At 40.7% G+C, this 62261-nt stretch overlaps 1 protein-coding gene across 3 annotated transcripts; it reads right to left on the bottom strand.

Moving 5' to 3' along the window:
- Positions 1 to 7797: 7797 nt before the first annotated feature.
- On the bottom strand, positions 7798 to 52780 carry EPM2A (EPM2A glucan phosphatase, laforin). Of its 3 annotated transcripts, XR_015708351.1 has the most exons (6): positions 52453 to 52780; positions 38153 to 38327; positions 15797 to 16038; positions 14099 to 14402; positions 11799 to 11838; positions 7798 to 7855 (listed from the first exon to the last, which is right to left on the bottom strand). XR_015708351.1 is itself a non-coding variant. In XM_087775423.1 (4 exons), the coding sequence occupies exons 1-4, from the start codon at positions 52712 to 52714 to the stop codon at positions 14122 to 14124; spliced, it is 960 nt and encodes a 319-aa protein (XP_087631549.1). In that variant the 5' UTR covers positions 52715 to 52780; the 3' UTR covers positions 12475 to 14121. The 3 variants fall into 3 exon arrangements, 2 of the variants coding, with proteins under 2 accessions (XP_087631549.1, XP_087631551.1); XM_087775423.1 differs by lacking the exons at positions 7798 to 7855; positions 11799 to 11838 and having other exon boundaries at positions 12475 to 14402; XM_087775425.1 differs by lacking the exons at positions 7798 to 7855; positions 11799 to 11838; positions 52453 to 52780 and adding an exon at positions 51059 to 51940 and having other exon boundaries at positions 12475 to 14402.
- Between the last annotated feature and the right edge of the window lie 9481 nt (positions 52781 to 62261).

The following is a 62261-nucleotide window of genomic DNA, read 5'->3' on the forward strand; positions in this document are numbered from 1 at the left end:
TCTCTGCTGCCCTCTGAAACGTGCTGGCAGGAGGCTGACCAGGCTTTCATTACGATATCCCAAACATTTTGTGACGACTCTCAAAACCTTGCTCATATAAGGAGGCACATGTGGGGTTTTTTAGGTGTTAATAGGTCTCTGGTTTTGTGCCAGGCTGCAACAGCTGACATTTCTATAAACTCTCCCTAACGTTAATCCCCATGGATGGATGCAAGGGCATGCCGTGGTGACCAAGGGGCTCTCTACACTGGTTTTTCTCTATTTTTCTCCCCTCTGTTCTCCCCGAGGGGAAGAGGTGCCCCAGGCAAGGAGCCTGGACCACCAGCACCCACAGTGGGCACTCAACGTCTTGGGCCCCGGGTATTTAAAGATGGTTTATAGCTCTGAGATGAGGGGCTGGTCTCTGCTGGGAGGCTGCCCTCAAATCTGCTCTTCTGGCACGCGGGCACTTCCCACCAGGAGGGGACAGGCCGTCTGTGCACTATGGAGCTCTCCCAGATTGCAACGAACTCCCATGGCAACTGAAAAATCATCCCTCACCTTGACATCCCCTTTTAGGTCATGATTTTGTATGTCCTGTTTTTCATTAATATATTTCCTGAGGGACTTCAGCCTGGTTCAGATTTCCCCCACCGCGGCACAAGCTGTTTGAGAGCAGCAGATGAAGAGTGTGGGACTGGCTGCAAAGGCACATGCCCTTTCCCTTTCCTTCTTTCCCCCAAAGCCATCATTTTTAGAAAACCACCAGTAAACTGGTGTTTTCTGTGACTGCTCTGCAACTAAATATATAGTTTGCCCTTTAAATTTTTATTGAAATGATGTAGTAATTTGGGGAAAAGAAAAAAAAGACAACAGGAAAACCAAATTATTTACATTATAAACCTAGAATGTTTCTCCATTCTGAACTATAACTTTTGCTGGCAGTATTTGAGTCTCTCATATAGGCTAAGAAGGGGAAGAAAGGAAATATTTCCCATTTGGTAAGGCAGCACCCACCTTTCCCTCTCCTCCACTATGATACAGCTTTTCTTCACCTATTTCATTCTAGCAAATGTTTGCAAGCTGTTGAATAAAACAGGGATTGCACATACACACTTTTTTTGTCTCTCAGAACAGACGACAGCCTCAGAAGGAGCTGAGACCCAAAAACCCCCTTAGGTTCTGGGACGCCAGCAGTGCCAGCAGGGAGCACTTCCATACCTTGCATACATCAGCCACCAGGGGTGGGATTTACAACACTGTAGATACTTTAGAGAGTTCAGGCTTCAGAGCACAAATATCACTTACTGGCTGTGGGTATCTTAAATGCTGATGTGAGCATATGCCACCACTTCTCTCATTTCTTCTGAAATACCAGAGATTATTGTGGTATCTTTGGCATAATAGTCTACTCATAAGAATGCATGCTTTGGAAATTACCATAAAATCTGCAAGTTGCTTTACCAATAAGCTCTAGGCTAGGCTGCAGTATGGTGGGATCAAGACACCTGCTCCCCCTCAGCCCCAGAATCTGCCAGAGCTGTGCCAGTGTGCAGAAGAGATTTGAAGTTTCATTGGGCCAGAGAGAGGGAAAGCACAACTGAGTTCTTGATGGTGGGATCTGGAGACGAGGATGCTCATGGTTGACAAGGAGTCTGGTGGTGTCCTTCCCGCTCTCCAGGACATTTCTGACTTATTAAGGCTCTTTAACATAAATTTCCTTCATGTGCTATACAGCTCAGTGTTTAGGGCCACATCCTGGGAGACGTGGTCTTTGAAACATTTTGGGCAGAGAAGTCAATTAAGCCTAGGGTCCCATTTTCTAGGCCAATGTTTTAAGCCCTGGATAATCATGATGAGCACTAGAGCCATCACCCCCTCCCCACCACCTTGAAAGACAATGGTGAGTCAGCAACTTCATTACAAAGGACAGGTGTCTCCTCCAGGGACGATGCTCTGCTCCGTGTCCCAGGCAAGCAGAGGTGCTTACCAGAAGTTCTCCCAGGCTAGGGGCAGGTGTCAGATTTGCCTCTGCCCTCTGATTTTCTATTAGGTATCTCCAGGTGACTCCTCAGTCAGCATGCAGGTGGCACATGGGGGCTGGGACACCCAACAATATAGCCTCATCTGGTCCCTAAAACTTACGTGGTTTAATTCAGTTTTTAGCTGGCAATAAAAGCTTATTAGGAAATTTCTTGCTGCTTGCTCTGTAGCTGGGGTATTACCACTGCTGCAGGTCACATACCCAGAAATAAAGCTCTGGGAAAAGGGATGGGGACTGGGACAAGGACTTTAGGAGGCATTAATCAGAAACATGCTCGGGCACATACATGAGGACTCTCATTCCTTTAAGTTGTCCTTCATTACTTCTCGGTCTTTTATCTATGCATATGTGCATTGGGATTTTTATAGACAAAATAATTCACCAGGATTACAGTAGTGCAAGTGCCAAAGGAGCCACACAGCAATGCTAATGTAATGATTGCTTTCACTTGGTTGTTTAATCACTCAGAAGCACCATTTGGCGCCTGCAGGATTTTTGCATCGTCAGGCCTCTGTGAGATGTCCAGATGAGTGCAGGTGCTCACTTCCCTCTTCGTGCTGGTGGCCCCTGACCAGGAGCAGTGAACAAATGGAAATCAGAGGAAAGTAAGAGTTAAAAGTATGAAAGCTATGTTGGAATGGCATGCCCACCTTATTTAGTATCTTGATAAACCAGAAGGTTTTTGAGGCAGTAGATAGCAAACAAACAGGGATAGAGAGAAAATGTTTGTCTCAAGGAAAGTAGAGGTTTAGAAATGACCTTTTAAATGTCTACACCTAAACAAAAGCTTAGAGTTGCACTTTAAAACGGAACAAAATTAGTTTAGCTCTGCAGCAATGCTGTTGGAGCTTTCATGCTCAGCAAAGCTTTTGCAGATGAACTTGAGTTTAGGTTTGGGCTAAGATTTTGTTTATTCCCACTGGACTTCATCAAGCGCTTAATATTATGTTATGTATGTGCTTAACAGAGCACACGCTTCTCTGATGGAGAAGGTGGAGAAGAGATTAATTACACTCCGACTCTTCCAGTACAAAAACTAGGGGATATAAAATGCACTGCAAAACAAACAAAATAATGTGCTTATTCCTCCAGTGTGTAGCAGACTTGTGGAATTTCTTGCCAGAAGCCACTGTGAATGCTTGAACCTTATGCCCACAGAAGACAGAGCAAGCACTTGAACAGAGATATATTATAGCTTACTAAGAGAAATTACACCAGCTCTGGAAATCGCTTGAGCTACAAATGGTCAGAGCCTGAGGAGAGTGTAGTACCCTCTATGTTTGCCCTGTTCTAACTCTGCCCTTGGCTTCTGCTTGCAGCCACTGCCCAAGTCAGGGTGTTGGGCTGGGTGAACCCTCAGTGCGACCTCGTGCAGCTGCTCTGTAAGTGAACCGCTCTGTGCAGCTATGGCCTATGGGAGAACAACATCCTTAGCCTCACTTTAGAAATACAGAAGCCAAGACTAAGTCTCAGACCCTGTTTCCAGGATATCTCCAGGATGCAACTCATGTTTTTGAGCTGAGCAAACAAGGCAGGCATAGGGATTGCCCTAGAAATCAGAAAAGAAATGTTATTCTTACAGGCCCCTGGGAGACACCAAGTATAAATCAAAGCAAACTCAAGCTGCTGGTGATCAGTTCTCATTGACTGTTCTCATTTAGCCACCCACTTCACTGCCGAAGCTCCGCCACCAAACAGAGGTCCTTGGACTTCTGCCACTTCTCCTCCAGGACAGATAATTGGAGTACAGAGCAAACTCAACACAGTCCCCTTACTGTGCAGCATTTTGAAACACCTCTCAGAAGTCACTAGGTTATAAAAAGCCAATGTACCTGTAGTAAAGAGGACTGCTTGTCTTAGCATTTATGTTGGGTTAACTGTTAAAAATCTGAGTTAATATTTTATGAAATCAAAGAGCAGAATAGCCTTGAGCTCGATTCTGTCAGGGTCAGGTACCCACTTACACCCCTACTTGTCAGCAATTTGGGGGAATCTGCTCCTGTGCAGCCAAGGCACTCTGCTGGTCGCAGAACTGCTGTCAGCAACAGCTGTGAACACTGGCTGAAGGAATTGTATTATGGGCTATGAGCAGAGGGGAAAAATAACTAATGGTAATCAGTGAACAGCTTCAATACGTTTGTGCCAAAACATAGGCAAAGAAAGATCGAGATATAGAAAAAATATAAAAATAAGCAGAGACCCATTCATAGGAAACTGCTGTAGCTCTGGGATCTAGTATGCAGCTCCAAAGGCTCTGTCTGAGGCACACATCATTATTTGTGTGCTGAAGAGACCTAAAGACCATTCACAAACATTGCAAGTTGCCAAAAGTTTTTCAAGACTAGCTGTCTTCACTGAAGGAGAAGGAAACACATAAGGGTTTCCTGACTAACAACTGATGTGGGAAAAGCCAATACATTGGTTCAAATTATGCCTAGAAGGACTGATGGAAAAATCATGCTAAACTGTAGTTTTCAGATTCTTCATCAGGGAAATTTATTTCTATCTCTCTTTCTATCCACCTATCTATCTATCTATCTGCTATGATTTCTGCAAATTTCTTGGAGGTGACCCAAGGCCACACAGAATCATTACACAGTTTTATGCTTCTCCCTACCAAGTTCAGGAACAATGAAGGAACAGATGAAAAGATGGAGCTGCGGCACAGAGTACTGTTCTGGTATTTGGCAAGCCTGGAATGAGCAGTTACCAAGAAAGGGTAAGGAAGACCACAGAGAATAAAAATTCCACAAGTCAAAGAATTTTCCTCAAAATTTCTGTAGTATTTGAGTCTGTTTCAAACCAGAGGAAAAGCAGGGGCAGAAAGCAAGAAGAAAAGTACAAGAGTAAATGTGTACAGACTAGAGAAATGTGTACAGACTAGAGAAAAATCACATCCATGCATAACACAACAGAAATGTTGCTAAAAACTGCAGGCTTTCCCCAAGACACTGGAGAGCTCATTTGCATTTCTAGCCATTACGTATCTGAAACGTATGCATTCATTCTTTTCATTTGCAGTCCTGAAAACTCTGATCTTTGGTAGGCCTTCTCTTCGTTTTATTTCTTTTCCAGGCAGGCGTGTGGCACGTGAAGACAGATGCTCAGAAAACTCTGTTGGTGCGCACAACACAGTTTTCAGATATTGTATTTGTAATGCAGTCCCAACACCTATTATCACCCATTCCCTTGAAAAATGAAGTGATTTCACTTTACCACCTTACACAGCTTGTTTGAATCACAGTCATGTAACAAGCGAGTGTCCTCACCCTTTTCTAAGGGCTCACAACTCATGGCATTTGCTGGGGGCATTTTGGTTGCAGCAATGAATCAATTTAGAACTTGTCTCATCAAAAATCAAGGTGGAGAATGCAGCAAAGCACTTAGGCACCAAGTGTAAAGTTTTCAACTTGAAATCCCCAGGACTATTCTTATACTGAAATTTCCACAAGCAGTAAATGCTTTGTTAGATCAGTTTCTATCTAAAGGAGGTGTCCCCTGAGCAGAGCCTTTCAGAGTGCAGAAGGAGAATCAGCAGATCATCTGTCTGAACCCACTGCTAAAAAAAGCAAAGGTATGTCGATGTGCATAAGCATGTCTTCTGTTTGACTTTAACAACTTTTTTCAAATCATTTTATCTCCTGCCTTGTCGTATGAGAAGCAGATAATAGCAGGATAAACATTCTGGTAACTACTGCATTTCTCACCAATGTTTGTTTTACAGGTGTGGGGTTTTTAACACAAATTATAACACAGTGAACCCTGGATCTTTACAGCAGCACAAAAACATAACAGTTTCAAATCTTGTTATTTTTTATATTATTATCTGTACTACCCAAGCATATGTTTTAGCCTGGAATATAAGACAGTAGGTGAGTAAAAAGAAGAAAACTGCACATTCTAACCTCAGTAATACCCCAGTAAACCAGGATGATCATCATTAAAAGCACAGAAATTACCCTAGATATATATAATTTACATCAATTTCTGGTATGATTCTTTGGGGTTTTGTTTTTTGCTTTTTAAATCAGGGTGCCACTGAAAGACACCTTGAAATTATTGCCATTCAGGGAAGCAAAATAAGAACCACGTTTACAGCTAAAATTAAGTTATTGATTTCAGTTCCATAAGCAGAAATGCATGAATGGCAGAGCTCAGCATTTTCCAAAGTGTACTCAAGTCATGTTCCCAGCAATCAAGAGAGACCTAATCAAATTTTTTCCTCTCAAAAATAATGATCTTGGCAAATTTTGTTAAACAGCTTGCCAGGCTTTGCTGTTCCTGTGGATATTGTGTGCTTTTGGTGATGGCTGGGTGCTGAGATGTATTTGTGTCTCACTGCCACATTTCCTCAGTCCCTGTGCTTGTGTCTGCTAACTGCTGAATGAGATATTTCCAAGTGCACTGAAATAAGAGTGACAGTATGACTGCGTTGGTCACACCGCCACCCCCACAGAGCAAGCCCTGCTCACACCTCATCTCTGAGCCTTTCTCCAGGTTCCTGGCCATTTCCCAGCTGCTCTTGGCTCACCCAGCTCTGCCTGGACTGCCTCCCCTCCCTGTCAACTGGGGTTGTTTAGTCTGGAGAAGAGGAGGCTGAGGGGAGACCTTATTGCTCTCTACAACTACCTGAAAGGAGGTTGTAGCGAGGTGAGGGTCGGCCTCTTCTCCCTAGTAACGAGTGATAGGACGAGAGGAAACGGCCTCAAGCTGCGCCAGGGGAGGTTTAGGTTGGATATTAGGAAAAACTTCTTCACCAAAAGGGTGGTCAAGCATTGGAACAGGCTGCCTAGAGAAGTGGTTGAGTCTCCATCCCTGGAGGTATTTAAAGAACGGATAGATGTGGTGCTCGAGGACATGGTATAGATGGGCTTGGCAGTGTTAGGTTAACGGTTGGACTCGATGATCTTAAGGATCTTTTCCAACCTTGACGATTCTATGATTCTATGATTCAGCAGACCACTGCTTTCTTCAGTTCATGTATTTTTCTACTCCTGCTTCTAAATCTTTCTCTGGTGGTCCAGGACATATCTAGTTATTGCCTTGAAAAATGTTTTGTAGTCCTTTGCATGAAAATAATGCAGAATAATGCATTTATTTTACCATTTAGGAAGGGTGGAAGATGTCAAAAATTCAGAGCAGCATTTTCTATTTTAGTTGCCCATAGTTGGGTGTCTAAATTAAGTTAAATTAAAAAAACCCAAACCTAAAACCGTACCACAAATAAGATTTTCAGTGGTGCTGAATCATGATTGCTTTTGTAATTCTCTGAAGAGGGCACTTGGGTGGAAAGTGCCATGTAAGGCACCAGGAAGACTATAAGTCTGACTGAGGATGATGGCATCTGTTCATGCATCCTTATTTCCAGGTGAATAAGATATCCCAGTTGGGAAGCAGGCCAGATCAGAGTCCTGGTTCTTATTGCTAGACCCTCTGTTGCCTGTGAGTGCCATCAAACTGCAATACTCACACACATACCAGGAAAGTACGTTGGGGACACGGACAACTCCCTGTGAAATTTAAGCCTATCATTTAAACATTATTAACATGGAGTTACAAAGTACTTGAAATAGCATCTGATCAAGTGCTCACAGGCACCCACACAGCCACTCTGGGTGGAGGCACTGAGAACAGCAGCTGTCCCATCCAATTATTGGTAGAGGACTGAGGTTAAGTATCCTTTGTGTTATGTTAAGAAACAGAACAACTCAAGTAAAGAGATTAAATAATCCATTTCACCTGCAGAGGCAGAGGCAGAACGGGGTGCAAGACCTGTCTCGTGTTTTCCAGTCCACCATTCTCCTGGCTGGGTCCCGCTGGGCCATCTTCGTTCTGCAAGATGAGTTTTAGCTCCTCAGACATCCACACAGCAGCCTTCCTCTGAATTTGGCCATCTCTGCCAAACTTGGTGATGGTCTGAACAATGTCATTTAACAATTTAATAATTAACTAACTGGGGTCAGGGCCACTGCTACTCGGAGTTACACTTTCCCATTCTGGTGCTCTGGCTTTAAGCACAGGTGTTGCAGGACAAAAGACCTCTAAGAGGCTTTCCTGTTTCAGCAAGACACATGTGAAGAGAAAGACTCCATCAAGACATACGCTTGCCTAGACTTCCATCTGGAGCTATCATTTAAGCATATTTTAAGAGATGCCTTTCACATTAGCTCTTCTAAAGTATAGTCTTATTGATCCTATTTCAGAAAAACACATCTCTACGCAAGGGATTTATTTGACTGCCAAACCACAATGCACCAGCAACCACTTTTGTCCTCATAAACCTTCACCTGCTCAAGTGCACTCCATGAGTTAGTTGCCCAAGAGAGGGTATAAAACTCGTTTGTGTTCTGGAGAGCTTACCGTTCCACATTTCTTTCTTTCTAGAGCTAAATATTGTAAGCCTAAATAATGTGGTAGCATCCCTTTAACTGGTTAGTGAGGTTTAAATACCAGCTATACTTTTATCTAACATATTGATTATGTTTTCAAATGAGTTGTGGTGTTTGCTATCCCACTGCAAAATATTTTTCCCTTTGACATTAGCTAGGATTATACTTTATAAATTTTTGCCTTTCTCCACATACAACCTTTATATTCATTTCTTAACCTCGGTGTTTATGTATTTTATTGAATTTTTGAAGATTGGATTCATTTTCAGCATTTGATCTGTTGCATTGACTTTGGGCTGGCCGCCCAACTTAAACATGGCTGCTACCCTTGGATGATGGCCTGACTGTTAATTATTTCCCCGCTGAAACTGCATTACCACAAAACAAATTTTGTTATAATGACATTAAGTAAAGACCACAGAAACCTGCCCAGCATTAGAAATTTTTTCTTGGCAGCTGTTTTATGCTTTTTCCTCACATAATCTACATCAAGAATGATATATCATTTAATATTTTACCAGCTCATGAATAAACAGGCCTTCTATTTTCCTTGATGTAAATATACAACATCAGCATTAAAGTAATTATCAAATCACAGACATTATCCTGTAATCTTTATAAATTCAGTCTCCCAAATAAGACAACATGTTTAAGCACAAAAAGGTTGAATTATATAGGGCTAAGGTTCACAGTGTCACCATACTTGTTTTACAGGGTATAACAGTTCTTATTTCCTTATCCCCAGACAAGCCTTGATACGTAAAAAAAGGTTTAATAAAATACACATTACTTATCTTTACAAATACAGCAATTTTAAGTCACAAAGCTGTTTATAAACTAGTCAAGACTGGAATGAAGCATCTTGAGGTGAAAGGGCAGAGCAAGAGGAAAATATGTCTCATTAAGAAGGAACACCCTATCGGTTCACCATTAGCATAACTGAAGGGCCAACAACATGTATTTTGATTGCTTATATCACAATTATGCAATTATGCTAATATATGTTAATGCCATTGCCCTTGAAAAAACTGCTTTCCTCTGTTAATTTAGGAAGAAGATCAATTATGAAGTCATATGGTTTGGTCTTGCTGTTGGTGATGTTGTACTGCTGAGTAACAGAAAAAGGATTAATTCCTTTATACTTCCACCATTCCAAAGCCTGATCCCTCAGCACAGCCCCTTTCCCTTTAAGTTATATACATGTGGAAAATAAACCACAACTTTCTCCAGCAGAATATTTTTAAGGCAATAACTGCGGAGGTGTTGATTTACCACTAAGAATGTAAACAGTTAGAGTTGGAGGCAGTCATCTATATCCTGTCCTCTGCTACATTAATCCAATTCCATTTTAGCTTAGGGCAGCCTAATGTTCATTATCCTTCAAGAAGGTAGGGCCTGCTTGCCAAATATATGCTTTTGCGGTAGTTATTATGCTTCTAAATATTTTTCCATAATTTCCTGTTGCACAGTCCCAGTGTATTTTTTTAAAGAATCATATTTTTTTTTTAACTCTATCATTGGTTTGAAACCTCTCATTGCAATTTAATGATGAAGAATAAAAGAAGCAACAGGGTAATACAGTTATGGCAAATGTGTTTGCCTACTTCAAATCAAATGTTTTTTCTTAATTACACACCAGTAAAGTCAGCAGGTTTTATAAATTGGAACTCACAAAGGACATCATAGTGGGTAATGGACATCATAGTAGGTAATGGAGTAAGTCTGACTTTTTGCATTCTTGTTTTAAATAGGGATTTTACTACCTGCTCCTGCACAACCTACAGCCTATCTTTTTCCTTTATCTTTGCCCAAGAGGGCTTGGCTGGCAATCTGAAATTTTAATTCCACCCCAGAACAGAGACACTGTTTTGCACAGGTTTTTGTGCAGCGCGCACACCTCAGTTGCCAGTTGCAGACTTTCCAACTACTCCGGAATACAACCTGGTATAAAACCTGCAGTCCTGGCCACATCCAGGGCGTCACTGTGCTTGGTGCTGTACAAACAGAAAGGGAAGACTGAGAACTTACAACCAAAGCAACTAGAGTAGATAAGTGCCAAAGGGACCAAAGTTCAAAGTGTGAAATAACAAGTAAGGAGTAAGGGAGAAAGGAAGGTATTCAACAGTTGCACCAGCCAGCCCAGTCTCCCTTCACCAGGCTGCATTGCTTACCTAAAAACGTCACACAGAAGATTCTCATTAGTACTTTTCTGATGTCAAAAGGAAAAATACTCACGAAACTATACCACTCAAAGCCTGACCCATCCCTCAAGGGGCTGTATTTGTTACAAAATCACTCGTAAGAGCTAGGATTGCTTAGCTCCTTCATGTACATAGCCCTGAGAAAGAATATATACTATTGTTTGGCCTAATAATGACATCGAGATACTCTAAGTACCTGGAGTTATAAATGGTCCTATTCCATGTAGTAAATTCTACTTTCTTTTTTAATTTAATACAACCTGGCTGTAACAGCACAGAGAATACTGATGCTCATACCAGCAGAAAACCATTTTCCCCAACTGATGCTTTTCAGTGATGAGTTAAGAAAACATTTCTACCTGGCTCCTGTTACTGTGTATGTATTAGTTTGGCTTCTTGGGCCCACTTTAAAATAACTGTTACTGTTTATCCGTTTCTAATTCTTTCTATAGGAGTTGTTCTTCTCTACATTTTGTAGGACTTTTATGACTAAAGTAGTAAGGAAATATACAAGTATATGAACAACAGACTGTCTTCATCTTTTCATCCAAATTGCACCAAGAGGCTAGTCTGTGGAAACAGCTAATGATCCAATCAGCATAAGAACATATTACAAATTGGAATTCTAATAGATAATCTCTAGATGCAGATTTATCATGCAATTATACAGTTGGAGAAATGGAATATTTTTATATGATTGCTTTTTCTGTCGTTGTAGCCTCTTGCAATGATCTCTTTAGCATTTAAATTCCCAGTTGCATTCAACAGACAGGGCTTTGAATGAATGTTACTCGACACGGTGGCCTTCAATGAGGAAGGCAGGAAGGTGGCAATGAGGAAAAAAAGTATGCTACAAATAGGTACAAAGGGACCGCAAACCATGGGATCTCTTTGCATTCTTTGTTAATGTGATGTTGGCAAGTTGTTTTCATGTAGTTCATCAGCTTATGCAATCTGTATATGATATAGTCCCCCAGCAGTGCAGCAGACAAGCAAACTGAAATGACAATAAACAATGAATCAACAACCCCCAACCCCTTGCTAGGGCTTCCTTGCATATGTGGTTTCTGTATCATTTGAATTTCTGCCCTAAAAATGAAGCGCCAGTCTGCTTCCATTGCCAATAAAATCAGAATTATAAATAGCCGATATAGCACAGCTACACTTACTTAGTCATATACTTACTTGTTTGTGACATGTTATGTACTGTTCAGTCCCAAAAGCCCTAAAAAAGAAATACTGTTAGCTGTGAAACAAGGACCAAAACCACAAGTGCTTGTCCCAACATATATTACAAGTTGCATCTGAGGGGAAGGACTGTCTGTTGGGGATGCTTGGAAACACATTCCAAGCTTGGGGTTTCAAATGTATCTCAACTGAAATGTAAAACTTAAGCGAGTTCTACTCTCTACTTCTTATGCCATCCTCCTCCTCTCAGCACTTGATTTTGAGAGGCACATGGTAGCAAAAGCTCACCTTTTTTACTTTAAGCTCAGTCAAAATGAGGTAACTCCTGGGCGCTCGTGGGTGCTCAGCTGTAGCTCTGCACATTCGCATGAGAGCCCAACGGCCAGACAGCAGCACTGACACACTCCCTCTGCTCTCCGCATCAGGCTGGGAGAAACAACCCCTTTTTTTTGGTCTTTGGAGGTATCAGAGGTGCCATATCACCCACACATCTTTGCTGTGCTGTTTTTTGAGATCTCCTCCTCAAATGCCCATCAAAACTGACACAGCATACCAGACAAGAAATGGGCTGTTACCATTAAAGTGGCTGGTCCCACTTCTATATAGAAATATCAGTCATGACCCTTTTTGCTCTTCATGAAATTGGAAGCCAAAGACATATGACAAAATGGGCTGCTGGAACTGTCAGTATGTTTTTATTTAATAGAGAACTTTTCTCATCCATTTTCTAAACAGGCAGTGTTACTTCAAAGGAGAATATAAGAAAAAAGTCATGATCAAAACCACACATACAGAATAACTTAAATAAATGTTTTTCCTTTTGAAGACAACTGAAGTATAGGATAAATAAAATGTATTATATTATTCTGGACATTCTCCATAAGCAGTTCATATCTAATAGTTTCTCCATTAAGTATTCAGGTAATCAATATATATCAGCTAAACTACTCTGGCACTGACTGGGTCTTTAGAAGGTCAAGTTGGCTGGAAAAAATGAGATTTCACTGACGAATAAACCTATAGAAATTAAGTTTCTTAATGTTTACACATCCTTAATTCTCTGTTCTTTAGGAAATGCTTTCTCTCCCTTCTCTCTTGGACTTAAACTACGGCAAACTGGTTTTACCTGAGCAGTGCTGGAAGCTGTTGGTGCCACTGCTTAGTTTAGCTAAGAGACTGAGCAGCACTGGAAAACATTAGGGAACATCCACAAAGCCAACATTAGCCTACTGAGACTAAGCTCCCGAGAAACTCTCCAGAGAGTTGCTCTTTGCTCCTATACAGGAATGTATTTGCTTCACTTGGCTAAATCTAGCATCTGTGAACATCCACACACTGCTTGTGCAAGAAGAAGAGACTTTTGCTATAGTGAAGAAATTCATCTAGGTCAACAACACAGAGGCTGTGGCATCAGTCATGCACAGACACTTATCACGCAGGTCTTACAGGTCCTGTTTTAGCCCAGTGGTTACTGCTTAGATTGACTTGGCACCTCGGAAGCCCACTGTACAGCACTGCATAGACCAGAGGAGCAAAATGTATCTGTGACTTAGAGATCTCACAGCCTAGGATAATGTCATAAATAGTAGTCCTTCCCTGCAACAGAGTAAGACTGCAGTAAGTGGAGCTGTTTCCTCTCTTCATGCCACATCCCAGCATAGTCCCAATGTCATAAAAGAATATAGCTTTAACTATTTAACTATTTAACATTAACTACATAGGCAAAGAGAGCAAATTTTAGTTCACTGCATTAGACATTAGCTTTTTGTTTAAGACACTGAGTTGAAAAATCAGTTTCCTTCTGGTCTTTCTCATTAACACCACTTGTCTACAAAATTACTGGAAAACACTTCAGTAAGGTACACTCCACCTAAAATAACTGAGCAGCTTTGACGATGATCAGCTCCATCTTAATCTGAACCTTAATCCAGTCAAGCTTTGTATCTGTTTTTCTGAGAATGCCTTCTCTTTCTTGTCACGGAAATATTGCCAACTCTAACTATTTCACATCAAGTCTTATTTAGTGTCTACCCTAAAACCTCCGTTCCTATAGGCAAGTAGTTAAAAGAAAATCTTAGTTTTCCTTTGCAGAGTTTCTAGGTCTCATACTTGCAGAAAAAAGCTTGAAAACAGGAATCATATCAGCTTAAAGAAAGCAAGTAAAAAAACCCTCAAAGGCACTTTTTAAAAAAATTCTCACGACTTCTATGACAAGCTTATAATCTGAAGAGGAGAGGCAGGACTCTGACTCATGATTTCTAAGTCCTTGAGGTTCAAATGTAAGGATTCTTTTTCACCTTCTTTTTTCTCTTCTGCTTTTCTACTCTTGTACTTTGCATGAGGAACGAAGGTGCCCAAATTTCTGGTAGAAATCGTCTTCAGCACGGATCAGAGCTTCCTCATCAATGTAGACAACTGGTCTCCTGGAAGCCAAAAAGTACTGCACTTTCCGCAGGCTCCATCCCATCACGTACTTCAGCCAGCCACTGACAGCAGCTGTAGACCTGCCAACACCCGCGTTGCAATGAACGTAGACAGTGTGTCCATTCTCCAGTAGCCCGTGCAAGAGGCAGACAGCTTGTGGCAACATCTGTATTCTTCCTAAGGTTAAAAACAAGGCACGTTCATTTGCATTTGAGAAAGCTAGGTTCACGGTTGAGATTATGTCTGTACAGCCTGATGCACTGTGAATCACAATGGCAAACCTGACATATTTGGGGTTTTTTCTTTTTTTTTTCCAAATGACCTTCTACCCTAACCTTTGTTTCTTCTGGCAACATAGACTCAGATCACACAAAATCTGTAAAATGCCCCAGTTCTTCTCTAAGTATACATCCTGATTAACACTGAATGTGTGTGGCATATTCTTTTTCACAAGGACTGAGATAGGGCAGCAAATTGCATCAAACAGCACATCTTACATAGCATTAAAGTTAGCAAGCCAAAAGCACAATGTTTTTTAGTACCAGAGGTTTGTGAAGCTACCTATGTACTGCTGCTTTCCAAAACATTGTAATGAAGGCCACTATGTCAATAATAAGTGAGGGAGGGAGAGCAGAGGAGTATTTTCCTGTACAACTTAATACTGTTATGGTTTAATTGTTTGCTAAGCATATGGTTAAACAACACAGAACGGTCTTTCTCAATCCCAAAAGGACAACTCTACCACATTTCCTGATGCCTTTCCCCCTGTTACCCCAGGAACTGAAGCTGCAAACATCAGAACCTAACATTTGCTCATGGCACAGATGAGCACTGACATTAAGCCCTTTCACATCCCTGTTTTAAGGTTTCCTGTCTTCCCTGATGTCCTATTCCTGATAAGACAGTTCTCTAATTGTGGCAGCAGTATTTCACTCTGTTGAAAGCACTCTCTTCTGGTAGGCTACTCGCTTGGAAACACGCACACTTTCTAACCTACTGGTTGGAAACAAGATTTTGAACTGAGCATTCCAATGGAGGAATTAAAAATATGACATGAGGTGCTATGGGTATTCTAAATGTATTGCAAATAATTATATATGACTCTATGGAGACTTGTAAGACTGGGATACTATAGTTAAAGAAAAATTATTTGCTGGGGGAGGGGAATAGCAGAGACAGACATACAGCGCTGTCTCTCCATTTTTAACCAGCAAGGATGGCAAGCTGTCCTGCTGTGCAAGCTTGCAGTCTTCCACCTACACAGCATATTTTCATTATACAGGCTGAATTCAAGCTGAAAGCAAAACAGTCAAGCAGTTATCAATGTCATATACCTTTAAACTCAAATACACATATACTGCCAGACATGAAGTACTTTAGATGGCCTCTCCATCTACAAGAAAATATGGATAATTTGTTAGAGACAACACACACAGAAATTACACCTTGTGTGTTAGCTATATTTTCACACAAAATTTACATAGAAAAAAACGCAGTCATGAAAGTGACAGATTAGTAACTCAAAGGGTTTGTTACTATTAATTTAGCTGCCAGAGTGGTCTGAGCATTACCTTCAGTGCTCATGTCTGGGGTTGGCATCCAGACATAGGCAAGACCTTCCTCTTTATACAGTTTCATGAGTATTTCAGGGCTCATGGGCTCCGGGTAGCGGTTGCAGCCCCAGGAATTCTGAACAATGTCCCATTCGGTCTGGAAGTTCATCACTGCTGTAACACCCAGCTCGTGCTTCAGCTTCACAGTCACATGCTCCAGCTGCCGAGGGCAACTTCCCAGCCAGATGTTTGGCAGAATTCTAGCATTGAGAAAACATTGCAGTGGGATCGATTAAAATATCTTAACAAAGAAACTGCCAAGTTCAGCGGCTTTCCAGCTCCAAACCTGCTTAGCATCATCACGCAAACACTGCTAAGCACAGCCTTTTCACATCATGCAGTGAGTAGCTCCTTATTTCATTGCAGTTTAGTTGGTAATGTTTGATGCTGGGGATCAAGTTCCTAACCTACCACAAAGAGCCAGACGGTCTGAGAAAAAATGCAGAGCATAATTAGGAGCACAGGTCTCCAAGGCATCCATCATTAAGCTTGCAGTGGAAACTTACTAACATCACAGATTAGAATAAGAGAACTCCGAAGATTCATGCAATTTGCACCAAAAAAAAAGAGACCTAAAAGATTCACATGATCCAGATCTGAATTACTTTAGTAATAAGCCAAACACATAGAACTCTTCCAGCTTCGTAGCTACTGCTATAATGAAGAAAGTAGACAGAAAAAAAAAAAAACAACTTAAACTACCCTTCCGTGAGGAAACTCAAAAATGAGTAATTTTCTTCTCATTTTACTCTGCTCTTGTGGAGTCTAGTGGGAACCAAATGCAGAATTACAATACTTGTCTAGCTTCCCTCAAGGCCTGAAGAACGATAAGTTTTGCAAGAAAACTCGAGAGACGTGTAGGATGGGTAAACATCCATATTTCTGATACTTATCAAATCAAACTTCAAAACTTCTATGGTTTTACCATTGTTAATTATCATAAAACTATTGTATGTCTCAACAGATTTTGACATAAATATAAACTGAATATTAAGAGGCTTGTTTTCAAATGAGGATTTTTAATCTGCACATGCAATTAAATTGATGGTATCTTCAATGGATTATCTACATGCACAAATTATTAGCGATCTATTTTAGGTTTTTTTGTTCGCATAAACTTCTATTTTGAACATGCAATCCACAAACTACACAAAATATCCCTGCAGTTGAACATACAACTCTGCAAACATTAACTGCAAAAAAGTAAAGCCAACCTACAACAAAAGCAAGATCCTCAAAAATAAAATGTCTGCCATGCATTTCTTATGGTCTTGTCCAATTTTAATCTCAGAGACAAGTAAGAAAAGTCTTACATTTATTCAGGAGCAGTTACTCCTATAAACAGCCCTTAAATCATCAGGTGGCTACTTCCATTCCACTATCCCAGTAATAAGTGCTTACTAGCATTTAATTAAGACCTGTAATTGACAATGATTAAATCCTGCTATGTTACTACTGAAAGATTGTCAAAAAGAAAAATTCAAATCCAGGAAGCACTTTTTATTATTGTTTCCTGTGTTTCAGCTGCATCCACAGTGAGTTTCATATCAGCTACACAAACACAGCCTTTAGCCTTAACAGCCCGTTTCAGTGAGACAATGCGCTTGATCTCGGTATATGGTAACTGAGTCCAATTTAGACAAATATATTCCATAGCAAATAACCATTTCAACCATGTTTCAACAGTGAGATCGTCTGAAGAGATTTGACTTAGTTGTCGTGTCACATCCATGTTCTGGTCTAGAATGCAGTGAGAGTATTTCCCACTGCTAACAGAAAATGCATTTGTTCCTAAGCAGCAAGCAAGCTTTAACCCAAAATTTCAGAAATTAACATTTACACCTTGAAGTCATTTCCTCTGTCACTTTTCTCACACTCCTGAACACTACCTTTCTAAAGAAGAGAAGACATGGAAAGAAAGAAGTTCTAATAGACAGGCTCTGGATTTCTTAAGTTACAAATTATATTCAGTTCATTTATTAAGAAATATCAATACCCAGTGGACTCCATGGCAACCTGAAGGAAATCCAATAAAGCATGACAATTGTGTATTACCATTATGTTCAAGGCACAATCCCACATGCTGGTACAGGAAGGGAGCTTCACAAAATTGCCCAAAATCCGGCATAACCAGCTAGAGCATTCCCACTGACCAGAGGGACTAGCGAAGGCCCACTGCAACAATTGCTTCGCTGCCCCACTTGCCCGTGTGCCAGCCCCACAGCAAACCCCGTCCTAACCTGAAAGAGTGACCGCTGTCAGGCTTCTGCCACAGGGATCCAACGCAATGACTAGAGCAATTCAAGGTGGCGAATGTAAGTTAAAGTGCCCTAACAGACGTTGATGAGTGGCTGGAGATGAGCAATGCCCATAAAACTCCACAGCAGAGAAAGAAAAATGGCAGTATCACTAATACCTTGTGACAATATGAGAATATTCTTTCAAGAACAAGAACATCTATATCCTTCCTTCAAAGGCTTTCCTGGAGGCTCATACATATGTAATTCTCTTGATATTTTGGGAAATATCTAATACAATAAGTTACCACGACAGGAGAGCAAAAGTGTGTTTTCTAGCATTTGATTGAATCAGGAGTGACTAAAGCATTCCTGAGATAAATAAAATTCTGGGTAGTACTCTTGCTTGTAGATAAATCAATGCTTTATAATTTTTTCCCCAATAATTATTTAGTGGGTGAACATCACAGCAGCACTATCTGCAAGACCACTGGGATATACACCATTTGTTTATTCTGGTTTTGTAGCCTAAAGGGTCTTGTCCATGATGAGACCTCCTGTATTTCACAATAACAATTGCATTTACTGAAGAATCTGATGGGTTTACCAAGTTTTTATCACTGTCTTTCCCTATAATTAACTAAACCAGTGGTGGCATTCAGAGAATGACGAAAACAACGTGTTTAGGGCAGCCAATTCTTGTGAATTATTTTTCTGATCAGGTCCTAGAGTTTAGCTTTTGAGAGGATCAAGATCCAACCTTGACCTTGGTCTTCATCTTTTCTCTACCCTCTGCCTCGTGACAAGGCACATCGCTTTAAATGGTGATACCACTGGATTATGATGACCCAGAACTATCATCTCGCATGTGCTCCTTCTTTTGCCATTGGCATCCTTTTAACAACATATAGCAGCTTATTCTTAGGTATTTGCATGCCTCTTCTGGGCCTTCCTTGTTCTTTTCTCCTGAACCTGTGACAGTGAAAATGCTAAGAGCACTTGCTAGAAATCAGATGAGGTTCCTGCACCTTTGTCAGAGCAATCTAGAAACATTGCTTAGATTGCTATCTAATGTCCTGAAATGCATTTACAAACAGACAAAGATTGTCAAGTGACAACATTCTGCTCTCCCGTGGAAGATCTGGACATGTTCAAATATTGCTTGATATGTAGAAAGCACACTGATGACTATCCTTGCCTTCAGAAATACTTTCCTAATGTCCAACATGAATAGCGCAGTCACAGGTCACAGTGACTTCTTGCCTCCACAATGGACACAAAGAACAGATTATTCCTTTCCACTCTGCAAAATCCATTTTCCTATCTGAAAATTACTAACACATACACACACACAGCGCCTTTTATTCTTCACACACACACACAAACAATTGCTTGTCATATATTCAAAACATTTGATGATTCTTGTTTGCCTTTGGGCTCTCCAGCTGGTCAACATCTTTCTTAAGATGTTATGCCCAGTACTGGAAAGAGGTCTCACCATTTCTGAGTAGAACTGAAGATTAGTTACTTCTTGTGCCTCAAAGGCAATATCCTTTTTAGGATTTTTATCCTTTTTAGGAATTTATAGTTCCCCAATTGTCCTTTTACAGCATGATGCTGTTGAGCTATATTCAACATGGAATTCTGTTTGCAAGTTAAGATCTCTCACAAGAGACGAGCCTACTCAAGGAGAGAGTAAAATCTGCCCAAACCAGAATTATTTAAGATTTTATTAGTTACAACTGCCAGTGGTATCAAATAAAACTAAATGAATATGCAGCAAAGGAGCAGATGAAATTCACAGTTGAATGCACCTCAGTAATACGTCCCAGAATAAATAATCTCAGCCATTCACACACATCACTGGGTTTTAAGTTAACTATAATCAATTAGAAAGGGAAACACTGCATGCTTGCAGTGATGCTTGTGAAAGTGTTGCTTCATAGAGAGGTGTCCTGGTTTCAGCTGGGATAGAGTTAATTTTCTTCTTAGTAGCTGGTATAGTGCTGTGTTTTGGATTTAGTATGAAAATAATGTTGATAACACACTGATGTTTTAGTTGTTGCTAAGTAGTGCTTACACCAGTCAAGGACTTTTCAGCTTCCCCTGCTCTGCCCGGTGCACAAGAAGCTGGGAGGGGGCACAGCCAGGACAGCTGACCCAGGCTGGCCAAAGGGCTATTCCATACCATATGACGTCATGCTCAGTATATAAGCTGGGGGAAGAAGAAGGAAGGGGGGGACATTGGGCGTGATGGCGTTTGTCTTCCCAAGTAACCCTTACGCGTGATGGAGCCCTGCTTTCCTGAGGATGGCTGAACACCTGCCTGCCGATGGGAAGTAGTGAATGAATTCCTTGTTTTGCTTTGCTTGTGCACGCAGCTTTTGCTTTACCCATTAAACTGTCTTTATCTCAAGCCACAAGTTTTCTCACTTTTACTGTTCCGATTCTCTCCCCCATCCCACCGGGAGGGAGTGAGCAAGCGGCTGTGTGGTGCTTAGTTGTTGGCTGGGGTTAAACCATGACAAGAGGTCAAAGTGGTAATATTAGCCTATACACAGAAGTGAACTGAAAATAACAGAAAATTTCTAGTAACCTTCTAAAAATCAATGATCCCATTCTATGCACTCCAACTTTGAACTTTCTATTAACTATTTTATTGTATCAAAAAAGATACAGAAAAATGAAAACATTCAAAATACAGGAGCTGCCAGCTATTTCTTGTGAAAATAGTATCATATGAGGGCAGACTAAGAATTTAGCATATTTAGGAGGGAATTGGATAAAATATATGGGAGAGGCAAATCAGCTGGCCCTATCTATATAAAAGAGGTAAAGAATCTCAACTTCCATATAGTTTTACCTATAAAGCAACTACTAAGAGATGAGAAAAATGGCAGATTTTTTTAATATTTTGTTTTTATTCTTGCATCTTCCTCCAAAATACTGACAACATAGGCAAATATCAAAACAGAGGACTCCCTGGTTTGGTCTTGTACAAGAATTCTGGTTTCATTACGTTCTCTTTAAATAAAGGACAGAGAGATCTCTCAGCAAAATGCCTCCTTACCAGTGAAATAATAATGTAGAACTGAGGGGTTACAGCACTGACATTTCATTGCACATTGCACAGGGTACGTGGGTAAATGGCTGTGGTCTTAATCCCTTCTCCTGCTGACTTACTGATAAATTCTCCTTGCAGAAGACAAGCTGATGGAGGCTTTGTGATGAGAGGCTTGACTTAAGTAGGATTGACTGAACACAGTCTGATGCACTCAATTGCCCAGCACGCAGACAGGCACTACAGGCCAGAGCAGGAGAGCAAGGTTTGATGATACTGTAGTCTAACTCACAGAACACCAAGATCTAATAGCCAGGCTTAATAAGATCACTCTTATCAATAAAGATGGATTAAATGGCCATAACCCTAGCAGAAGTCATCAGAGAAAACCATTGATTAATCATAAAACTATATCCTACTGAAACGACACAGCTGCAGACCTTGTAAAAACTACTTATATTTTTGAACAAAAAATTGCTTTTACCTAAATGCCAAAGGTAGAAGGAGCACAAGTCATTGCTTACAAATTTGCTCTGCTTTACCACTGAAAGAGTGCAGTTTATTGTGAAGTTAAGAATTCCATCTCAGGGCTTTAAATGAGGAGAATTAAATAGACTACAATGTAATTCCAAGGTGGTTTTTTTTTCTTCTTCTTCTTATTTGGCACTGTGATGAGAAGTAATTAAGCTCTGGCAAATTTTCTTCTTAGATGTAATTTGGACTACTTATTTAGCCTCTCACATGGGAGCAGACTTGGCAACTAAAAAGAAACACCTGCTTTTATCACTTTAGAACAGCACTTTGTCAGCTTAGCAATATGCAAAGTTTCTCAAGCCCTTGAATTCTGAGTGTTATACTTAATAGTGTCTTATTTATTCCGTGTTCACAAATTTATGCATGAATGTGGTATCAAACTACCTCATTTGCTGATACGCAGAGCAAATAAGCCATTAAGATTTGACCTCAAGCTGACAATGTGCTAAAATGAAAACAGGTAAGAATAATATCAAACCAATAACTGAAATATAGGGTTGCCCAGACATTCAGCTACAAAGCAGTTCCAGTGGTACAGTGCCCTCAGGTTCTGCTGTCTTAGGAGGAGATTTCCACAGCATCAGCTTGATGGCACAAAAGGGCTTGGTTGTCCCCTCGTCACCCACCAGTCTGCATTTACAGCAGGTGGTATGGTGCACTCTTCAGGTTGTGAGACAAGGAGCAACTATGCTAATGCCTAAGCACAGCACACCTCTCCTCCTCATTCATAACCTCCTGGTGGATTCTGACTCTGGGGAGGCCGGTAGGCTATGTCTGCTTTACGGATTGTCTAGCTTTGAACACACCAAGGATACAGGATAAGAAGGATCCATGTGAGTGAAATTAAAGTCAATCATGTAAGAGAAGTTTAGTCTAGATGGATCCACAAAGCTTTGTTTGTGGCCCATTTGCCCCTTCCACAGCAATCCCAAACATTCCTGTACAAGGAGCACAGGAGCTTTATTAGAAGGAACTCAAAAAAAACATCTCATAAGGACAGCTGCAGAGATGAAGGACAGCTGCAGAGATGAAGGACATTTCATACATCCTATCCCCTGCCACAGCAGGGAACATATTTGATGAAAACACCTAGACCTGGGAAGTAAACCACATTCCACACTGCAAAAATGACAATAATACTTGGATAAATAAGCAATAGCACTATGCCTGAGAGTCACAAAATAATCCTTCTGTTGTATTCAGTACTGGTAGAGTGTCATCAGGACGAATGGGAAGAAGGAGGAAGAACACCTGGAGGGTCCAGTAGAGAGTACCAGAACAATCAGAGGTCTAGAAGACAAGTTTTCAGACAAAAGACTGAAAGAACCAAGGGTTAATATCAAAATGAAAATACTGAGAAGTTCCAACCTCAACCACTCTGTGTATCTGGGAAAAAGGATAGGAGCTTCCAAGCATATAAGAGATGGCTATAAAGGGGCAGGATACTAATTTGTTCTCCAAGTCTGCTGTGGAGAGGACAAGAAGAAATGAACTTAAATCATGCTAGGAAGACTTAAGTTGAGATGAGAAAAGCTTTCTAATGGTAGGAATAGTGAGGTAATTGAATGGAAGAGTAACAGGGCTGTAGAATCTCATCACTGAGATTATATTATATTTAAGATCAGGCTGGATAAACCTGGAATAATTTAAATGTAATTGAGACTAAGAGCAAGGAAATGGACTGAATGCTTTTTGAGGTCTCTTTGAACCTATGATCTATGATACTATAATTGTAAACTTTAATTTCCATCTCTGAGATCACTACCTATATTAATTTATCAAGGTCCATCTTGAAATAATTTAGGTTCCTTGTCCTTCCTGCCCTATTTGAAAGGTCACGCCAGAATTCAGACATCATTCCTTTGATGTCAGAAACCTTGTTCTAATTTACACTCTACATTCATTCAGAAGCAATTAATATCCACTTGATCTTAAAGCAGGTTCCATTTCAATAATTCTTCGTCCTCCCTTGTACTAATTCCTGAATGTCTTTTACAAATAGTAATATATCCTCTTTCTCAGTCTTCATTTAACTGTGCTGTCTATCTCAGACACCAGAAGTAGTCAAGCTATGGTAGCACAGGGTTCCTTGCAAACCAATTTATTTTGCTCCAACTTCAGTGTCATAAAAGCTATGCGGCCTGTGGAAAATGCCCTCATTCATTCCAAGTGAGCTCAGGTATCTCTGCTTTTCACTGCAGTTTGTGATGAAGGCATATCTTATGTCAGGGAACCCCTGACACAGAAACAAAAAAGACTGTTACATTATTTTGTATTTTAAATGGGTTTGCAGAACCAAATTTGTTATGCCCATTCCTCCTGTGATGCAAAGAGGACGTAAAGTTCACCTAAGAAAAAACCTTGGGGATTCTTTTTGTGGGATATCTCCTGACCACAAAGTTCCTGTGAAGAAGGCAACACAGAAGAGGCAGTATCCTCATTAACAAGGATTGCACCATTACCTCAAAGGTCAATTACTGATAGATCAGATAAACCAGCCTGATACAGCTGGTCTCTTCCATGCCAGGACTAGAACATGTTCCAGACTTGTCCCCCCCTTGGGAAGTGGAAGTGCAAAAGGGATTGTAAACCATCTTTGTTCTTCTGACACCATAACAGATCAAATTTATCTAATTTTGTCTCTAGGATAAGTGCGCATGCTCCAATAAATTAAATGGAATTGCTCTCATTAAGCTTGCAGTGCATTTGAATCTATATAGGGAAAAAAACACACTGTAAGCTCTTCTCCCCTCTCATTCACCTCGCTCCATTAAAAAGCTTAAAGCCAATGAATTTATATCTATCTTATACATTTTTAATAATCTATTTTATCTCTACTCTAGATATGATCTAAAATAACTTGGTTATACAAGACTTTATGTACATGGCCCAAACTAAATTGTGGAAAATAAAATTTTACCCTTCCTGTATTCAAAGTGAAATATCTTATGTCATATTTCACTACGTATTTCTACTGTGAAGATAAGAAAGCAATCATTCATAAGCACACCAATGCCTTGTAGGACAGGATGTCCAGATCCAGCCTTATAGGACTTAGTCAGACTTTATTTTCAAACATACACGTAAGGTTTCTGATGATGCCTAAGGCGCACACTGCATGCAGCAGAAAGCAAGATTTGCCTTTGTAGGGAATGACTCTTCTCGTACTTTCATTTGTATAAACATTATCTGAAGCAAACGATGTGCCAATTAGAAAAATACAGCCTGAGAAGAGAATCAGGTTCTAAGGCTTGTACTGAACAACCTGGAAAGGCCTCCTCCGTTGGCTTGTGAGGATTAATACTTAAATGCTCCAATTACAGATTCTTGTCTCATGCAACCATGGTTGCCAACGGTTACTTCCCACATATGTCTCCATTAGGTTGCCAACATTACCATTTGTTTTGAATTAGAACAAATACTCGGAAACACAAGAACAACAGGCTGCTAAACTAAGCCAGATCATAATGAGCCATGAATCTCTTGGCATTAGGAATGAGAATTTCTAATATTAATGCTTAGCAATGGGAATGATGCCAGTACTGGCACCTTTCAGTTAAGGCATTGACTTAAACTGCTACAGATTAACTTTAAATTAGTGCCTGAGGAGTTTCAGGAATCATTGGCAAAAATGTCTTTTGTCTTCTCTCAGAGTTTACTTGTTAGCCCTTATTATCTATAATATTACATTGGTATTTTAATAGTATAAGTATATTAATAAGTATAATAATAAGTATTGCTTATTATTACTTATTTACTTATTAAGTCTACTTATTAGCAGCTGCTTAGAAATCTAGACTGCAAAAATAATAAAAGATAAATCCACTTCTCAAAATGCAGCATTTCAGATCCAATGGAAATGCTTTCCAATGCTTCAGAAACAAGCACATATTCATGAAAATTACATAATTGCAAAGCACAGTTTATTGAAAGGTGGCCTTGTGATCCACATGGCAGCATATGCACATGTACAGAATACTGGAATCCCCTCAGAACACCAACAGTCAGAGAAAGAAGCACATCTATCCCTTCTGGTACCATCCAAATATACATAGCTGGTCTTGACCGGCTCTCTTCTGTGTTCATTCCAGTTAAGATATTTACCCAGAATTTCTAAACCCACATCAGTTCATTTATATTAATTTTAAAGAGGGACAGACACATTCTAGAGTACCACAGGCTGGGGGACAACATCTTAGAAATATTGAGAAAACCTGAATCAATGCATCACCACAGTCAGCTACATAAATATCTAAAAGAATGTGTTCCCACAACAAAGTCAAATCAAAGGGACAACAGCTGCATGGTGCTACCATAATAAAATTGTCACAAAACTTCATTTTAGCTAACATACCTGGTTACTAGATTATAAACATACAATTAATAACCCTGGTGGATGAGTTGCCAACCTCAAAGGTTGAGGCTGAGACTGTAATAGAGCTACTGAGAGGCCCCACAAGGACCTGTGTAAGTCTTCTTAACACAGAACTGCAAAGTATAGTGGGATCTCTTGAAGAAGTCTTGAATGTCAAAAGGGAAAAAAAATCATTTGACTTAAATTTTATGAATGAGCAATGCTGCAGGTTTTATTGAAGCCCGAAGATTGACAAGAATTACCAAGGGTTATCTATTTTTTTAAACTGCCATTTTTTTTTATAGATTTCTTTCTTTTCCTAGCAATATCATTTCAGCTGCTTGGAAATTGAAATTGCAGGCATTTCAACAAATGTATTAAAGCGGTCTACTGTTACTAAAGTTTATGTAAATGTGTTTACATTCTCAGCTGAAGCCTGACTTTGTAAATTTGTAAAACATTACTCATACTGGATAGCCTTATTACCTAGTACTCAAATATATTTGAGAGGCTTTTTCCTTCTTTTATCTCACCAGATTGAAGTAACTCAGTATTACAGGAAGCTGAGCAATTCAGTCTTCTGTGGCGAAGGCAGTCATTAATGCTGTGTTTAGGAACGGCCTGCGCACGGCCAACCCTTCAAGCTGGCAGCCGGACTGCAGAAAGAAGGAACGCTGAAGAAATTTTATTAGGGAAGTTGCATATCCTCCTCATCAGACCTTCACCTTGGGAAAGTGAAGGCACTGGATATAATTGTTCTGAAGAGTTTTGAAAAGGCAGTCCTGGAAAAGGTAGAGAAACTAAAAAAATTAAAAAAAAAAAAAAAGGCTCTAGAAGCCCACCAACATCCACACATATAGACTAGCACCTAGCATCCACCCCTGATCTGAAAGACAGAGCCATGGAGAGTCTTGCTGCTGGCCCACAGCTGATGAATGGACTTTCTGCATGAATGCTACCATCTTATTCCTGGTGCTTTTCCCTCAATTACTTTAAATTATAGGTAGGTAGGTAGATAGACAGATAGACAGAAAGGAAGGGAGGGAGGGAGTAATGGAGGAAGCGAAGAAGGGATGAAGGAATAAAGATTCTACTTCATTATTGATCTTATATTCTACATTTTCTGCTCTCTGTATTAAAACTGAAATGCATATTTCCCCTTTTTCCTCTTCTTGCATGCCTAAAACCATCTTTTCTATTATTAGGTTTTTCAAATCAAAGAAAAAAGACATTTCATTTAAACTTACAAGCCATGGTGTCTATTGAACCAATAAAGAGGAAATCCATATTTCTCATAACTTGGCAACGTCTGTGACATTTGACTCAATTTTTATCATCATTCACAAGAGGACATACATTAAACTTCTGAACAATAGCAGGGATTATGTACCTGACTCCCTGAAATTAAATTTCCCAAAGTGCAAGCATTAAAGGAGGGAACAAGAGATTTTCAGTTCAGCCTCTTAATATGTTCCCTGGGAAGACAAACACAGTCCATTTCTTTGGTTTTTGTTTTTACTTGCAGAGAGAAAATTATATATTGGGAAATACAGCAGCAATTTGATAATCTCTATTTACTCTTGGGAAATAAAATACTTATGTGTCTGAGACAAACTTCAAAGGAACTAGAGCTACATTCAAGTTTCCTTTCTAATAAATAATTTTTTATCCTTTAGATAGGGTATAAAAACATGGAGAAACTTTTTAAAAATTATCTTGTAAATATCTAGAGTATTTAAGCATGAAAACTTGCGTTTATATCTCTCAGCATTTATAAAAATTATTGAAGATAGAGGTAGAATTCATAACTTAACAGCTTCAGCTTGCTGTGGTTTTAAATGAAGTATCTTTTACACTTTCCCCATTTCATTTGAGTTGGAACAACTATGCAGTGTTTATTTCAGATTTTCTGACTTTCAGAAATACAGTACACACTGAGCAAGCAAACACCAAACCAGCTAGTGGTAATAACCTATCTGATGATGTCACTTTTCACATTTGGGGATTGAAAACTCTCATTTTGAGGCTTTTTTTTTTTTTTTTTTTTTTTTTTTTTTTTTGTGAGTCAGCTGCAGGCTGGCTGGGCTAACCTGCCCTAGGAGTTGTGCCTGCAAGAAAACATGGGAAGGGTAGGCAGAGTGGGTCTACACTATAAACACAAGTCCCTGGTTCAACAGTTTCACCAGTTGTAAATTTTGGAGTTTTCCTAGCAAAGTTCTTCTGATAACAACCAAATATCTGAATTCGCTCCCTCCTGTTACACTAAATAGCAATAAGATTGAGTACACAATCTCTGCTTTTGAAAAAGAGCTTCTGGTATCTTTAGATAAACTATATAAAGAAATGACAGCGATTACAGGGCACCTAATAAATGCATGTAAAAGCTAACAGGGAATAAATATCTGTGAGACAACTGGGACATCATCTTTGGTGAAAGAGTGATGCTGCCCCTTCCCCGTTGTCCCGGCTGTGAGCTAAATTGCCCAGGATTTCACAGTCTCAGTCAATTTTGTTCACAGCCAGCATTGCCGGCAAATTGCTTTCCAATGGAGACAGAACTTTGTTCTCTTGCTGACAGCCTGAATGTTAAAGAGCAGAGAGGCAGGAAAAAGGGCTGAAGACCTCCAGAAGAAATACAGACAAGGGACAGGGAGGCACAGTAAAACAGAAAGAGAAATTAGAAGCAACAATAGATTTTGCTCCCTAACAGTGATACTCCACATAAAATTTGTATTTACTAGACTATCAACATTTGTCTGTTATATCCCACAGAGAAAAACAGAACAAATAAGTATGTTTACTCCTTGAGGTTTTTTCATGGATGGTTCCCAGTCTTCCTTCTGATTTTTGCTCCCAGAATGACACAAAACTGTAAGTTCTTCTTGAGAAGAAAGTAAATAATTTTGTGCAGCAACACACCTATGCAGAGATCCATTTTAAAAGGCAACGGTGGCTTTAAGCAAGTATTACCCATTACCAGCCAGCTGATGAAAGGCGTTCTTCTTCCCATCAACAGCCAGTCTTTGCTTGCTGCCATTTTATTAACGAAATACTCATTCCTGAACAACCACCCCTCTAAATAAATAATTCTCAACCAAATGATTGTTCCAAATGCCACATATGAATGGCAGAATGTTAAAGAAAAATTCAGAAAACTCACAAGACTATCCAGACAGCATGCAGAGCTCCCCTTTAGCTTCTTGTGTCCTCTTGCTTACTCCTTGTTTAGAAATTACTTGGCTAAATTACTAGCTCTTTTGAGTTGAACCCTGATTTCAGGTTTTCTTCTAAAGCACCTTGCAAGCCACAAGGTCCTGGCATGTGAATAAAACCCAGTTGCTTCCACGAAGCAGCAGCCAGTCTTTGCAGCTTTCTCTCCCTCTGCCATCTCACAACACTAGGTCCAACTTAGCTATGGACTTCCTACCAGGTGTTTAAAATTATTTTTAAAAATTTTTTAAATTTGCCAAATTCGCAGAGCTGACTAGAAGCACATTGAGCCATGTTCAATTTATATGTATAAATTATTTGGTTTCCAGAGGAATGACGTCTAGTAACTGCTGCCCTGCAGAGCTTTGTGCCGATGCAGTGTTACAAGCACCAGGACTCTTGCTGTGGTCCCATTCCTCCTCCTGCTGACACGCACAGGCTGACAGTCCAGCAGTGGCACTGCACACAGCTCAGAAAGCCCAGCCCAGCCCTGCGACAGACGAAACGATATTAACTTCTGAGATGAAAGTACACTAAGAGCTTTGTTGGTGCAAAAGCTCTCTTTTGCCTAGGGGGCATTACTGTTTAGGGTTTTTAGCAACACTATCAGGCAGCTAATGCACGTCCATACCACTTCCGTAGCCATCAGAGGTTAGGCAAGCCAACTGACTCTTCCTTGGTTAAGCCACATGGCAGTTTCAAGGGCTTTGACATTACTTCCGAGTATGATTCAGACCGTGATTAAGGAAAAAAAAAAACCAACCTTTTTTGAGATGTGTAATATCCAAAAGATTTCCTTTATCTTTCTTTGCAGGGATAAGGAATGGAAAGAACTTCACAGCCCTGCCTTCCCTCATGAGGAGTAGAACAAAGGCAAACAAGACATAATGAAGGTGCCATGGAAGCCATTTCTTTCTAGTACAGATGAGTGCTACGCACTACTCTGGGGGATTTGGTAATTTCTGAATGGTTAAAATATTCCATGTTTCATTAGAAATACATTGTTTTTCACCAAAACTGAAATCCACATGTCAGTGTGATTTGCCTTTATTTGCTATCAAGAATTATTCTAATTGCTCTATAACCTAAAGCAATGCAGAATTCCACATTAAATCACTTATAAAATGTTATGCTGTTTACACTATATATAGGAACAGTTCAAAATTATTAATTTATCAATAATGCCAACAACATACATTGTGGCTTTATAGAAAGAGGAGAAAACACTCAGAAAAGCCGGTGAATATTAATGATGCCTGCCATTTGAAAAATCGCTGACATAAAAATATTAATAGTTCACAAGTTTGCTAGTTTGCAGTCCTGTTTGCTGCCAAAATCATTCCCTCCCCCAATTTTATCATATTTAAAAAGAAAATTTACCATTCATCAGCCATTACTTCAACAGTGTCATCCCAATGTCTAGACGATATTTTGTGTCCCTCAGCCACTGCAGTACACAACGAACCTGGCAGCATGCTGGCTAGTCTCCATTATCAGATTTAACAGACCAGACACTGTTACAGAAGGAATACTGGGAATTCAAACACTGATGACAGTCATGCGAAAAATCTTTAATCTAAAAGCTCTGTGATTTTTTCTTCTGGCAAAATTCACATCACCCGTTCTAATGCCAGATTTTGCTTGTTACTATGGCACGTACAAGATATGTGATTAGAAACGAGTAGCTGAGATCCAGGAGTTCCCATTTCAAGCTTCTTTCTAGTGCTCAGGTAGAAGGTAGGTCACGGCGAGGGAACCAGAGCTGTGCTGACAACAGTTATTTGCTAATAGAAAAACAAAATGACTGAAAACTGAGTTCCCTCAATCCAGTTCATCCACAGTATTACAACGGTACCACAGCTTGTGACTGCACCGCTGGCATATCCTAACTATATTCCTGAGCACAATTCATAGGACTGAGATTTGTGGCTAACTCTCTGATAGGCTGGCTTAGGTTATCCCAGCCAGGTGCCATCCTGCCCATGCAAATTCACACAACTTGGAAAAGCAGAATCAGTTTTCAAGTTTTTTAGCCATAGTTAGGGAGGGCGCAGTGTGGGGAGTTCATGAAAGGAGAAACTTTTTGTTTGGATGGGCAACAAATGTGGAAGAAAAATGCATTTGTTACCCAATACAGGGATACATCCAAATTAAATAAATGTAAACAAATAAGGACTTTAAAAATGGATAAAATTCTGACCTCATGTTTGTCTTCCCACTCTTGCTCCTTTTCCCTCACACTGACTCTTAATTTTCAAGAACATAAAAAAATGCTTAAAAATGACTCCTTACAGCGGTTTGAAACCCATTTTCTTCACAGCAGAGACTAGTAAAAGCATTTCACAGCTCCAGTTGAGGGCGATATAGAAAAAAATGAAGATATACAAGGGACACAAAAAATAGAATTAATATTTAAACCATTCTATAAAAGATGATTCCCATTGGTAAGTAAATAATGGCTCTAATTTAGACTAGTTTAAGACTATAGCTCAGTATAATAAAACAAAATTAAAACAAGTGGTCAAATGTCCTAGTTTATGGGATAAACATATCACAAAATACAGAATATATTCATTATTTAATGTATAACATGGCCAGATAACTTTACAGTTAGAGCCCCAAGTACTGAAATCAAAGGCCAAATTCCTATGGTTGTTAAGTGTTTTCAATCAGGATTATTTTACTAGAATACAACTGAAGACTTTTGTTCCAGATCTTATTATTTCTTACTCTTTTCTCTAATATTGTTACCACAAGCATTCTTTAGACACAGGGGACAGCTAGCTCTCAGCTTTTAATGTTAATTACGGTAATCTCTGTAGACGTCATCACCTCTTCTCTTAATTCATAATGTAGGCATAAAGTATCAGTTCAGCTTTCTACTACAGTAGCATAGTTCACTGCACTCTAGGGTTTTTTTGTGACAGCTTCCTCTTTAAAGCCTTTTTTATAATTCGGTAATAAAAACATTACTTCAGAATTACACTTAAAACAGAAGGATATTTTATTTTGTGAATGAATTAAAACCAGTAAGGCAGAAGAGAAGTTAAAGAGTAAAAATAAATAAAAGTGCTTCCTCTTATATTTTTTCCAGTCGCATAATTCAAAGGTAATTCTGACTTCATATTGAACTGAGATGGATATTATTCATTAATATAGGCTAGGGATGGGATACAAGATCAAGATGGACATACCTGGCCCTGATTATCTGCAAACAGGTGTCTTCAAGCACAGCAATGCTCAAGGCATTGCCTAAGGACAGCTTCCCACTGACATCTGAGACGTCCTATAGCATCTGGAACATCTGGGCTCACAGATATGGCCAAAGAGCTCTAACAAAGCATGTTGCTGTAGTGCAGCAGCTGGAGACCAGACAGTAAACTCTAGAGCATCTCAGATGACACTAGACATCAACATTCAAGCAACTAGAGAGGATGTTTAAAGTCTCATTATAAATCAGTAGAGATCTCATCAGCATTGTCGGTGGAGTTTGGAGACCAATTTGATTCTTTGATTCACTCTAAAGTAGACATCTAGTCACAAGTGAGTTGAATTGCTGTATATAGACACACGAATTCAGTGGTCTTAATCTCAAGCTGAGTCCTACCACAGATGTCTTTAAGTGTATCTTTAAGTTCATCAATCCCAGCAGTGTTCTAACATTCAAATAACAATAACTGCGCCTCCTATGACCAAAATAAGTGAACAGAAGTTACATTATTTCCCTTCTCCAGTAATTCTCAGGCAAAAATATACCCAAGCAGATTCTTGTATTCCACCCCAATTAAAGATGCATGTCAATCAAGTAAATGCTCATTTTCTTCACAGGAGAATTACCACAGACAAAAGGAAACTCAGTGCTCATACTGCTTTAGCGCCTCAAGAAGGTAAACAAGAAGCATCTGGATTTTGCCCTGGATCATTCCTCATCCACTCACCTATCTACATTAACATTTTAGTACAAATCAGGAGAGCACATTTTATGTGACTCTCCTGATGATCCCCACTTAACACTTAAAACCTATATTAGTATGGCAGTGCTGAAGGAAACAGTCTTACCAACAAGCTACAAAGCATTTGGAAACACTACATCATAAATTAAGTTTAGTTTGCAACCATCAAGAAACAAACAAACAAAAATAGTATTTCCAAGCACAAGGGTTTATTTTCTTTTATCTTTTATCTTACTGGCAACCCGTCACAAGTGGGGTCCCCCAGGGATCAACATTGGGCCCAACGCTATTCAATATCTTCATAAGTGATCTGGATGATGGGATCAAGTGTAGCCTGATGAAGTTTGCTGATGACACCAAACTGAGTGGGGAAGTAGACACTCTGGAGGGGAGAGCCACCCTGCAGGAAGATCTGGATAGGCTGGAAGAGTGGGCTAACAGGAACCTTATGAAGTTTATCAAGGACAAGGGTAAGGTCTTGCACCTGGGAAAACATAATCCAGGAGTGCAGCTCAGACTGGGATCCACCCGGCTAGAGAGCAGCTCTGTGGAAAGGGACCTGGGGGTCCTGGTGGACAGGAAGCTCAACATGAGTGAACAGTGTGCTGCTGCGGCCAAGAAGGCCAACAGGATGCTGGGTTACATCAAAAAGGGCATCACCAGCAGAGATAAAGAAGTCATTATCCCTCTCTGCTCAGCGCTTGTCAGGCCACACCTGGAATACGGGGTACAGTTCTGGTCCCCGTTATACAAAAAAGATGTGGACAGGCTGGAGGGGGTCCAGAGAAGGGCCACCAAGATGATCAAGGGTCTGGGAAGCCTGCCGTATGAGGACAGGCTGAGAGAGCTGGGTTTGTTCAGCCTTGAGAAAAGGAGGCTTAGAGGTGATCTCATCACCATGTGCCAGTACTTAAAGGGGAGCTACAAAGAAGATGGAGACTCCCTTTTTACAAGGAGTCACATGGTGAGGACAAGGGGTAACGGGTACAAGTTACTCCCAGGGAGATTCCAATTGGACATGAGAGGTAAATTTGTCACAATGAGAACAGTCAATCATTGGAATAATCTCCCCAGGGAAGTGGTTGACTCCGCTACGCTGAACATGTTTAAGACTCAGCTGGACATGGTGCTGGGCCATCTCGTCTAGATTGTGCTAGAAAGGTTGGACCAGATGATCCTCGAGGTCCCTTCCAACCTGGTATTCTATGATTCTATGATTTTGCTTTATTTTGTCTTCCAGAAAAAATTAGGGATCTAAACACTGATGATAGCAACACATTAGTCAAGTTTACAATTTGTTGGATTATATCCAGTTACAGGAACATCCCACACACTCCATAAACATGAAGTATTAATATTTAATGGCCTTAATATTTAAGTGCAAAAAACTAGCCTCAAAAAATTGTTGTCAGGACCCACGGCTACTCTCATGTAATGACTCCCCCATTGCATTCTTTTACATTTAAAGCTGATTGATTGTGTATTTTCCTCTAAAATGTTTAGCAACCATAACAATACTTCAGTTAGACATTAGCTATTGTTGTCTAAGGAATTCACTTACAGAATCCAGTTTAGCTGCATTCTCTTTGCAAAGCATGTAAAAAATATTTTTCAGATTTAGGAGATATGACCCATAAAAAGGACACACAACGAATAAAATTACAGTTATGAAGACAGTAAATTTGAAACGCATATTATTAAAAATTAGACACCATAGATGGCATCGAAGTATATGTCCTAAAATGAAGAAGTGGTGGTCATACATCATATTCGAATGAGTAGGCAAAAAGTATGGGAACTCGCTACTTATCAGGGGTCGATTCAGGAACCTAAAATTAGTCTGGAAAAAGAAAACTGTAACTAGATGGCTTTTCCCCTCGGTGATATTCATTCCCGTAACACCTAATTCTGCCATCAAGCATCATTGTCTCCAACATATTATTTAAGGATTTGTAATTTCAGGTGTCACTCCCTCTCTTGCTCTTATGCAATGCCTTTCTTCTGAGAATTGCAGAGGTTTTTATATAAATAATAAGGTATATAACACCTATGAATTAGGAAGTTCCACATTTCACAGATGGAACTGAAACAGAGCTAACATGCCCCAGATTTACAAATTTTCTGAAGTCATCTTCTCCCAGAAAAGATTACAATAACTCTAATTTGATTTGGAAAATTACTGTGTCCTAAGTGAACTCTCCTGCAATTTGAAGGTATCTTATTGCAGTAATATCTAACGCAAAAGAGATAGGGACTCTTCTTTTTTCCTGAATCAGATTTTGGTGATATGTGTCATTACATGCCCAAAAGAAGTGAACATTAATGCCACAGAGGTATCAGTCATGACTCTGTAGCTGTGGGCAAGTTCCATTTCACACTTCAAAAAAATTAATTCAAATCCTGCTATATTTAAAAAAATGCATCATATACTCCCTAATCTGAATGACCAACACAAAGTGAGTTCTCTAAATATAAGTTCTCTAAATATAAGTTTAAACATAAATTCGCTATTTATGAGAAAACACATCTATACTGAATAAGAAAAATCTGATTCCTCGGAGCCCTGCCGTCAGCCTCAGCAAGATTCAGAATGATTTTTGGCAACAGCAGGAAGCAGGCTCTTCTCATCCTGATGCAGCCCGTTTAAAGTTTAAGCACATGTTTTATGAAGAAGCAAGGTGGTAGTGAAGCTCAGAGCAACTGTTTCTAATTGTTGTGATTACACAGACAACAAATAAAATCAGGCCGAGGGCTCATGCGGAAGGCCATTTTGACAGAGAGAAACTTTCCTCTCCAGCTAATTTGCACGTGGCAATCCTACTAAGTGGAGCAACGTAGAGAAGGGGCTCACATCAAAAGTTTTCACTGATAAATCGCTTCTTTCCAGCTGCCACAGTTCCGTAAAGATCCTACAGCTGGTGACAGGACACAGAATTTGTGCTCATAAAGCTCCCTGCGGTACTGCTGCCTCTGCTACAGCATGGAAAAAAGTAACCTTAGCTGGATAACTACGATCTGATCATACACAGCTTTTAACCGTACAGGCAGAGGGACTGGCTTTTTGCTTTTGTTTTGGGGCTGCGTATCTTCAAAGTATTAAAAATAATTATGCAACAGGACTGTTATGGGGTATGCTCACTTAATATAGCTCAAAGAAATGAGATAAGAACTACTTACTGAAGATGTACATATAAGATTGCCTTGCAGTGAAGGTGTGTGTGAGAGAGGGGAATGGAGGAGGAGATCCTCAGCTGGAAAAGACTACACAGCTCAGAAAATTTTCTCCAAATATTCTTTAGTGAAATCTGCAGCTTTTTACCTGATCTTGGAAACATATAGGCATGCAGATAAGGCAGTATTAAATGGATCACTGCTGCCTCTGGAAAGGAAGATAAGTTAGCCTTTGGTGCTTAGATATTCGCTTTCTGGCAGCTGTTCTTCTTTCTCACAAACTTCCTCTGCCAAGCGAAGATTATTTGGGATTGACAAGTCAGTGCTTTGGAATAAACAAGATCTTTTCTCTGATAGGGTGTTGGAAATGGATGCTTAAGATACAGAAAACAGTATAGTCTGTCAGGCGTATTATATAGCTCGAGGGGGTCTCAGGGAAAAGGTACCAAGCCACATAAATACCTACATATGCCTAACTGTTTATGAATCCCTACTATTCCAAAGGATACCAAGAGAAGGAAATCTTTCCCTCACACACTGCAACTCTGATGAGAAGAAGACAAATCTGCTTCCTACACTGTGTGAGGGTGGAGGCAAAAAAGTAGAAAGAGGAGACAAGACCATGAGGTTGGAGTAGCTGAAATAGAGAAATTCACGCAAAAGCAATGCTAAGACCTAATGAAAGTACAAGGTGGTTTGATTTCTTAAAAAAATACATATCCCTTTGGGATCATTACCTACTCTGTAATCAACACCAGCTGCACGTGGCATATCAGGGCTGCCAGCATTCATGCAGTCATTATCAATCAACAAACAAACTTGCTGCCACATCCACAACTGGAGAGGAGGAAAAAGTTACAAATAGTCCCAAATTCCTCAGTGCCACTTTGTTAACCACCAGTGCTAAGGCTGCTGCTCCAAACACAACCTGTGCTTTATCTGCAGCCCTAAAGGGTGGGTGCCACCTTCTCTTTAAGCCTTACTGGCTCCTAATTCAGGCCAGGATGCTTCACTGGCGAGGCAGCAAAGAGGCACTTCAGACTCTCTTTCAGTGCAAGGTCTGGAGGTCTCTGCATCTTCTCAGTCTCCTTTCCCTCAAAGAGCAGCAGCAGTTCTAGCAGCACTTCTTGAACCCGGTACTTCAAAGATGAGCTATACTGTTACAGGAACCCAAGCTCACAAGGGTCTTCTAGACCCAACAGTCCATGGGAATTGGCTGGGCTCAAGCGAACACCAGGGAAGTACAAACATTAAAATGCCTTAAAAGACCTCCCTAAATTTTAGCATTTTTTTTGAAGGGCTTGCATACACAGAAGCAGATGTCATCTATAACAGCTGTCACTAATTGCAGTTGCTGCCACACGAGTGATAACATGATGCCCTAAAGTTCAGATGCTGGAATATATTCTTTTTGTTTCCCCAGATGATGTTCTGCAGCAAAATAAAGCCAAACCAAACACATTACATACACGCATACTCACATGTGTCTGGGGACAAGCACTTGAACATGACAGTTCGTCATAAATTTAGCCATAAATTACCAATAGTCATTTTCAGATACGATGCTGCTTAACATACCTGTACAGGTTGCAGGTATCCTTGAACTCAGAATCTCTCCTTTTTATTGCCAAAATTGACATTTAGTTGCAAAGAGGTGTTGAAACTTCATTAAGCTTTACTGTTACATATACACTACTGTTCAACACTTCAAATTCAAAGTTTGCTGACATCACGTCAGTACAGATTTTCTGTTTGCATACTTGACACAAGCCAAGCCCTGCACTTTTCTTTTACCTGGAGTAATGGATAGCCTGATGTCCTGCAATATTAAAATAGAAGTCAGTTGTATGTTTCATCTCATCGGTATGTCCAGAGACTTCAATCCAGTGTGCTATTGGGAGGCAGTAAACTCCATCTACTATGTTGCTCTGGTTATAAACACAAATTCGATCATGATGGGGCCCATTACCTAGAACAGAAGAAAGGACAATTGCAGGCTGTGCATCCGGAAAATCTTCTGAAAGATTTGTAGGAGATGAGAACTGAGTATTTAAGGCAAGGAGTGGTGTTTGCTGCCTGTTCAGACTGTATTTCTCATAGCACATTAACACCTCAAATAGTTGTAACAGAAACGCTGCCAAAGCAAATGTTCAGCATTAAAATCAATTTTTGCAAATTATTCAAAAAGCATTAAAACTGTATAAGACCCCCAAATCATCAACCGTGGCACTTAAAATTTCAAGAATAATTAAAGTTCCTCATCTGATGTCTGATAACATGTGACCTCCATGTTCAACGCTTCTGCTGTGTGACCTCCCTCTGGGGGATTCAGCTTGCTGTGGCCCGAGGTCTAGCTCTGACACGGCACAGCAGCGTCACCGTGCCTCAGGCTTACTTCTAAGGAAATTGCCAAGCTACAAGAAAGACCTCAAAGAAAGCACCAGGTACAGCTGTGCAAGCTCAGAAAGGTAAAACTGCAAACAAAGGTAGGACTGGTGACACTGGAATTGTTACCAGCTTAAGGATTCAAGAGGAAAAACACCAATGCGGAAAGGCATCAAATCCCAAAGAAGAAAAGTGAGCAGGCAGCAGACAGAAACCCGGCAGCAATGAAGACCTGTTTCAGGGCGAAGCGATGGGTGGTCCTCCTCCACCTCATTCACAGCTGCCTGGCCAGCAAAGACTCTTCAGGTGCCCTGCCTGGGACAGGATGCACACCGAGGCCTAGCCTAGGAACTCATTAAATCCTACCTGCCTTTTATGTTTGCTAACTGATAAAACAATCGCTTTGTACTCTTCGGATACACGTCCTGCTTGCAGAGTCTGTTCATATACAGTGAAAGTTGCCCAAAGTGACCCAGAGAGAGACGGTCATATCTGCAATGCTGAGCGATCACAGTTACCTAAAACAGCCTTGTCTAAAGGAAGAAATTTTTCTTACGGTTTTCCACTACCCAATATCCATTACCCCTTCTTCTTCTCTTACAGCAATAGCGTGAGCTTTAGTACAGAAAACCAATTTTTAATACCATGCCAGAGTAAGCAGCTTGAATTGAACCGGGTCATGTCATCAATCAAAAGGTTATCTAGCCTCCAAAAATTCAGTACATGTATATTGTCCCCCTCCCATTTTTACATACTTATTGTAATACTAATTGCCATGTAGGAATTATTGTGCAGATTAGAAGTGACCTAGTCTATGGTTTGCTTTTAATGTAAGCCTGTTACACTTATACATTATTAATGATGTTAGAACATTTCTGACTAAAATTATGTCCAAAGGAATATCTTCAATTTCACACTGCACATAAATGAATGACCAGCTTCCAAGCACCACAGTTAGGGAAATTTGCTAGAGCAAGAGCATTTTGAGACATACATTAATGCAATGATTAGAGAATAAGACTAACATTTAATACTAAAGCTCAAACAATCTCCTTATTTCCAGATGACATGCAACACTTTTTATCGTAATTGTGAAATACTATTATTTACCAAAAAGAAAATACTAGGCAGAAAACTATTTTCTCTTTCTATATTGCTGAACCATTATGCATCATATGCAATGGTATGACACAGCTTTTGATAAATAAGGTAAGCAAGATCAGTATATAGCTCCTGAAGCTACAGATCTTACCGCTATATTTTTATCTCACGTTTCTAATTGTTTTCACATTCTTACCGCTTTTAAACAATATTTGAAGACAGCAGTATACATCAACAAATACAACAGCATAGCAAAGCCTGTGGATGTTTATGACACTTAATTGACTTCATGTATTCAGCAAAATCTTTACAACCACAAAGAACACGTTGCCTTCCCCATTTGACTGACAACTGTCTGTAGCGATGCACATCACCATGGCCCTGCCCAGCCATCACAAGGCTGTGTCTGATCCTGACTCCCACCCATGGGCAGACATGCAGTCCCACCCTCAGCCCTATCCCCAGGAAGATGCCCGATGCCCGGGGCTGGGACTGTCCTGGTGCCCCCGGCTGCCTGCTCCTGGCTGCCAGCCCTGTTGGGTGTCCCTGCAGCCCCCGCAGCCCCCAGTCCCCAGGGAGCCGCCAGCCCTCACTGCACCCTGGCAGGTTTGAACAATGTTCTCAGGATCTCTGGCTCTTTGCTACTCCCAGCCCTACTTTTCCTTGTACGCGAGCACCCTTGTACCCACTCCAGCTCCCTCAAGGACTGTCCCTTCCATTGCTCACAGCTGTTCCTCTCTCCCACGAGGGCTTCTGCATGAATTTTTGCAATCGCAATCTTTGATCTCTCCTTCCTGCTTAATTTCTTCTTTCCTCGAGGTGCTAATCAGTCCTACAAGACAACAAAGCCTCACTCTTCTTTGTCTTCATGATCTCAATTGCATCACTACATGCTTCCTACTTTCCCATTTCCAACTGCTGCTGCTTGAGGTGCATGTACTTCTGTCATTTGCCAGTTTTAGTGTCCATCCTCCTTCTCCTCCAGTTTTAATTCTTGGCTCTTTTTTCCTTCCTTTTCTATCATCTGCCTTCTTAAATGGCAGTAACCTCCTTGCCTTGTAACCTTTTCATCTTCACCATCATTCATTCCCTTACCTAGCCTACAACCACACATGAAAGCGGGGCCAAGAGTAAATTGCCACAAGACGTTTGTTTCATTTGTTCCCTCAAACAGGTTTTGTCAAACCTCATTCTGAAAAGCTTCCTTCTCTAATTGTTATTTATTGCTGTTGATTTTTCTGCACCACTCAACCTCACCTTCCTGCTGTGGCCTACAGTCAAACAGGAATCTCAAAAAGCATGTTTCCATTTTGGCTGTAATACTCCAGTAAACAATAACAGCTTGCATTCATGACAGTTTTCATGAGAATTGCACAGATCTTTACTACCCCTTACATTACATACTGATCTGTGAATTAATAACCCTCTTACCGAAATATGATGTCCATGCAACAGAATGCATAGGAATATACATTCAACATATATATATTCATGTGTGTGTATACATATTCATGTATATATTCATTTATATATACATGTACATACATATATATTCATGTACAGCAATATAATTTCAGACAGGAAGGGGAGAGCGCTACCATCTCCAAGAAATACTAATTTAGAGGACAGTATGATCATACCGAGCTGCTCAGGAAGCTGAATTCTCCATTCCCCTTACAAGAATTATGAAAGAAGGCGATTACCACCATCAGGATCTCACTACCCAGGCAATATCCAAATGATACACAAGTGCTTCTCGCCACAGTTTGCTTCACAAGCCACATTTAACAAATAAGTTTCAAAAAAAGAGAAAATTGTTGTATCAGTTCACATCATGCTTCTGCTAGCACAGTTTGTCACAGGAAAACCATAAGATTTTGCATGCCATAAAACAACAATGCAAGGAAACCGTTTCAGAAATAGAGCCAGATGACAAGTTTGGAGGAGTACTGTAGAACTCATCTATTAGAGCTGCTATAAAAGGGCTAAAGATTGAATTCTCTCAACTTTTAGCTTCCAGAGTCATTTAATACAAAAATAAGTCAGCCAATGAAACCAACTTTCATTAAAGGTAACTTGATCATAAACCATGTTTTAAATAGAAAACTATTAGCACCACTTACATGTTGTGTTATATGTTTGCAGAACGTATACAGCTGGGAAAATGGGCGCAGCTTGGGTGACAAGCAGAAATCATTAACTGGATAATCCTCAGTTCTTCCTTTTCCACCCCTATCTTTTTAAACCTTTCCTCATGAGTTCCCTCTGTCTGAAGGAAGGTGCATCAGCCTCATGGTATGAGGTACATCCAGGCAAAACTTGCCTTAGTCTCATCTTAGCACCCTTATCTCTGCTGATGGAGCAGCCTCCTTGCATCTCCTTTGCAGTAGTTCCATGACTCCATCAGACTCAGACGAGCTGGCCCAAGACTTCTCACAAGTACAGGAAGAGTTTGTGCCAAGAATAAAAAAGCTTTCGGAGTCAGAGGCAGGATAAAAATCTGGCACACTAAGTGAAACACTTACTCTCCCCTCCCTCACCCCAATAGGCTAAGCAAAGTCCTTTCTGGATTTGGATCCCTGGAGCATGGGGACTTTCCCATGCCCAGGACAGCAAGTTGGGCAGGGTGTTAGCTCCAGGCAGCGACCAACAGCACCACAGATCAAAGACCACCACTTCTTCGCTCTCTCTGGTCCAGGGCTGTTTGTGGGGTGTAGTTGGTTAGTTTGGGATGAAATCCGCAGAAACCGATTCTTCTCAGTGCATCAGAAATGTGTTGTGGCCCTAATTTATTACCTTCTGCTCAGGCACCAGAGAGAAAAGATAGAGGCCAGTGCAAGGAGAAGCGCCACGAGACTGCGTGTATGCAGAGTCTGGACGTGTCTGCTCATGACTGAAGCTGCCCATACACACACCAACTTCCTACTCCACTTATTTCCCTCACAGGTCCCAGTTATCTGCATTACCTGAAAGGCCACCGCCCCTTTCGATCTCCTAAGTGACTTCCTAAGAAGTCAGACTCGGCAGCCCATCTCCACAGAAACTCAGCTTTATTACTCACTTCTCAAATGCACAAAGCATTTCACAAAGTAAATTACCAAAACTGAAGGCCTAGTGCTGAAGTTTAGTTTCTGTACCTGAAGCTCGGAAAGGTCCTATCTATGAGCTGGGAAGGCTATCCTGACCATGCTGGGCAACCACGTCTGTCAGGGTGCCTGTTCATCACCGCCTGGCATGGCACAAACAGAGAACGTTCAGGGCTTAATTCGCGGCAATCCAAGAGATGCTTCCAGGACCACAAGTGCATATCACATCTTTACCAGCAACAAAGTGTGCACCACTGGCCAGGCCCAGGCACATACCGCTCATGCAGAGATTGAGTGGCTGGAGGATTTTGCACCCCTGTTACAAGCTGGGTGCTAGGAGGGAAACAGCTTGAATCATACCAGTGCTGAGCGTGAGGGCATACTGCAAAATCCCTAGGGGAGCTCCAAGGCAAATTCTCACCAAAGGGAAACCTTTGGTGCGTAAATTGTTCATGTAAATACGTCTGTCCCCTTACGCTGACTAGTCTCCCCAAGCTTACCCAAACCTTGTACAAAGACTTCAAGATACTTTAAATAAATGCCCATGACTCCCCCAGTCTCCAGACTGGGAATTCATCACCACTCTCATTTAAAGGCCCTGCTCAGGCACAGCAGCTGCGTGCCTCTTCACCAGCATTCGCAAGACAACAAAAGCACTGGTCTCAGAACCAAATGCTGGTTTTTCACATGTTGCTCACAGCACACTACATCAGACCACTGGGTAGGTTTCCAGGTACTTTTAATATGAAATAAACAATTATTTGGGTGAAATTTTAATTTTTTTATAGTCAAGAAAACATCGCGCAGCCTCAAAGATTTGGGGGAATTTTAATAGCATTTCAACTTTTCTGTTCCTAAAGCAGTAAAGTAAAAAAGTAAAGCAAAGAAAATCAAATCTGTTTTCCACGCCTGTTCATCTTTGCAGAAAAGAAAACAAGCACAAATGCCCTTTGAGAAAGGGCAATACACAACAGGAAACACACGTTTTTACAGCCCAAACCACTCTAATTCAGTATTTTTCTTCATCGTGTTTTCATTCATGTTGTTCCTATTGGGAAAACATTGGTTTAACTCTTTATTTTTGGGAGGCAAATACACAATTGTTTGAAAACACGTAAAATTCAACCATAAAAAAGGGTAAGTTAAATATCTGAAAAGTACTGATCCTCCCATTAATTGATCATGTGGACTTTCCTAATTAAAGAACAAAAGGAATTTGGACGAGTTTGTTAGAAGATACAGGTCCCAGTTTAACTGATAGGGTAGCACTCTTTCCTTCAATAAGGTCCAGAACGATTTTGTTTAAATTCCACCTTTGTGACTCTTCACAGCAAAAATGCTTATCTGAAAGAGAAACTTAAAAATAAGTTTCCAGGCGTTACATGATAAAATCCCATTGCTTTTGCAACCCACCTGTTGCTCTCTCTGCTGCGGATGGTTACGCAGCAGAATCCACCGATGCAGGCAACTGCTGGAGAGCAAAGCAAGCAGCAGCCCCGCTTACGGCTCAAGCCTCACAGAGGGCTCTTTCACAATCTGCATGACTGCACGTATGGCTCCTGGTTTAATGCACACGGAGGATGATCAAAGTGGCATACGAAGGCAGCTAGCTGCACAAACAACCAAATACAAGATTAAAACCAAAGATCTCCACGTAACTGATTAATGGCACTGGCAAAAGACAGAGACAAGAACGAAACAACGGAAAAACAGATGAAGATACAGTAAGAAAGAAAAATATGTCCAAAGATCAAGGACTGGAAGAAGATAAGCAGGGACCAGAAGAGGATCTTATGAAATTTGAGCTAACCACATGCGGTAAACAGAATAAAATAGTAACTGCAGGTTTTTATTTGTATTACAGCAGTACTGCAGAGATGAAAAAAGTATAATCCAACAGTCTACCAGCAGCACAGACTCATCTTGACACAGAGGACGACTGCACACAGATTGCATAGTGTTCTGCGAGAGTCACACTGGTGAAATTATCAGCTTGATCCTAAAACATAATGCGTGAAATCTAGGCCAATGAAATTTCTCAGCACCGTTAAATGTCGTGAACAAAAAAAGACTTGAATGGATGGAGAAGATTGCCTCTCCCACTGTCTCCGCAGAGCTCTTTGCAGCAAAGCCACTTAGTGCACTGCTCAGCCACAGCTCTCCCAGCTACCAGCTTGTTGCACACCTTGCTGGGTTTTTTTTTTCTGTTTTTTACTGTGTGAGGGAAGGCATGTAGGAACGCCGGGGCACAGCAGCAGCTGTAGAGGTGCTGTGTATCTCATCCCTGCCCTAGCCAGACCCTGTGCCAAGACATACTGCTTCCAAACCTCCAAACCCCAGCAAGGTCAGCATGTTTCTCAGTTCACTGCTACCTTTGAAAAACCACAGGGCTACTCAGATGACCTCAGATAAGCACATTAGCTTCAATGGCAATTAACGAATCCAAACAGCAAGCAGCCATGCAATTTTCAGATCACCTACTTTCAAATCATTAAGAGCGAAGACTTACTTTTTTAATCTTTGTCATAAATTTTGCATGAACCAGCAGGCTTTACACGTCAAGTCAAAATTTTAAGTATGCCTAAATACTGTAAGTAATTACATTTGAAATACTAAATGAGGACCTTTAACAAGGTAAATGAACATCTTGAGTTCATGCTTAGAAATTCCCCTGGAAGAGTTTAATAACATCGTAAACACTATAAACACTCTGGAGGCAGAGGAATGGGGAAGCACTAAAGAACAGATTTTTTAAAAGCATAGTAACAGAACAACAGGAACTAAAGGAAACATACGGAGAAAAAAGTCTCACAAAATGAAGGATTTAAAGGATTAAGTAATTGCTAGCTTCCTTATCTTTCATACCAACATTACAATGAAGAAAAGCCTGAAGTCCTATTTTGGACCTGATTCTCAGAGTTATCTGAATGCACTACTGCATGGTGTCATTATCAGACATTACTCTAACTGGACTTCCATCACTACACTTACAATATTCAAATTTACTTACCCTTTACACCAGATCCTGTCACAAAAGTCTCCCTGCTGCCTAACTGTTTGAGTGAAATTCAATCTCTGATGTCTTGAAATAGGACCTGTCTCAATCCCACCGAGGCTGAATTGCTATCGATCGTTAAAAAGCGGAGAGATGGGAGGCTGAATTCCCCTTGCTGGAACTGAGCTAGGCCAGGTATTCTGGCAGTTTGAACCTGCCACAGGCTCTTAGACTGGAGTCCCACCTTCCTAAAGTCTCAGTAAAGCCCGTGAATAGCTGTCCTTTGTTTTTACACCTCTGACAAATAGCGCCAAATAACACATTTTAATTCTGTATGTCATGTACTAACCCTTACTTGTATGCTTAATAAAAACACACTTACTCTGCTTTTTAATGCTACGTTTTCTGCTGTCAATAAACCGTCTTCCCTTTAGATTCTGAAAATGGTGAATATCTTGTATTACTTAAATACTTAACATTACTATAAGACAAAATTGGTAATTTGCCACACCTAGTTCACTAATGCCTTCTTCCTGACTGCTTTAATTTTCAGAAATGTTTCCTTGCATTTGCCAACCCAAAAGAGGTATCACAAAAGCAGAAGATCATTTGTATCATACACCGCACATTTATTTTCTACCAGACTTAAAGCAGATTGTTTCAACTTCTCATTTGGTAGGGCTGATATATATAACCAAGGAAACAAGTTTTAAATCTATTAAAATCTAGGTTGAATTAAATATTTTTTAGTCTATTAGTCTACTCCTAAGAGAATTCTTTTTATAGTTTTAATTATGCCAGGATTAGAACTAAATGGTTTACAAGAAAGTCCTCCTCAGCACTTAATGCTGTTAATCAACAAGGTTTTTTTTCTTTTTCTTTCTTTTTAGTCAGAGATGAGAAAGTAAGAATTTTCAAAGGCAACTTTCAAAAACATGTGTTTTATTTCTCTCTCTAGGTCTGCGTAGGCACAGGTGTTTCTCAGTGGGAGCTGCTACCGTACTAAGAGTTTTTCACCAAATGCCCAGTCTAATGATGTAGATTAAGCAAGAGAAAAACAACTAAAAGGGAATTCAGCTCATGTGAAAAAGAGGTTCTTCTCAGACAGATGGTGGAAATAAGAATAAAGGAAATGCAGATGATAGAGTAACGGCTGACAGCAACAAAACGTATAACGTAACAGTCTTCCTAACTGCTTTGAAACTCTCTGTGGCATTGTACTGTATATTACTGATTGTTACTTTCTACCATACCAGAAAAGACTACTGAACTTTAGGCAGGAAACGAGCTACATCAAAATAGAAATCGTGGCAAAGTCTTAACCAAAGTATCATCCCAGTCACTTTACTTACCACTTCTTAGTGCTTTTCACCACTGAAAATAAATTCTCGACCCATACTGCATGCTGCTGTCACTTGAAAGTGAGGGCAGGGAGTGAAGTGGGGGATGGGAAAAAGGGTAAATAAATAAAGTATTTGCATAAACAATGCATTTATTGTAATTTTACCGGTATAACCACAAATGCTTTAATTAGGGTCTCACAGCAGTCAGAGCTGGCTCCTGATTATCGCTGCAGCTAGGAATTGACACATACCTGCCAAATCCAGAGGAATGCACGTGTACACACTTATTCTTCTAATTTTGCAGTTTCATGGGCAACTCTCCATTGTTTTATTAATCTCCAGCAGTCTGCTGGTTAATGCTGACATACACATAGGAAATAATGAAAAACTTGCTACCAATTACACTACAATCCATGCTAAGCATGTGTCTTGAGGGAGTTGAGGACAAAACACCAGGAGCTATTGCACTTTGTAAACAAAATTTTCTCTCCAATCATTAAAAATGTATTGGGTACTAGATTTCAAAGTTATCCACTTTTACTCATAAAGCTTCCTCACATCTGAAAGGTGTTAAGGCATCTAGCACTGTCCAGGAGGCAACAGCCTTGCATGAACAACATGCATATTATGCACAATTATTCAACTATCAACATCCAATTGCACTTTATGCTCCTTCCTAGTCACTACCTACTTCAGAACAAGACTGGGGTGGAGGAAGCAAGTAAAGCCCTGGATTACTTTCAAAAGCAGAACAGATTACATCAAATACTGATGCAATGTGCAAGTAGCTGCAAGAAACTAGGCAGTCACTGGCTATACACAGGTAAAATGGCGACACCCAGTGGGAACAATACTACATAAAATATCTGCATTAAAAGAGGTATGAAGAAACATTACCCTCTCCAGGTTTTGTTGTTTGTTTTTTTTTTTCTTCTTCTTTTTTTAATAATAGCACTGCTATCTAATTTGGGGATCTGTAGATTAGCTTTGGCAAAGAGAGAGAGATGCATCTCAGTTACAGAAAAATAATGTTGCATCCAACTGTACTTCTCCAGAACGGCCTCAAAGAATTTTTACATTGCTTTATCCCGCTATGGCTTAGCCCCAAGTATTTTTTATTCTGTTACAATCTCTCCAACTCGAATGGCAACTAGGTATTAACTTCCCATACAGTCTTCAAAGAATCTCCCCCATTAAAATAAGAAATTATACCCGTTTTGTTCCACAGAGTCAAGGCCAAGAAGTGAGACTGTTTTAGGTTTCAACACACTGCCACTTTAAAAATGAAATTTTAATGTGCCTTACTATCACCAATGTTTTCAGCCAATCAAGTGCTCAACCCTTGAAAGCTATGAGCAAATTTTACTTCTGATATTTTCACTAATTATATTACAATATTATGAAAACCTTTATTAGTCCACAAACGTACCGGTCTTTTTGAACTATCATCAGAAGTGTACGCTGTCCAACAGATGGCTTAAACCATAACTAACAAGCTCACAGGAGCATGAACTGGAAATGTTGGGAGGCCAACACAGCAAGCCAGGGGCTGTGTAACCTCACTGTTTATAAATCAAACTGTGTTGTATTGTTTGTTTTGAGCCCTGGAGAAACCACAGAGAACAACAGCAGCAGGTAAGTGCAAACAAGACATCTCCTTATCTCTCCTCCCCCTTCCCCAAAACTAGAGACAGGGTGTTTTGGAAGGAATAAGGCTCTGCTCACCCGTACGAATTACTAGAATGTAGGTTGATAGTGCTTTTCAGCTTTAACTGGTAATACTGTACCTGTCAAGCTTCAAGCAAGCACCAACTACATCAAACTAATGTTATGTGAAAATGGATCAACATTTTAGAATATAAGCTTATACTTTTTATATATATTTTTCCCCTTCTCAAAACATAAGGTGTCAATAGACTGTATTCCATCATCTCAAAATACAGTTTGGGGCATACCCTTAGTAACTCCTCTTTCCTTCTATAGAACACATACCTACAGTTTATTTAAACCAGAGTAAAGGGGGAAAAAAGGCATAGATGAGTGTTCAAGCATAAATTCACAAAAATAAATTCAAGCGTAAGTTTCATCTTGCATTTATTCAGTTTTGACAGTAGGCACAATATACTTTTACTTTCCAAGCTGAAAGAGACACGTAAATAAACAAAGTTCTGAAGAATCTACATCAAAAACAAAGTACACAGAAAGACACAAAGGATGCAGTTGGGGTGGGGGGGAAGGTATATAGATTCATTTATTTTTCCTAATGGGTGAACCTATTCCCAGGTTCTAAAGCTCAACATGATCAACCTGTTTTCCACAGATGCTGTAGCACAGTTGGAAACCCTCCTGGATAACAGGCCTTTCAGCTGAGCTCAGGGCAGTTAAGCAAAGTACCATCCCTGAAGAAACCTCACTTGGGCCAGAGCGCATACAGGCATCACATGATTTGAGCCAGAAGAGCACAAGGGCTTTAAGTGACAGGCCCTGGATGCAGCACCATCACCGTCTCCTCTCCCACCTCGCCCTCCTAGAGAGGGGAACCAGTTCCCTCCAGACACAAGCAACAAGCCAGCAACTCTCCCGCAGGCCAAGCCTTGCCTGCAGGCTTCCTACCAGACCACCTGGAAGAACCCAAAAGACAGAGAACACTGGCCCGTGACTTTGACTCTTCTAGCCTGCAGAAACAAATGTCCTCACCTTATCGTTCCGTTTCCTGATTGCACTGGAACGGCTGTAAGGATGAACTAAATTTATACTCAAAACATATGATGCAACATGTACTGTAGTTATTATAAAAATAATATGCATTACTAGTGGAATTCTCACATGAAGAATACTAATAAAAAACTGGGAGTAATTTTCTTAAATATAGCACATTATTTCACATCCAATATATGTAAACATCTGACATCCATAATTGGACAGGAGTTTCTCTGGTTACAAATGCCTCAACTCATAAATTTAGAGCAAGTATCATTCTGCACCTTCCTCTATTCCTCATGACCATGTCTTCAAAATTGCAGATGTTCTGTAACTGCTCAACGTCTCCCAAAGCACATTTTAATTCTGAACACATAGGATACTAAAGAGCCAAAGCATAGCATTTTCTTATTACCAAAAAATAGTTTTGTTCTTTTTTTTAAAACAGGTAGCTGTCTTTTCAAACTGGGATTTTTACAAGAATAAACAGATGACAGCCAAAACTGTTATTGATCTACATTTGGGAAAAAAAAAATATCATTAAAACAAATGACATAAAAAACCCCCTGCAAGATCTTACTTAATTATTGGATAGAAAAACATCCTTAAGCTCCCTTCATGTAATACACGAAGAACAATACATTTCAGGGTTTAAGCAGGTTTAGTTCTTTCCAGTAAATAACAACTTAGAAAAAAGTGGTTGATATGAATGACTAATTAAAAAAAACCCCTCTGCATTTGGATGATATGCCTGTTTGTTTTCTATCATTCTAGCTAAGCAATAAGCTTAAACCACTGAGCATTCACAATGACAAGAACAAAATCCCACAGAGGTTAATCCTAAAACTGCATCAGTAGCACTACTGTCAAAACAGCATATGTTTATTACTCAACAGACTACATTTACTAAATGCGCTCCCAGGTATGGACAAATACCTTGAGATATCATTACTTCCGAACTAGACAGTAACCATCGCCTTACAATCTCAGATTCTCTACAGACTGCAACACTCTTATGACTTCTATATTCTGTGTGGTGAGGACCTCTTTATATTCCAGTATCACTGGCATACTATGTACAACTTGGCACCTTCAAAAGAGACCCAATCCTGCTTCCTTGGACAGATGCAAAGGTTTTTATTCCATAAATTCACTTTTCCTGCATTTCTGCAAAAGAAAAACATGGTTAAAACAGGCAGAATATACTATTTATTTCAGTTGCTAAATAAAACAATTACTATTACACGGTGTAAATAGTATTTCGTGATGTAAACTTCTGTGAATGTACTATTAACACGTAGTCTTTTATTAGCATAAAGAAGAAAAAACAAATGCAACAGTTATGATGACATGCATGTTTTAGTCTATATGACAGAATGGCAGTTTAGAAGTGTGATATGTATTCTTAAAATGGGTGAAGAGCAACTGCTCTACAATGTGTTATTCAGTATATGGATTATAAAACTATTTTATAAGTTAAAAAAAACCCTCACAAATTACCTAGTCATCTGTCTTCCTTTCACCAAGTCCGATCCATTCCCCAGTGACAAGAGGCATATTTAGAGCTCTACTTGACTCGGCATACAATTGTATGAGCGTTCTCTTTTATTTAAGGTACTTAAAATAAATATACTAGAACAGCACATGGAAACTGACTAGAGTTATTCAACATTTGACAAGACAAAACAGGAGAAAACCGTGGTGGAAGCACTACTGAAACAGCAGGAAGACTGGAAAAGCTGCGACAGAACTTTTCCCTATGTTTTTTTCAGCAATTCCGATGGTAAAATTTACCAGCCTGAAAATGCCATCATGATATGTCAGCTTACTGAAATAAAGTAACAAATCACACCCTAATGCATAAGTAGGAAATTCTGAGTTCTTTACTTCTGGGGAAAGAAAGAAAAGAAAACATCTGGACCACGGATGCCTAAAATAAGAAAAAAACAACGAAACTGTTTCAAAGAACTTTTACCAACCTAGAAGAGCAGCTTCCTTCTGCATTCACTCTCCTCCATCACACGCTTAAAAAATGTTTTTGTTAGCGAGTGCTCGCGTCATGTCACGACAGCCTAGGAGGTTCTAGCTGCAAGGGTAATTCAGGCCTTCCCCGTACAGGAGGCGGCCGACACCGCCTCCGCCGACAGCACCAAGCTCTGGGTACGGCCCGTGTGACGGGACACCCCTCCCGGCCCGCGGGCGACGCTCCGGGGCAGCGGGCGAGAGGCGCAGCGTCCCCCGAGGAGGGGCGCCCCCACCGCCGCTCTGCCCGCGCCGAGCCCACCCGGGCCGCGGCGACAACCACCGAGCGCGCGGGCCCCACCCGCCGCCAACGGCAGCGGCGGCCCCGCCCAGCCGCCGGCGCGCGGCCCCGGGAGCGCGGGCACGTCCTCGCAGCCCGAGCGCTGGGGGGGGGGGGGGTGCGAAGGGGCGGCGCGAGGGGGGGGAAGGGCGGGCCGTCGCCGCCGCGCGCCCGTCCGTTACCTTCCCAGAGGAGATCGCCGCCCTGCCGCCGGAGGAACTTGTACCAGAAGGGGCTGGGGGCGTCCTCGTCCGGCAGCGCCACCTCCGCCAGCCACAGCGCGGGCTCCCGGGCGGGCAGCGGGGCGGTCGGCCGCGCCGGCTTCATGGGCACGGCGCGCTGCGGGTCCCACTGGCCCAGCTCCGGCCGCGAGCCGGCCACCAGGAGCACCCCGCCGCCCTCCGTCATGCGGGCCGGCAGCACCACGCCGAAACGGAACAGCATGGCGGGCAGCCGCCTCCGTCCCCGTCCCCCGGCAGCCTCGTCCGGCAGGCCGCGCCGCCGCTAGGGGGCCGCGCCTGGACCCCACTTCCGGCGGGGGGCCGGGGCCGGGGGCGGGACGGCGGCCCCAGGCGCCCGGTTGGCGGGGCCGGGCAGCGGCTCGGTCCGTCAGAGCTTTGCCCGGTATGGGTTTTTTTTCGGTGTTCGCCTGCCCGCACGCACGTAGCCGAGAGGACTTCCCTCCCGAAATACCGCTTGCGGGTTAAAACAGCACCTGCCAGGGATAGCCTCCTAAAATTAGGACTGGAACGGAGACTTATCTCTGCAGGTAAATACTAGGTTTCCAGGTTGCAGAAGGCTGCACGTTATGTATACTGACTTTCACAAGTGAGTAGTATTACTTCGTTAAATGAAGCTGCTGCAGTTGCTCCTGAGAGCCCAGACTTAATTTAGCGCAGCAAACACATCATTAAATAACTACCAGACGCGCAGCATTACAAACAAGGTTTAGCCTCACATAACACTAAGTGTCCACGATGTTTATATCTTCTCCGCAGACAGGCAGCCAGTCGTGGTGAGACCAGAAATGTGAAATACTGGGGGAGGTTAGAAAGCTTCAAAAAATTCTGTAGGTCCCAACTGCACGCATTCTGTTTTGCCCTTCTGGCTGTATTTTGGCAACTCCTACATGTAGCAATATTCAGGGCTCGCAAAGAATGACTGAGAAAGAGGATGCAATCCAACCACTTATAAGGCAGCTCTTGTCTGAATACGCCCATTTCAGAAGCGTTTAAGGACAGAAACAGAGGCGTGGTAACTTTATTTAGGTCAAGTTCTGGGAACAGGATGAAGGCCTTTCAATGAGTCAAAAGAAATCCTGCCTCAAAAGATGGCTGCTTGTTTCCTGCATTCAGGGGTGATGACACACTGAAGTGTATGTACTGCCAAATTTATTTTTAAGAGTGCTTTATCTCATTTTCACTGATCCTCATTGAACTTGTGTAAAAGTGATATGCCACCACTTTTCCAGACATAACCAAAGCTAAGGGAATTCTGGCGGTCATCCATGCATTTTCCAGTAGCACTGCTGCCTTTGTGGAACAGAGCATTACATTTTCATCTTTGCTTTCGCTCAACCTTACAGTCGAGTTACCCATAACCTATCTCATAATTGTCTTTCAAATATCTACCCCTTTACCATACACCTTCGTTTTAGTCATATGGGCAGTACAGAATGTAACAATGAACTTCAGGGTTTTAACCCAAAGTTCAAGCTTGACAGTAGCCCTAAAAGCACTCCAGCATATTGTGTCTACGTAAAACCATGTGCTTCCGTTCATTCCAGTCACAGTCCCAGCTAAGAAACTGCAGGATCCAACAAGACATCTGATAATTGATAGTTTAGTTCCTGGCTGTTGTTTAAGCCTCAATGTAAAGAGAAACCAGCAACACGTGTACCTTTAGACAAATCTGAACTTCTTTGTGCCTGTAAGTGCAGAATCCTCATCTTAGACCTGTAAGCCATGTGGAATAATGAAAAAATTGTTCTTTAGACTCTGATGTGCCAAATACTAGCTTTGAAAACAATTCAGTCTGTTTCTTCTCCAGGTTCTGCCTTAATCCATTTGGTGCCTGATGTTAGATTAAGGTTAAAGACGACAGAAAGTGACCAGCTTGACTTCCTGCTCTTTCCTCAAAAACCCTAGTTCAGATTAGGGTTAGCACTGAGAGATCAAACAAGAAAGGCTGAAAAACTGGATTTATTGCTGGATCCTGCAAGACTGGGATAAAAACTAGAACTGGTGATTGGCTTGGGACTCTAAACTCCTAGGGCTTGGGGACAGTGGGAATAGAAGACCAATTTTTATTGATGAATGAATTTCTATTGATACCAAGTTGTGGACCCTTGAGTGAGGGCTATATACAGGATAAAATGGATTCTCGTTAGATCTGAGACTGGTGAGCTATAGGTACCATAAGGTTTGGGTTTAAGCTCAGAAGCAAAGGCAAATGTGTGTTTTTTCCATTGCTAGGTTTGCGTGGTCTATGGATTTGTCATCTCTGGATGGAATTTTAGCTAGAGTAAAGGTGGGGCGGGCGGGATGGGATGTTACGTTTACTGTTATTGTTTGGGATTGCAGGAGTTGAAGAAGTACTTCCACTGTTAGGCCTTTGCCATAACCCTAAATTTAGTTTTGTCACCCTAAGCCTCCTAAGGAATTAACAATAAACTGGTTTTCCTTTACCAAAATGGTCCCTTATTGTAGTACTGCCTGACCGGTGCTCTTCCCTGCAGTCCTCAACACTATTCTCAAACCTAAAAGCTTTCCCTATAATCCAGTCATCTTTTACAGCCACAAAATTAAACGTGACCATTCCTTTTTTTTTCCTCATTCCAACTTGGCAGGCCTTACAGGTCCCATCAAAAACCTTTGGCATAAAGGGGCCAAAACCCTAATAATCAAGTTGCTTTTAACTGTCCCAGAAACTATTGTTAACTGCTCATTCTTGTGGGAACAAACTACCGTCTTAGTGGTCTGTCTGAACTGTAATAATAAACATTGTGCTGTTGTGTCCTTAACAGCTGTTGAGGATCTAGCAATATACTTACACCTACAGCATCTACTGAGTGGAAGCCTCGATCTACCTCAAACCTAGCAGTAGACTAGCAACACAGGGATGCTTAGTGCCAAATTTCTTTTAGAGCCTTCAGTTTAATGTCACTGGTACCATCCCAGGTGTTTGTCAATGCTGACTGTGTTTCGGTGGTGGGTTGACCCTGGCTGGATGCCAGGTGCCCACCCAAGCCGCTCTATCACTCCCCTCCTCAGCTGGACAGGGGAGAGAAAATATAACGCAAGGCTTGTGACCCGCGGGGTCACAACTCCTGCCAGCAAACCTGCTCTCTGCTCTGGCGCCTGGAGCACCTCCTCCCCCTCCTTCTTCACTGACCTTGGCGTCTGCAGGGCTGTTTCTCTCACATGTTCTCATTCCTCTCTCCAGCTGCAATTGCTGTTGCGCAGTAACTTCTCTCCCTTCTTAAATACGTTATCCCAGAGGCGCTACAACCATCGCTGATGGGCTTGGCCTTGGCCAGCGGCGGGTCCGTCTTGGAGCCGGCTGGCATTGGCTCTATTGGACACAGGGGAAGCTTCTAGCAGCTTCTCACAGAAGCCACCCCAGTAGCTGCCCCCTGCTACCAAAACCTTGCCACGCAAACCCAATGCTGTTTCTAACTGGCTAAATGGGGAGAATTGTATAAAAAGGATGTATTATTCTTCCACAGCAGTAGTATCTGAGAAGGGACTCTAGAGACGGCAATCTCTGCAAGAATCAATTGCTTTGCGGTATTTCTCCTAAATCGTACTGATGGGTCTAGCCTTATGTAATTTCCAGCTAATTAGCCTTTATGTCTGGTTTATTGTCCCAGATTTGTGCAGGTGGTGGAGATTTCACAGGAGGAATCGCCGAGGCGGTGTACCAACTGTAACATCAGCAGTTTTATCTTCAGTTTCTGCCCAATTGCTGGAGCTAAAAGGGTTCTAAGGAAAAGCTTGAACGACCAGAAACTGGAGCTGTGATTTTACTTACGTACACATAAAACATGTTTAACGGCATTTTCTGTTGATATGCACTAAACTTTTGCAGAACCACAAATCTAACTTTCTACATAGGCCCCTACTGAAATACTAAGGCTGAGATTCTGTGTTCATACAAATCCCATTGCTGTGGATGATTAACCAGTCAGGAGAGAGATGTTTATAGTTTTCTTATGCTACAGAAGTCCCTCTAATTTCTTATACTGTCTCTTCCTGGCATTAAACTGTTCTGGTATTTTTGTGCCCTCAAGAGTTTCAAACCGTTTGTTACATTCGGGAAACTTGGACAAAGTGTTACTGGCTGAAATTATAATAAAGACACTACTCAAGAAGTTTGACAGTATACAGCAGTCCAAAATTCAGTTTTCCAAGTGGAAAGTCATATTTTTCTTCACAATTTTCTTACTTGAAAAGTGTCTACTAGGTATAGAAATAGTACACAGTTATCTGAACAGTGTCAATACTACTAAAATGACAGATGAACTTAATACTTGAATGTCGGGGTAGCCTGTGTCTGTAGTGTACATGTTCTTTACTGATTACACATTTTTTACAGTGTGGGCCAGTTTGCTGCTTGGCACAGCTTTATCTGTTGTTGCTCTACAGTGATCTCAAACGATCATATTTCCAAGTAGGGGATGCTGTAGCGAAGACAGAGTTTGAAAAACAAAACCAAAACACAAATACTGAAAGGATCTGGTTGGAGAAGGGAGGAGGGGTGGGGGGTGTCCCTGGTTGCAAGTGGTGGGTGATGTTTAGATTAGCTGTGCTCCTTCCTAGACTAGCCTTTCTTCCCTTTTTAGGTCATTTTCTTTCTTGTAAAGATACGAAGAAAGTGTTACTGCAATTTCCAAATGTTTGTGCTAATTATAGAAAAGAGAAAGGCAGCACACTGCACAGTCTTGCTTGTAAAAGGGAAAACATAATATTGTGGTAAGCTGATTTAGATGTATTAGTGATTTCGGCAAAATGCTCATTGCTGAAAAATTTAGACAGCCTATGTTTCTTCAAAGAGAATGAACTAAATATAAAAATAACTAGTGTAGTGCAAAGAATTTAAGACCACTCTTTCAACTGAAAGCTGATCATGTTGATTAATAGTCTAAACTAATCAGTGATCTATGGATCCAGACCTTCTAACTGAAGTCTAACTGTCCTTCTCGTGATAATTCTGATAGAAGTATGAACTAATGCTTTCACTGTTTGTTCTAATTTGACAGTACAGCAGCCAAGAAAAGAAAAGCTGAGATTTTACCTTTATAGTCTGAAGACTGACAGAAGACTAAGCAATTTAAGAATCTGTTACGAGATAAACACTGCTATTCTCATTGTTTAGTTTTAGGTGCTGTGTCAGATAACTGCATGAACTGTTTTAGCTGCTTAGTGCTAGTAGCAGCATTTTATGCAAACTAAGCTACAGAAATTCTGGCATGACTGACCATTTTAGGAATTGTGTTGGAGAATTATATTGTAATAATAGGTAGGACACTGCAGGAGATTATTTTCACTTTTGCACAGGGTTTCGTATGGCATATTTCCTTAAAGAAAAAAAAAAAAGTTTGTTATTTTTAGAAGTAACTAGGCAGCATAAATATGCAATAACATTACAGTAAACATTACAGGAACACATACAGGAATAACTGTTCTAGTAGGTTTGTTTTTTCAAAATCCAGTAAAAATATAAAGCCATCTCTGCATCCTCCCCAGCCTCCGATGTCTTGGGAGCTGGAGAAAGTCCCAACATATTTCACCAGAGGGCCCTTTCAGCATGCCGTATCAGCCTCATCGATGCCCAGCTATCAACACATATCGCGGGCAAGCCCAGCACACAGCTCCTTTCCTGCTTCAAGCACAGTGACCCACACAGTGCTTGGAGGGACACTCCAGGCCAGCCCCACATATCTGTGGAGTGTCTGCACCAGGGTAATATGTCCCCAGGCAAACCCAGAGTTCTGGTAGCCCTCACAGCAACGTGGCTCTTCTGCCTGGCACAAAGGGACCGAAGAGAGGCCAAGGATTTACTTGGAGGGCTTGTGTAAACTCCTCTAGGAGAGTGAAGATTTGATGATTGCAAAGTACCTTGAGCTTCTTGAGCGAAAACCAGCGTGTAACAGTAAATCATTACAAAGCCAACTCACTATAAGGTACATTGTTTGAAACCTGCCTTTTACCACCAATGGTATGCCAAGTTTCTCATTAAAATACCTACCTCAGGGAAAAAAAGTGTTTCAGCCCTTTTGAAACAAGGCACAGTATAAAACCAAACACTTGACTGTATGGAATACCAGAACTTTATTCCATTAGTTAGGAGAGTGCAATCATCTGACCCAAAATTGATGTGCAATACGACAGATGAATTTTTCAGTACAAGACTGTGCCTTTTTTTGTGGAGACTTACATCATCCTTCCACTTCCAAAAGCAGATGCACACAGACCCTAGTAACCCTGCTCCAGTCTAATGCACCATCGGTAACTGAGCATGGTTTCAGTGTTGTAGGACCCCCAACAAATTATTGGTTGATAGAAAGGTCCTGTGTGTTAGACTCCTGTGACCATTTTAAGAAAAAGTTACTGGTTAGTTTTCATTATGCAGACTTTTTTCTTGCAAGTGTTTTATGTACGACCAACAATACTTGAGCAAGTCACACACAGCATCAGAAGGCAAAAATCTGGCACAGTCTTTAAGATCATAGCCTCACTTAAGTATTATAAGTTATGCATAATTTGCTATCTTCAGAATATAAATGACTAAATTATTGATCTTGAATTCAGGAACAATAAAAATCCAGTTGCTGTTGTGTAAAAGGTGAGAGAATGCACTTGGTAGTTTGCGAAGCAACCATGGGAAAGAAAGTTAAACAAGAAAAGTGTCTTCTCAATATGCTCTTAAGCAATACATTTCTAGCTCCAAAGCTGACTAGAGCTTAATGTGCACCAATAAAAAAATGCAAGTCTTGCAAAAAAGACTTCTGACTAGATTTTAAGGAAGTTAGAAATAGACCATTTCATTGTATAATAATTAAATAGCTTTGTTTCCTTTACTGTTTCAAAAAAAAGTAAGCAAACACAGACTGAGGGATGCTATCCCTAAAGTCACAACCTGTATAACAGAAAAGGGAACAGAGGATGAAATGTAGAGAGATGTTTTAAGTATGGAGTTAGATTTATTATATCGATATCTATATTTATATCTATATTTATTACATCTATATCTATATTATATCTATCTCTACTTACTATAAGTATAGTGTTAGATTTAAGTATACAATTCTTAGTGGTTATTATATGCTCCTCGTAATACAAGAAATCCAACTTACTGGTGACTGACCTTAGCAATCAATTTCTTTCTCCAATTACATTAAAAAATAATAACAACTTAAAGCCTTTTTCTTAGACTGAAACTGGATCAAAAAATCCAGAAGTTATCTTTAGATCAACAAACTACCTTTAAGGTCTAGGTAAAGTGGCAGCAAAAAGAAAAGAAATATCCAGAGACCACCCTGCTTCCCACGTGACAGTCCCACCACACACACAAAATAAGAGGAGGTTGTATCATCAGCCAGATCTAATAAAGAAGTAGATTTAACGCTCAGGTGGATAATAGCGTACAGAGTATCTACTTGGTTATCCTCTTTCCTTGTATGAATATGTTGCTGTATCAGCGTATCCATCCAATACATTGCTGCTGCTTCCTCATCTTGTTGGTTTCATGTATTTACCAATTTTTCAACTGTACATTTCTTGTTTCTCTTTTAAAGAAACTTTCTTTATTTCAGCCGATTTGGCAAGCTTCATTGAATTCGCTTACCTGACACACAAATAATCCTTGCTGAGGAACAAACACTGTTTTCATCCAGCCATAAAGAAATCCTTGAAAATGGGAATTGCAGTCTAGAATGAGTGTGTAAACAGCCTGAAACTTAGCAACCTTCCACAGGTCATGGCAACAGCTTGCAGCCAAGCGCCAGAAGATGTGTATGACATACTTTGGAGACTAGATCATAGACAGGGGACTCCTGCTACTTAATTTGGTGTGTGTATGTTGCTGTGTACCATAGTGACCTGTTTCCACTTGAGCTCAAGTTCTCCCACAGATGCCTTTCCATTAGCACAGCTAGTCCCTCAAGGTAATCCCAACACGGAACCCACAGCTGGCTGCTCAAGAGCTGTACCTGGCCCGTAAGGCACCAGCTGGCCACTTCTTGGTTTTCTCTTCACCTGTTTTGAAGGAATAAGAGTTTGGAGATCAGCCTGAAAATGGATCAGTTGTGGTACTGAACAATATTACAATAGCCTTTGAAGTATGAGGATATGTACTGCATTATAAGCTTATGAATAGTCTCCTTGTAGAGTTACACTTGTCTTACATGTACATATTACGTTGTCTTGAACAGCTATGCGCACACTTCCATTTTCAAATGAAATTATCTTTCTCAGTACTTACTTTTTGCTCCTTACTGCATGAAAATATAATTATACAAGCTGTCTGAAACTTCTTATGTCGTCTGCCCTCCACCAAGTGGTTTTAAGTTTACTGAAAAATGGCACCTAGGTCTAATTGTCCTACTTAGATTCCTTCTTGGTTTACTTGTATGCATTAAGTCACCTGCACACTTACACAGGCACAATATTCTCAAAACCATTACGGAAGGCTTCATGCTATAAAAAATTTGTTGCCAAAAGCCCTTCCTATTCTGAGATAAACCTAAATAGAAAAGTTCATAGATTCACAGATTAGTAACAGACACTAATTTGGCCAAAAATTAAGTTCTTGAGTATGTCACTCATGACCTCCAATTCCAGGTAAGTGGAATTGCTTTCTTTAATAGTCAGAATTAGTTTTTGCTTGATAACAAATTCCATGTCTGGGAAACTTGTTGAATAAATCCTGATCTGATCTCTCACTTTTCAGGTTCCTACCCATAAAACAATGAAATGGAGTTTTTAAAAATATATTTATATATGAACTGTTGGAACTAGTTTGCATGGAACTAAGTCCCGTGCAAACTTCAAGCCCTCTCTGGGTTCCTGCCAGCCAACCAACCATTTTTTGTAGCATGTAGTAGTTCTTTCATAAATGCACATAGTAGAATATTGTGTTCCAAGTTCCCAAGAGCTTAATCTTGTTTAAAAAAGTTTTTACACTGCATACATTTATGAGTATTTTTAATTTATTACTGATTACAGCTATCCCATTGGTTAAAATATTTTTAAGGAGGAAAAGGGAAAGGGAATAGAGCTATTAGACCGGCGCGATGGCCAGTCTGGATTGACAGGGGCAGCACAGTGAAGCACTTGATGAGCAGTTACTAGATTTCCCTTGTAAGCATCCACGTTTCAAATGACTTAAACTGAAAGCAACAATTAACCTCTGTATTTTCAATTCTACTCTAAGTAAGAATACGCAAATAACGTGACTTTTTTACCTTAGTGATCAATGATACTGATATTGTAACTATTCACTACCCTGATTGCGTTAAATGACACACAAAATAAACTGCATCCTTCATTTTGAAACGATCTAGATGTGGTAACTCGGTCTATTGCTTCCATAATTAGAACTTCTGAGAGGATCAGTCCTGAGCTAGCGAATGCGACCAGTGCTATTGCGCAGTTCCTCCTCACCAGGAGCAAGCGTATATTAAGCGAGGTACTGACTGTGCGTTCCAAGTATAACGGACCACTGATTTTGCCTTTGCTCTCTGGATTACCTCATTTTCAGCTGTACAGCCATTTCTTTCAAACTACACAGATTCAATCAATATATAATAATAAACAAGCTAAGATATTTGACAGGGTTTTCTTCAGCTGTGTTTCTAAGAAGTTATTATGCACACAAAAGGCACATTTAATATTTGCACGTTGATCTGCATGTTCCCTTAGTAACTATCTACAGATACTTGTTTGTCTGTATCTGCTATTCTGCTGGGGGATGGACGTAACAGCCCGGC

This window comes from Nipponia nippon, unplaced genomic scaffold (assembly GCF_047370975.1).
Source record: "Nipponia nippon isolate SJK-2023a ecotype South Korea unplaced genomic scaffold, ASM4737097v1 scaffold_4, whole genome shotgun sequence".
In the NCBI taxonomy this organism is placed as follows: domain Eukaryota; kingdom Metazoa; phylum Chordata; class Aves; order Pelecaniformes; family Threskiornithidae; genus Nipponia; species Nipponia nippon.

Excerpts from the sequence above, each read along its gene's own strand:
- EPM2A (XM_087775423.1), bottom strand. The coding sequence starts at position 52,714 with ATGCTGTTCCGTTTCGGCGTGGTGCTGCCGGCCCGCATGACGGAGGGC. Across the intron at positions 16,039-38,152 it reads CAGGCTATCCATTACTCCAG|AATTCTGCCAAACATCTGGC; the intron begins GTAAAAGAAAAG and ends TCTCAATGCTAG. Across the intron at positions 14,403-15,796 it reads CCCAGACATGAGCACTGAAG|GAAGAATACAGATGTTGCCA; the intron begins GTAATGCTCAGA and ends TTTTAACCTTAG.